Here is a 72,089-nt window from a genome sequence, read left to right as displayed (position 1 = left end):
CGTAACAGAATGCGAAGCATCAACAATTTGAGCGTTATGGAAACTTCTAAAGCAGATCTGTTGGCCCAACTACTAGGGGAATTACGGGCTGAAGTACACGCCTCACGAACAGAGACCAGTGCATTAAGGCGGGATCTTATCATAACTCGGGAAAGAACCGATAATATAGCAAGACACTACAGGCACAAGCAGGACAGGCTCCCTTGCCTGGGATAAGCCACGCTGCTCCGCCACAACAATCCACACCGGTTCAGGTAGTCCTTCCAGGGGCAGTGCCCTTAGCTCCACCCAAACGCTTCAATGGCGACCCAAACAAGTTCATCATATTCATGAACCAATGTCACCTACATTTCTTATGCAGACTGGGAGCCTTTCCTAATGATCAAGCCAAAGTGGCATTTGTACTCTCATATCTAGGGGGTAATGCGGCATACTGGTCAATACCATTAGTAACCCAAGATGATATTTTGCTTCGGAACTTTGGGGTTTTCAACACGAGATGGAGAAATTGTTAGCCCGACATGCTCAGGGACAAGTCCTGGACAACGAGCTACTGTCACTCAGACAGGGAAATCAAGATCTCTTAACCTAAATTGCAGCTTTCAATCGTCTTGTAGCTCAGACCAACTGGCCAGAAGAGAAAAGGACTAGACTCTTCTATCGAGGGCTATGTGGGGAACTTAAGGATGTGTTGGCGCAAGTTTTGAACCCACCTGAGGGGTGTGCAGACTACATAGACCTCACAGTGCAACTCGACCATAGGTTGCAGAACAGGAAAATGGATCGAGCCAGAACAGAAGGGAGGACCATTTTTGTGCGACCCCGCGAGACCCACACCAAACCACATGAACACTCAGAACCAATGCAAATCAGTGGGTAACGGAGTCCGCTGACCAAGGCAGAAAGAGAAAAAAGAAGACAACAACAACTTTGTCTATATTGTGGGAAAGCAGGCAATTTCCTACATGATAGCCCGGTGAAACCTCCCAAGAAAAGGATTGGGGCAACCGATAAAAACGACGACGAAGAAGGAGAAGCACTGGACTTGGGAAACTCCATTGCCCGGCAAGCGTAGGTGTCCACTTATCGAGCGAGAAAAAGGAATGCGCGCAGACCTCACATCTAGTCCATCTGGTACTTTTGGTAAATCACAAGCAGCCGTCAAAGATACATGCTTTGGAGGCATACATTGACAGTGGGTCATTAGGAAACTACACTGACCAAGATCTGGCAATACGAATAGGCCTTCGTCTTCAACAAAAGCAGAAATCGGAAAATGTCACTGCAGTGGATGAATCTCTGTCATCATCCGGCCCGGTGACACAATGCACCGAGAAAGTCAAGCTTCTGTTGCTGGATGGGCACCAAGAAAACATCATCTTTGATCTCATCGGTGCTCCCCAGTTCCAGATGATATTGGGAATGCCCTGGCTAGAGACCCATAATCCTAAAATCGACTGGCAAAAACGAGTTCTGACTTTTTCACAAGACTGCGCCGACACATGCTACAACAAAGACGTCATCAACCAAAAACCCAAGAAGAGTATCGTGCTGGGCCTCACTGGCACATTACCACCTGAATATCACTGTTACCAGGATGTCCTCCAAAAAGAACAAGCTAACATTTTGCCCCCGCATAGACCCTACGATTGCCAAATAGACCACATACCCGGAGCCCAAATTCCCTGCAGCCGGATTTACGCCTTAACGGAGCAAGAAAACCAACATCTGAAAACTTACCTGGATCAGTATCTGGCAAATGGTTTCATCCGCCCATACAAGTACCCTGCCTCCTCGCCCCTCTTCTTCGTGCCTAAGAAGGAGGGGGACTTGAGGACCTGTATTGATTACAGAGCAATCAACCAGATTACTGTGAAAAACCGATACCCTTTGCCACTTATACCCAAGCTCCTGGATCAAGTGAAACAGGCTCAGATTTACACCAAGTTGGATTTTCGAGGGGCCTACCACCTTGTGAGAGTAAAAAAAGGAGACGAATGGAAGACGGTGTCACCCTCACCTGGTCTCCACGGGGGCGTAGCACGTAGCTGCACGAATGATGTCTGCACTGGCGTGGCACTGCTTGAATGATGATGATGCTTGCTCGCGTCTTCTCCCTTGATATCACCCCAGGAGGTGTTTGTCTGCAAGGTCGAAACAAGATATTAGCTACTGAGTGGGGTTGGCTTGGTCCCAGCTCCTTTCACCTCCTGATGCCCTGCTCCTCTTCTGTCTCACCTTGGAGTTTTGTAATGTAGGCTCTCCGTCCTGCAATCTCTAGCAGGGGCGCAGTAAGCACAGTCTTTGCCCGGACCTAGTTACTTCACTGATCCAGTGTGGCTGTGGCTGAGTCTGGAATAGCTGGATTAAGCAGGTAAGTCTCTATGCCAATGGATGGTTGGTGTAGGTACTTAAAGTCTTTGTTGCCCAAGTTTTAAATGTGTTTTGTCTTTTCTTTCAGGCGCGGTCTTGTGCAGATTTCGGATGAAGAATGACTCTTCCTAAGATGCAGAGCAGATTTCCTTCAGGTGAGTATTAGCGCGAGTGAGTGGCGCTGGATGTCTGAATAACTGTTCTTGTTCGTGCGCGACTAACCTGCTGTTTCCTCTCTTTCAGTGCAGGCACAGCGCGGCTCCAGGACGGCAATGAGAAGAACCGCCCCAACGTATTCTGGAAGAATGCCGACCCCGGTTGAGTATTGGATGCTGGTGCAGATACCTTCTTCTCTGCAAGGGCAGCGGTTCGGAGATCAGCTGAAGGCGCGACCGATTGGTCATTGTGGATTTATGGGTACTGCAGGTAAGGCCTTTGTTGCTGTACTAACGCCTATTCTCTTTTCTTTCTTCTCTCAGGTACCAATGGATTGGAATCTCAGAACAGGCGTGGCTGTAGAAGTTCGAGGACTGAGCAGACAGGGTGAGCGTTACGCTGCAGGAGTGCAGAATAACACGAGTAATAGAATAACAGTGTTCTGCCTGCAGGGTGTGGCTTAAATAGCCTTGCAAGTAGTTCCAGGTAAAGTAGTCCCTTTACCACACCCTGCCCTTCAGGTAAAGTAGTCCCTCAGCCACACCCTGGTTATGCAGAAAGGCTCAGCCTCCCTAGGCTGAGTAAGTAGTCCCAAGCAGTTCAACACATATTATGAGCCTGGCACCAACAGCGCCAGGACTGAGTCCAGGAGGTTCTAGGACACTCCTTTGGGGCTAGATAATCCCTTATGGGTGCCAGTGACTGGGGTGGGCCCATAAGTTCCATGGGTTTCGAAGCACGCACCATGACAGATGGCCTTTCGCACAATGTATGGCCTCTTCGAATGCCAAGTCATGCCTTTTGGGTTATGTAACGCCCCTGCAGCGTTACAATTCTTTATGAATGATGTACTCCGTGAGTTGTTGGACATTTGCGCACTTGTCTACATAGATGACATTCTCATCTACTCCAATTCCAAGAAAGAACATGTTGGTCATGTCCGAGCAGTTTTGGAAAATCAGCTATGGGCAGTCGCCGCCCATAGCTGATCCGCAGGGGACGAAACCAGAAGGGGGTTATCTAACTCCAGGGAGGGCTGCAAACGTGCCCCAACGCCTTTGCAGAGACAGGTGAGCATAACAACTACTATGGTCAGGCAAAGTCAGGCAATTGTTTTGACAACTCACACCTGACTTCCATTAAGCTTCCCCACACGGATAAAAGGCGGAGCACAAGAGCCCACTCTGAGCGAGGCAAAGCACACAGAGGAGCATTGTTTTCTAGGCAGCAGCTGAGTCAGAGGAGAAATATGGGAGACAGAGAAGGGAAACTGAGGAAGGAAAGTCCCTTGACCTTTTCAGTGAGAAAGTGCTAATCTCCAGAGGATTTCAAATCCATTTGCATGAAGCAAAGAAATAGGACTGATGAATTCTGCATTGTGTGTCAAAGATACCCGGGGCCCTCCTACAGGACTGACTGAGTCGGGAAGGAGCAGCAGCCGCTGTGGTATCGCCCTTGACTCCAGGATAAAAGAAATCAGCACAATCGGTGAGTTGGGGAAAACTGATCCCAGACCAGAATGGGTGGAAGCGAAGGTTGCAAGCTGCAACGTTGTATACAGATAGATGAACCTTGGTGCGTGTGATGAAAGACGCAAATAAAGCTTAATTGCTGATGACTGTTTGAACTTTGATGTGAATTGCTGCAGTAAAGCCCCAGACAACAGAGTGGTGTCGATACCGCGAAGGTGCTCAATTGAAAGTCTCTAGTGGGGGTTTAAGCCACTGAGAATTGGCGGGAAATAAAGTAAAGTAAAGTAGAGGAAATTGTGAAGCAAGAAAATCAAAGTGGTCATGCAAGGTTCTATGGCAAAATCCTTCGTACAATCAAAAGTCTTCGATTCCATCAGAATAACGGATAGGTAATAGTGTGTGGCCCGAGCCCGACTGAGGGAGACCAACAACGAAAGTGTATAAAAGGGGTTCTGAGCCCGACTGAGGGAGACCTGTTGTGAACTGTAAAAATGGGGTCCGAGCCCGACTAAGGGAGACCCGGGGTGAACAGTAGCCCCAAAGACTTTGTGAAGGAGGACATCTTGAAGACTTTGGCGCAGAAGGCCCTGATATTTGTATCCTGAACTTCACCCTCGTGCTGGAGAACCTAGAGTCTATGCTAAGCTCGAGTGTGCCACCTTGCCCTGTGATGTAAACTTGGAGAAGGGAAGCTAAATATCCAGCTGTACTGACATATTGTTTTTTGGACACTTTTTCTTTTGCATACATCATTTTCCCACGGCGTTTGTATTTAGAAGGAAGGATTGGCAATAGGTTTATTAGTATAGGCTCTTTTTATTTTGACAAGACTCCGCTAGGACTGTGTTATTATTATTTATTTTTTCACATATGTTTTTATTGGCATTTTTCAAACAAGTAAACTTTTCCCAACTCCCCCCGCCCTGGTTTCCCTCCGTCTCCTCTTCACTCCCTTTCCCAATCTCTTTCCACTGAGCTTTCCCTTTCTGTGGTAGTTGTTAAGTCCATTTTCTACTTTTCTCCCGGTGTTCGGAAGCAGCACCACCTTAGCCTCAACCATCGCTGGAGCTTCCATCTGCCCCAAATGTATTGAAAATGAAACCAGGTGCAGGAGCAGTTGTTCCCTATATGTTTTATAGAAATCGTCTGAAAAACCGTCCAGCCCTAGTGATTTATTGATGGGGAGCGATACTATATCCCTACACACTTCCTCTAACATGAGGAAGTGAGTAGGGCTCTATTCTTTCCTGGTTGGTTATAAGTGGGAGCTCACAGCCCTCTTGGCAATTCAATTGTGCCTGCTCTACAGGGTCCTCAGACTTGTATAATTTTGTGTAATATGATGTGAATTCCTGTATAATGTCCTTTATCTCTGAGCTTTCCCTCCCTCACTTCTTTGAATCTTCAATATGGTTTTTGCCTTTTCCTCTTTCCTGAGTAACATTGCTAATAGTCTATCTGATTAATTTCCTTTACATAATATTTCTGCCTGAGGTACAGCAGTGCACATTCTGCTTCCCTCGATTGTAAGATGTATAGCTGTCCCCTTATGACCCTGTATTCCCTTCGAGTTTTCCTATTCGCCCCCACTCCCATTTTTGCCATGACCTTTTTCAGTTGTTCTTCCAGGTCCCTCTCTAGTCCCCTTCTCTCTCTGTCTCTCTGGACTTTTATCGCAATAATCCTTCCTCTTATTGTTGCCTTGAAGGCGTCCCATCTTACAAGCTGATTTATTATCTGTGAAGAATTCCTCAATGCCATTCTGTAATTCCTCTCTCAAAATAAATGTCGTCCTTAAATATATATGCAGGATATTTCCATTTCTGTAACCAAGGAGTCACGGTATTCCTTTTCACTGTCGTGGTTAGGGGGGGGGGGGGCATGGTCTGATATCTCTATTGCTCCCACTTTTATTTCTAGTACCATGCCTAACAAGTTCTGTGACACCCAGATGTAGCTTATCCTGGCGGACGTCTTATGCACATGAGAGAAGAAAGTATAACCCTTTGTTTCACCCCTCATTTCCCTACAGGCATCCACCAGTGCAAGTCTCTCTACTTGCTCCCCTAACTCTCTCGAGGGCCTACATTGTGTGCCTGCCCGTCCACCACTTCTGTCCGTTTCTGGGTCCCAGGCATGTTAAAGTCCCCTGAAATATGATCCGTCCTCTGGCAAATTTCTCCATTTTCTAGGATTTTCTGGATGAAGCTCTCCTGTCCTGTGCTGGGTGCGTATGTAGTGGCAATCATATAAAGTTCCCCTCTCCCTTGTAAGATGGCTACCACATATCTCTCCATAGTGTCTTTTTACCAGCTCCCAACATTTATGTCGAGATTATTATGCACCACTATTAATATCCCTCCTTTTTTATTCCCCCGTTGGAACAGAGGATTTGTCCGTAACCCTGGATCTTTATTTTGTGTGCGTCTTTGGATTGGACATGTGTTTCGTGAAGGGTCAGGAGATCCGGTTTTTCCCTTTGGAGGAACTTTTCCAACTTCTTCCGTTTTAAGGATGAGTTTATCCCATTTATATTTACGGACATCATTCTCAATCATACCCTCTTAGCCATATCCTATGTGGAGCCTAGTTTTGTCTGTCTTTCCAGTGACATTTCGATTGGGACCCCTCCCCTCTCCCCAGCCCCCATTCCTCACTTCTCCTCTCCCCTCCCCTCTGCCCCCTGCTCCCCTGACTGGGTGGACTCGACCCGCCTCTAGCCCCTCCCGACTCGCCTTCTCACTGCTGGTTGGGGGGGAGGCAGTGAGGGTGGGATGGGAGGGACTGGGAATGTTGGGTGGGGGTGAAAAGTTCCAAAAATGTACCGGGAGAAGTTGACATATTGATCATGAAGGACATTATGTGATTGTACATGGTGTGTTTGAAGGCTCGGAGGTACTCTTAGTTAACACATATCAGGCCGAATATAGACTCCTGTGAGTTTTATACGGAGGTTGCAGGGATTATATCTGCATATTGATGGATAACTATCTTGTGGGGTGGGGGTGACACGAATCTCACCCTAGACCAGAGTATGGACAGGACAGGTATGATAGGAAATGTCACATCATTTATAACAATCCTGTACACAATTGTTTCTAGGCGCGACAAGACAAGGGAGGGAAGACAGAGGGAGGACAAGAAAGCGATCTTACTAGGCCTTGTGTCATTCAGATCCTGCGACAGCGCAAAGTGCAGGGGAAAGGGAGTGCAATTAGGGCAGCATTTCTCTTAATAAGTGCAGCGTGGCTCTGGGTAAATGCAAGGAGACAGGGGACTGTAGAGGGTACAGGTACAGCCCCTGATTGCACGGTAAGCCCTGAGGCAGTGCAGGGGAGATTGATCATGGAGGAGCCTGGTACCAAGTGAGACTCTGAGGGTATGTAAGCAACCAGCCAGTGCAGCAGACAGGTAGGTCAGCAGGGGAGCGAGCGAGATAAAGCAGAGGAGAAAAAGAAGGTCTTGTGCTGCTTCCAGAACCTCAGGTGGTCCGGCTCGAGTTTGAGAGGGGCAGAGAGGACATTCCAGAGGGAGGCACCTGCAGAGGAGAGAGAAATCTACACCCAATCTCTGCCTGGCTAAGCGTCTGACCCTCAGAGAGTTGGAGGTAGCTGAGTGAAGGGCTCGAGAAGGAAGGTATTTTGGAAGAGAGAGTTGGATGTAGTGCGGGACCCGGCACCAGAAAGCCTTGTGGATGATGCAGAAGGTCTTGAACTTGATCCTTGCAGTCCCCGGGAGCCAGTTGAGAGATTTCTGGGCTGGAGAGATATGGTTCCTGGGCATGAGGCCAAGGCTAAGTCTCGCAGTCCTATTCTGGATTAGTTGCAGATGGCGGAGAGTAGAGGAAGGCAGATTGAGAAAAAGGCTGTTGCAGTAGCCCAGCCTAGAGAGAACCAGGGCTCTGGTGGAAAGCGAGAAAAGGAAGAATACTTCTGAGGAGGTGGAGCTGGTAGTTGGCCAAGGTCTGTGATGTGAGGAGAGAAGGAGAGAGTGGATTTGAAGATGACACCAAGGTTTTTTGCCTCACAGGAAGGCGAAGGAAGAGGGCCCAGGAGAGTGGGAAAGCAGGAGCAGGGGTCCCAATGAGAAGGATCTCCGTCTTACTAGCATTAAGGCAGAGGTCATTGGAGGAGCACCAATCTTGTATCGTGGATAGGTCGTCAGGAATGAGTGAGAGAAGAGAGGAGGCTGAGGGGAGAGCTGAGTGTCATCTGCATTACACTGAAAGTTAGAGGAGTAGGTAGAGAACTGGTGGGCCAAAGGGTCCAATTAGACATTGAAGAGCCAGGGTGAGAGGATAGACCCTGTGGAACACCACATGTGGATAGAGAGGTGGTGGAGAGAAAGGACCCAAGTTGGACCTAGGCTTACAGCTGCACGTTGCCTACTGGGCCAGATGGATGCGTTAGCTGTCCAGGATATATGGTGCCTTTGGCACCCACAGACCTGTGACTACACCTTTTACTCCTCAGTACATGCTATGGTGTCGTGTATCAATGTCTTCTTGCTATCACAATCGGTCAGAGGAAAGTTGTAGCTGCGGATATTCTCCCGCGTACATTGTCAGACCATTCCCCTATAGTGGTATGCCTGGCGATGGGTAGGAAGGCTGTCAAGTGCACGGTGTGGAGATTCAAGTCAGAAGCATTAAAAGGCATTGTGTTTAAGGCTGACATGGAAACTGATATAAAAACCTTCTTCCTATGCAATACTCCAGATGCCACATCCAATGGCACAAGATGGCAAGCGTTTAAGGTGTTTATTAGAGGGATGGCAATTCCTAGAGAATTTGGGGTTTTAAGACTATCTGGCAGGACCTGCAGACATGCAAAGATAATCTCAAGGCTCTGGAGAGTGCGTACGCCGCGGCACCCACCCCGGCACCCACCCCGGAACTTGTGGTACGTATACGCACCACCATGGAACAATTCCGAGATAATGCACAGAGGGAAACCAAGTATTTTTATCAACCGATAGCTGCTAGGAAATATGGAGAGGGGGACCGGCCGTGGAGAACACTGGCCCGAATAGTGTGCTACAATAAGGCACCCACACAAGTTCATTGTGTCTTGGACACACAAGGGGATAGTAAATGGATTGATCAAGATATCTTTGGGGTGTTTTGAAGTTTTATTGACACATGGGGCTAGTCAGCAACATGGGGAACAGGCAATACACTCCCTGCTCAAAGATATCCCTCTGTCACAGATGTCCAAAAGTGCCAGAGACCAAATCAATACGCTACTTACAGTTGAGGAAATAATGACCGTTATTAGAGACCTCCCAAAGCACAAAGCCCCGGGGCCGGACGGGTTGACGGCTGAGTTTTATGGAGATTATGGTGTGGTACTGGCCCCTCATCTCTTAAAGGTCTGGGACAAATCTTTGGAGAGAACTCTTCTCCTGGAATCACTGCGTGAAGCCACAATAACAGTGTTGCTCAAACCAGATAAACATAGCAATTACTGTGGGTCATATAGGCCCCTGTCACTCATGAATGTCAATACTAAGATTAATGCGAAGACACTGGCAAATCACTTGCTCCCTCTGATGCTGTACCTGGTCTATGGGGACCAAGCCGTCATCATCCCTGGTAGATCACCAATCCTTAATATACGTCGTGTGTTTAACATCATAGTGAGGCTGGCCCCTAAGGGTTCTGCGGCGGCAGTGACGTTAGATGCGCAGAAAGTGTTTGAGTAGCTCTTTACTGTATTGGGGAAGAGAGGACTTGGCTTCAACATGATTCGCTATATCAAACTCCTGTAAACTCGACTAGTGGCCGGAGTGTTGGTGAACTCTCAAGTCTCCGAACAATTTGTCCTTGGTAGAGGCAATCGGGATTCTCTGTGTGACGTTGCTGACACCAAGTCCAGAAGTTCCCACTTGCGCAGGCTCTAGTTCTCTTCTCCGTGTTATGCAGCTGTTGCAGCTCTGTTTGATAGACACATTTTTCCAGCATTTGACATTGGGTCCATGCCTCTGGCTGAGACAACGTTTCAATTTCTCGCAGCGAATTCTTCCTCGCTCCACTCCAACCACAACAACTTTGATGCAGTCTGTTAGGCAGAATCCTGTGCAGTGCCCTTAGGGACCACTACACACAATTAAGACTACAGGTGGTGATACAAGTTTTACCTTTGGTACAAGCCTGTACTACTATATCATAGTGGTAGCAGTGGCGGAGCAGCCAGGCCTATCCAAGAGCATATGAGCCGTAGCAGAGATTACACAAAGGGACCACAATTACTGTGACTCAAGCAAACACTGACTCAAGGTTTCAGATAGAAAAATATAAGTACATTTATTTTTTAAACCATTTGTTATAAACACAACACTTCTATTAAACTTCAATAAAAACCACACGTTAAATATACTACAACTAACCAATTCACTTTGTACAGTAAGTCTCAAGGTAAGTACCCTGAGTTGGCATGAACCGGTGTTAGGCACAAAAACACGTTACTGCGGATACAATTGCGATCACTTTTTGACAGTTCGGTCTACTAAACAAACGCGTATCTGTGACATGAAATGCTACCGGGGCCAAAACACACTTAACACCTGAGATACCCAGAGGGAGTTGGAGGCAAGAATCACAGGCAATATTTCGGTTAGGCAGACAGAATCAAGAAACACTCAGAGACAGGAGTTCAAAAGTCAAAGGGCCGGAGCCAGGGTCGAAAGACACCGGGGCCAGTTGCCAAAGATCACACAGTCTAACAGTTCACGATTCAACAGAGCCAAAAGAAGTTCGATATTGTCAATGGTCGGAAGCAAAAGTTATAAGAAGGAGGGAAGACAAGGTCAAGCCTTGGAAATGAAGAAAAAGGAATTCACCCAGTTTCCTCAACAGAACACAGTACCTTGTTCCAATGGTGCAGCTGGTGCCCTGGCAGTTGTTCCTGTTGGTTTCCCGCAGACACACGATTCCTGGAGCATCGTCGAGAAGGGAGGACGTCTGAAGGGGGTCTGCACCACACAGGGATGAGGCCGGCAGCAGCGACACAGAATAAAAGGTGCGCTCCTTAAAAACAGGAGAGGCTCTTCAGGTGGCTATCCGGACCACTACAACAGTGTGCAGCGATTTCGACCACGGAAGAGGATCCTCTGGCTGTAGAAGACGAGCTGGTTATCCCCACCAAGCTCAAGGGAAGAAGACTCCGGACTGGATCTTCTCTGAGTCTTTGAAGGGCAGATAGCTCAGGACTGCAGCAGGGCTTCACCGGGACGGGGTAGTTGCAGCAGCCGTCGTTCTCTCTGCTTCTCTTCGGTTCCTTGTAGTTCCAGTGGCGACTCTCTGACTTCTAGCCCAAGAGACCTGCCTTTTATGCGAAAAACCCCCATTCACGCAGCCTGGCTGTCAATCACCCAGCAGGGGTGTTGTCCAGCTCGGACAACTACCCTGGCCAATCATGACAAAGTGCGACTTGGGTTTCCTAGGATACCCTGTGCAGAGGGTGACTACACCCCTCCCTCACATTCAGCCCACCTAGACACCCAGGCCCCTTTAGGAGGGCTTCTGGCCAGAATCCCGCCAAAAGACAGTGAACAAAGAAGGCAAACCTAGTTTGCCGCGCAATGTAAAACACAAGAAGGACTTTAACAAAAAGAAATGGCGACTAAACCCAACCGGAGCCAAAAGAAAGATGATTTGGTCAAGCGGGTTTATGTTCGAGGCTCATATAATAGCCAAGAACAGTACCACGTTTATCTAATATAATCGCGGTAGAAAAGTTAGGGTAGATACCACTGCCACCAGCCAAGTCTAAATGTTAAAAGAGTGAAACAATGCTCTAGGAGGTACAGATAAAAAGGGATACAAGTTAACCCTTTCCAGTACTCCATGGAAGATGGGGTGTACTGGATCTGTGGTAGATTGACTAAGTAAAGTTAATGGTAACTTTACTCTTTTCTGGGGGACAGTTGTCACCTCAGAAATGGAGTAGAGGGAAGTCTCAAAGACAACCCTGTGCCACGGCACTGAAGGTGCTGTGTGACACACACAAAGAAGGGGGCTACTGAAGTGGTGTACTTCAGAGTCCACAATCACAAAAACAGATGGAAACACATAGCAAAACACAGGTAAGAGTGGGGGAAAAGCTCTCACTCTTACCAGGTGGAAAAAAATAAACTCCAGAAGTTAAGCAAAGCTGCTGGGGGACTCACTAGGTGAGGGTAATTCGCCATAAATGAGAATTCTCCCTAACAGGGATCTAAGCCAAATCTGCATCTTCCAGTTCTGCTCGCCACTTTTTGGAAAGATCACCCATATGCTTGCCAAAATCCACCCAAGCGGCACAAACATTGTGGTCAATCTGGGGGCTAGAATGTTCTGTGCACTTTGATTGGCTGGAATATCCTTGCTTTTCAGCCATTCCTGGTGTGTCAAGCATTCTAGCCTCCTGATTGGCCGAAATGTTGTGTTGGCCCTGACTAGGCTGATTTTTCCCAATCTCAAAAACGCGGGAGGCTCCTGAAGGGAATTCCTTGCATCTTGATTAGCTCCCACTATGCACTGAACCTGATCCAGCAGGGTTTATGCTTCGCACACATAGGTGGCCATACACTGAATTTATTATTCAGCCCACTGATGGCGGCCCTGCATGAAATTCAGCTGACAGTGTCATGGTCAAATCATAATGCGAGAATGTTCTCTTTATTATTGCCACCTCACTCTTTATTGCCATCGTCCCAGCTGAAAATTGGAAACAAAATCTGCACTCTCTTGGCCTGAATGGGTTTGTCTTGAAAATCAACAATCTTCTATGATTTAGGCCTCTGTTCTAAACTGGCTTTTTTTTTCGGAGCGGAGAAATACAGAAAATATACGATGAGATCTGCGCTTGTAACACTCTGAACATGACTGATAAAGATTTAGAGAATTCCTATCGGCACCAAAGGCCACTCTTCAAATGATTCCATGTTTTTTTTTGTCTCCATAATATTATACACATTTGAATATCACATAACAATAGAAATGTACCGATGGATAGAATACAATTCAAGATGGTCATGTAAAGTTAATGCATAATAGTATTTTACCAATATAGCATGAATCCTCATTAATAAAAAAAAACAGAATGACTCTCACTCTTAAAGATTCTCTGTCTTACTTCCTAAAGCAAAAACACAGGCTCTCCTCTCCATCCTCTTTCAACCACACTTTTTAAACCCCTCCTTCAAGTACTACTGATGGGCCCTGGTTGCTTTCACTTAGTCTATAATTCTCTCTGCCGGGGTGTGGTACCCGGTAAATTGCAATGTCTGTTACTCACGCCTGTGTTGACAAAGCCTGATCACTACTTTAATGTCCTGAATCTTTGCTCGCTGTTATCCAAACTTCCATATGCTTCTAAATTTCTAGAAGGGGTAGTCATAACTCAACTTCAGTCCTTTGTGGAGGAGAATCATCTGCTCGATGCAGTGCAGGCTCCCTTCCATCCTGACGTAGGGACACAGAGGCTGCAATGACTGCCCTTTTGGACGGGTTTAGATTGATAAAGGGCAGAAGGGGGAGTGGGTGACCTTTCCATAGCATTTGACACTAGAAGCCACTCGATCTTGATCTCTAGGTTAAAAGAACTGGGTGTCAAGTGCTCAGTGCTGGGATGGATTGGATCATTTTTGGGTAATCATCTGCAGTGAGTCTGTTTACCTTCCTTTTCAGTACATCATCCTGATAAAATGGACAATTTTTTCCAAACAGATCCTCGACCCGATAGGATGGACCAGCCTTCACAAACGGGAAATTGCTGCCAGGAACTCGAAGTTATACATGACCCACATGCCATGAGACTATCCTCCCTGTTGGCAACAAAAGAGCAAATAAAGGTTTCGACTCCGTCTGCTACTTTTCAAAGTCTTCATGGAGCGAAGAAATGTTATGATCACTAACATAGAGAAGCCTGTAGGGAAAGAACCTAGAGAGGCATGGCTTTACCAGAGAACTGGACCAGGAATCATCAGTACCTCTGACCTGAAGGTTCTACGCAGGAACGAGTTCGATGACTGGTGTGCCCAGATGATTAGGGATTGTGTTCTTGTGGGATGTGGGTCCAGTAATGTGCCACTTTTCTTAAGCATGTGTCAATATTTGCTGAGGGAGTTCCTGGAATCTGAGACTAGCAGTCAATCTGAAGGAAGACTAATCTTGTTATGGAACGTTTTGTTTAATGCCTCCCAGGATTACGTAGATGTGTTCATTGCCTTTGTTCTTGTTCTGATTTTGATCCACTTATATAATGCCTTATGGCTTTGGGTTATGTTTGTTTTGTTTGTTGTGTGTTAGCGCTCTGAGGCCTAGGGGCATGTGGCGCTTTATACAAATTAAAATAAATAAATACATTTTCTTTTAAACCCCTTGATAGGTTTGTAGTGCGCCTAATGGTTCAACACTATTATAGGAGCCTCTGCTTCATATCTCACTAAGTTAACTTAGAAGAAACTTCCAAGGATTGCCTTCCTGCTCTAAATAGATAAATGGGATCAAATCTATTTAAATGGAACCCCACACAAACAGACATTTTGAGCACAGATTTGCCTAATTTCGATTTAAGCTCTTGTTGCCCTTCCTCTTTAGCGCCTTATATGACCCAGGTGATGAGCGTGGGTTTCTATCAGCTAGGAATTATTTTAGAAAAACTCTTTCTTTAGCACTAACAGCCCCACAGGATCCAGCCAATCATTGCTCATGTTTTGCCCCACCTGAATAATGCCGAGGGTGGCTACCTGGGCACCCCTTATTTCTTAAAATAAGACTTCCACAGCTACATAAAGATGCACCTCGTTTATTAACATAGACCCCTCTGAGGGAACAGTGATTAGAGATCTGCACTGGCTCACATTGGAGAAACAAACACATTCTAAGATCTTTTGTATGGTGCAGAAGACCTCTAACATCATCCTTTGACAATGTTATGATGGTCCCTTGCCTTAGAAGGAGAAAACTGGGCAGTCATGCTTTTTCATTATTGCCACCAATGTTTTGGAACAAAATGGCAGCTAAAATAGAACTAGCCAATGACTATTTCATTTTAGGAAACAGATGGATCGGGACGATAGCTCAGGGGGGCAATGTGCTTGTCTTGGAAGCAAGACAACACAGAGCAACACAGGTTTGAATCCCGGTGTGCATACAGACGTTCTAAAAGATGTATTAATTAATAAAGACTTGGCTTTCCTGTGATCTTAGATCAATTTAAGTGTCCCCCCCCCCAACACCAAGAAGCCACTTGTGATGAGCAATGCACTCTATAAATGAACAGAAACATGACACAGCATATTAGTGACTGTAGTCAGATTTGGGGTTGGCAGTGTCTCTATTTTTGTACACCTAGCGTGCTTTGACATGGGGAGATCTGGTAATGAAAGAGTGTCAGCAGTGTAGACAAGATCATGTGAAAGACACGAGAAGGCCCCACAAAAGGAAATCCAGGTCCTCACCCAATGAAGTGCACAAGGAACTCGAGCAGGAGCCTAGAAGACTGTGCACTTACGACAGCAGTGAAATCTACTACATGCCAGTGCGGTCGCAGATAAACGATGACAGACACTACCTCTGAAGTAACATGTAAAACATTTGTTTTAAAGAGTCTTGAGGATTTTGAAATATTCATAGAAATTACTATATCCAATCTAAATATAGTAGTGATTGAATATGCATTATTTAAAAGATGAGCGTTTGGCTCTTGAGGTAGGTAACTTTTAAATCCTCCTGAATTCTATAATTACTGACAGCTGTATTTTTGAAAATCTGCTATTCATGTGCACATCCTCCATAAGACGTTTTTAGATCTGTACCTGCAATACGCTCTGATTCAACGCTAGATCGATGATTACCAACTCCATCCCCTTATAGGACTCAAGTGGTGAATTTCAAGTCGATATGTTGTTTGTTACAGAAACATGTGTTACACATTTTGGCCGATGGTCACTTTGGCATCGCAGTCGCCTAGGTGGATCGACTAGGAGGAGCACATCCAATATGGCGGGCGGCCTGGTGGACTGTTCGGATTGCAGTGGTACAGCCTTTCACGTCCGCAAGAGACGTCGGCGATTGCTCACGTGATTCCATATACTGAATGAGGATCGGCTCTCCAGTGCGTCGCTACTGGTTTTACCAGCGCTCCGTGAGTTCGCTTCTAGGTGCACTTCTAATATCCGCCTTTCCTTGGACTTTCTCCCCAGTCTGTAACTTCATCTCTGTGTTTCCCTCCTGTCTAGGTCTTCGCAGCGGCTCTCTCCCTTCACCCATGTCTCTCTGTTGTCCCTCTCATCGGCCATCATTCAACCAAACCATTCTACTCAACCTCGCTCTCAATTGCCATTGTATAACCCTCTCCGTGCCCTTCCCAAAGTGAGTTTTCACCTTCCGAGCGTTAGGAAATCCATCCATTTCCCTTGCAGCATCTTTTTCTCTAGATTTAAATCCTCTCTGTCTATTACAGGAACCCTTTCTCCGAAGCTCCTTCGGCTCCGGACAGTTCGGTTTCTGGGATTGGAGCATTTCCCTGCATCATAATTAGGGTTGTTTACTCTCGGTAGGTGAGGACCTACCTTCCTAGCTTTCTTGTATTCGGTCCTATCTCACTTTCTCTCTTGGGGAGTGTTCTTACTATTCTTTGTTTATTCACTCCTAGAGGAAGTTCCCCAGGTGCAAGCATCGCATCTTTCAACCTGTGGCAGCCGTCCTCAAGACTTGATTCAGAAGTCCCATTACCTACCTCAACATAGGGTTTTCTTACCCAGAGCGTTTCCCTGGCTGTCGTGCCCTTTCTCTCTGGTTTATACTTTCCGGGTGAGGAGGGGTAGGGCGGTCCGGGAGGTCCTTTACTGCTGCATCTGCTTTCTCCACTGGAAACTTTGCTGTCTGCCCCCCAGGTGAGAGAATACTTGAAACTACTTCTATGTGTCATATGTTATCAGTGCAGACCTTGACTGAACGTATAGAACTATCCGAAACATTAACAGACATAACAGATAACAGATAACAACATGGTTTACTGAAGACTGAAATGTTGTTCCCCCTATTATAGTCCTGGGCAGTTATGCCATTCAGTGGTTAAACCATGGAGAACACTGTGGGGGAGGTGTGCAAAGCATTTAAAATAATAATTTGGCACTCTCTAATTTTACCCGACTGTCATGGGACAATGCTTCCTAAGTTTGTATTATGAATCTTGTCACATATCATGACTATAAAAACTGTGATCTTCTGTTGTGCAAACCTTTTTAACAGGTCTTTATGACTTTCTAATTTTGCCTGCACTAAAGTTCTACCACTTTCTGATTCTAGGGGACTTTAAAATTCCCATGGATCCCCCCATCGAGAATTCAGATTCTTTCAAGAGTTTTAATCTATTGTCTGGTTTTGCTCTATCGCCCTTTTTTAACATGTCTAACTCTAAACGTCATTGCCAGGAGCTTATCATAACCCGGGGTACAAAGCCAACATTGACGAATAGATCCCCTATCCCTTAGTCTGAAAATGTTGCTATATTGTTTGCCATATCGGATGCTTTTGCAAAAAAGTTGGAATCTATCATGAAAAAGCTTTAATCTTTGTCCGAAGTACAAATAATCATCTATCAATTAAGGAAGAAGCTATTTCCCCATGCTTTCTCCCGTTCTTCCATTTAAACTCTTGTTCCAAATATTTGAATTCTCGTCAAAGAGCTTTTAGAGCAGCTTGTGATTCGTTCACCCCATTTTGTCAGAGAACACCAATCAAATTATCATGGCCTTGGATGATTTCTCAGATGATCAAAAAAAGGACAATCACGAGAAAGAAAACAATTGTCAAAAACTGGGTAACGAGCATTCTGTTACCAGATACAAAACTGCTTTGTGGGGGTATGAGAAATCAGTTTCCAAGACAAAGAGTATGTTCCTACAGCCTCAGATCTTGCAAGCCAACAGCAATCCCAGGGATTAACATATGATAATTCGCTCTTTCCTCACTCCTTCCCGTGCCCAGAATTTAGCCCCTCCTTCTCACAATAAACCTTTCTTCGCTCAAAATCTCTGATAGTCCACAAGCGATACAATCTAAAAAAATGTTGCTGCCCTGCCTTCCCTTTCAAGTCGCTGCCCTCACCAGTGACTGTTTTAATTGTAGCCCTATCACAATTGAGGAAATAGTGCCTTACATTTCATCCTTAGCACTAACATACCAGCGCGAGGATGCACTAACGGCCCTAGTGGCTTCTCACCAGGCAGAAGTTATTGCTTCTTTTGTAGCTAACTTAATTGATAAGTCCCTTTCTGCAGGCGATGTCTCCATTGCCGTTAAAGGAAGAATTACCCCTTTACTAATAAAAACACAATCTAGACTGAGCCATTTTAATGATTAATTGCCCTATAGCCTCCCTACCTTGGCTTTCGAAAGTTCAGGAGAGATTAGTGGCCCATCAGCTTCAAACACATGTGGAACATGGTCTTCGCCTGATTCGTAGCAGTCTTTCACCTCTCCCTATGGAAATAAGTTGGCCCTTGTCCCTGTTTGGAACAACGTCCTTTCTAATGCACTCGTAGGCAGCGGTTGATAACGTCAACCCCAGTACCTTTCTCTCTTGTCTTTCTGACGTGTCATGAATCTACGATACTGCCAATGTCTAGTTTTGGTATTTTTTGCCCAACATTTTGCAGTGGGCCCTTTTGTTTCCGACCTGACAGTGGTTTTGTGTGGAGGGGCTGCAAGGGTCCCCCATTTTTCCCTTACTATTTCATATTTATATTCACCCTGCTTTAATCCTTATTAAAAACCGTGGTTTCCAATATCATTATTATGCCAATGACATTCAGGCATGCATCAAAATGTGCATGTCCTGTGGCGATCTATCATATCGGGTAAAAGTGGTGTACATCAGGGAGGGGTTGCAGCTTAACCCTTCAAAGATTGACTTGATTCTCTTCGGTTCTAAACCCTTTCTTTGGTTCCATCTAGAAATCCAGCCATTCTGATTCTTTAGTGCTGGATTCTACCTTGGCCCGCTCAGTGGATGACCTGTGAGTCTTTTTGGAGGCTGACTTAAGAATAAATAGACAAGTCAATAAGGTTGTTAGAAACTCCTTCTTCAGTCTCTGGCATCTCCTCTGGATTCTACCTTCCCTCTCTAAATCTGATTCTGCCACAGTGACTGGTTCCATGGTTAATTCTAAATTGTATCACTCCGATTCCCTTTTCATCCCAAAATATCCACAAGGCCTAAACACGTGTCAGGGGTGGCTGTTGGTACTCTTGTTCAGAGAAGGATTGCCATAGCATTCTAGTCCTGGACTGCCAATGTGGGTGGACCAGACTGATATGCAATGGATATTTCTCCTCTGTGGAAGCTACAGTGAGCTAAAACGTGGTTGTAGACACTCCCGAGTGGGATCTACCCACAGAACAGGTGATTTGGCTGTGTTCCTTCTCAGTAGAGGCGCTCCCAGACCTTTGTACATATGCTTCTGCAATACCATTGGTGGGATATTCACACATCCGTAGCGTTGATAATGAGGGTCATAAATTAATTAAGAGCAGGGTTATCTCTGGATGGTGGATGGTTTAAATTCAAGTGGCTTGCAGTCTAATGCGTATCATAGTTTATTTGTCGCCTCCTCATAGCTCATGATAGGCTCTCAAAACCAGTAACCCACTACATCGGAATGGATTTTGTCGGTGATGGTAACAAATACCGAATAGTGGGAAGCAACCAAGGATATTAGGGGCACCCTATAATGAACTTTAATTTAATTCTAAAATAAAGGTGGGCGTTGCTTCCTTTAATGCTCCGTTGGCATGCTTTGGCGACAGCTAGTCTGAGACTTTAATGACCGCGTTCCGTGCGTAATAGATATGATAGCTGCTTGGGCGCAAAACATTTCTAAGAATGTCAAAACATCAACCCTTCAACTTTACAATTCTTGGAGATCCAATTTGTCAAACGAAATCCAAGAGGCGGCGATCATGCAAAAACACCTGTTGCAATTAGAAAGTAACCGGACACGAGGTTTGGCAAAGACAGTGTGTGTTTGGTCTCCGCAAAAGCACTCCGGGACCATGTGCGAGTTAGGAGAAAGATAATCATTATGTCTGCACCCGGCTAGGGTAGCAAGACTAGGAAAGCGCAATGTATATACATCATAGACATAATCTGGAAATTAGTTTTCACTTAATTGTTTTAACATAACATTTTCTGTTACCAAAGTGTTCTGTTTATTGCTAGTTAATTTTTTTAAAATTCTTTTCTGCTAATGATGTTGTTAAAACATGTTAATCTCGTGGGCATTGAGTTCTAGCCATTTATTACTTTATTTATTGAGCTCTTGCAACCACCCACTTCAAAGGGTTTAGTCCCTTTGCTAGAGAGACCTAAGGTCCCCTTTTTAGGAAGCAATAGGACAGGGGTGTCCTAGACAATAAGGCGTCCAGTCTGTCAAGGTTCGTTACTAGTCTAAACTCTGGATCGTTGCCTGAAGACTGATTTTTAAAGTCCTTCCTGAAATGTAGAAAGCTTGGTTGGTCTCTCAATGAGCCAAGGGCACTCCAGAGCTCTGGGCGCAGTACCCTAAACGATTGGCCACTGTGTTTCTGCATCGACTTGACCAGGTCTGAAAGCAGGGCTAAACCTCCGGCTCCTGGTGTGAGAGAGGGTGCTCATTTCACTCCTGATTTTGAAAAACCTCTCTTTTCCTTTCTCTAATTTACATGACGTATTTCCGAGTCTATTCTCTTGCTAATCTGTTGTATTTCCCCTTGCCTAATGGGGAGATTAGTTGCCTGTCAAGAGCATGCCAATCTTGGTCCCATCCAGCCATCTTTTCCCAAAGGCAGCTGTGGCCTGTTGCCCAGCTGGGATCTGGACTTTTGCACACTCCTCTGATGATCCATAATAAGAGCAAGGACCTATCAGAAGACACCTGATGTCCTTCCATGGATGGCATTTAACACATGGCAATCCTGTGCAGTTTCTGCCTGGAATGGTCATCTCTGTCATGTTCTGGCTCAGAGCTCATGCTATTGCACTGATCTAAAAAAAAGTAACGCTCATACCAGACCGTCCCACAAGATATTTTTTCTAAACATTATTTAAATTACCATGGATAGCGTACAGTCAAATAAAGGAAATGAAGTGCAAAGCCTACACATCATTTTAAAACATAAATCATTCAACAATAACCAAACATGAACAACTTCTAAAGTATCTAGAAATCATGAAAATGCAAGGATAGGAATAACGCGAGGCCGGCCTTACGGCTTTCAGAAAGCCACTGCAGCCTACAGCATATATGATTAGCAAACATTGAATGTTTCCTGTTATATGACGAACACCATGGTGAACACCCGGCAATGCCAATGGTGCGTGCCGCTTATGGCGCTTGTTACATGCCTGTCTTAGAAATAAAGGTTTTGGAGAGAAAAAACCTCGTGTATGATTATCCGAGTGGATAATTAGAGGTCATTGATTTGTGTTGAGTTCTGCCTGGGCTGTGAAACCGAGGAACATTTCAACAATAAACATATGTTATCTTTTGGTTTGGAAAAGGCAGTCAGTTTCTTCTCCTATTACAGCAAGCCACATCCCATAAGCAGGATCAGAGGCGTTGGTTGGGGGGGAGGGCAAGGGGGCTATAGCCCCTGGTCTTTTGGTTGTAGCCCTGGATAGAATCTCAGGAGCTGGAACCAAAAGGCTAGCGAGCCCCCAGTCCTGACAGTTCCGACATTGGCGCAGCCCCAGGTCTTTTACAGATCTAGCAACTCCCCTGAGTAGGATTCTATTATTATTGGTTATTTATAACCCGCTTAATACACAGAGGTTTCTAAACACAGACCCAGGGATCGAACCTGTGTTGCTCTGCGTTGACCCGGGATCGAACCTGTGTTGCTCTGTGTTGATTTGCTTCCAGGGCGAGCATGTTGCAACTAATCTATACTCCTGTGAGATTCAACTGTCTGAGTAATCCCAAGTTAACCAAGTGACAGAAGCTCTGAGGGATGTTACTCATGTATCCCAGAATACCAGCTAGAAGAAATAAAGTCATTTAGACCGCAGCATTTGTCCAAAATTGATTAGGGTGACCTGGGCATAAAGTCTTGATAGTTTGTTGAAGCCTAAAGTATATGGAAATATCTAAAGATGAAGTCTCCCAAAGTAATAAAGGAGTTATTCACAAACACGTCTCCAGTTGCATTAGTTTAAACTTCACACATAATTGTTCCAAAAACTTGTTATGGTTTAGACCAGAGCAACACTAGGGATGTTGAGGTTATATAACGAGCGCGCAAAAGGAAACGCCATTCTTGTTTGCAGAAGAGTAGGGCTCTGGCAGTATGAAGTTCTCTGGGTGAGGAGTACCACCTGGACATCTGCAGAAGAGTAGGGCACTGGCAGTATGATGGAGGGGCGAGGAGTACCACCTGGACATTTGCAGAAGAGTAGGGCTCGAGCAGTATGATGTCCTCTGGGTGAGGAGTACCACCTGGACATCTGCGGAAGAGTAGGGCACTGGCAGTATGATGTCCTCTGGGTGAAGAGTACCACCTGGACATCTGCAGAAGAGTAGGGCACTGGCAGTATGATGTCCTCTGGGTGAAGAGTACCACCTGGACATCTGCGGAAGAGTATGGCACTGGCAGTATGATGTCCTTTGGGTGAGGAGTACCACCTGGACATCTGCAGAAGAGTAGGGCACTGGCAGTATGATGTCCTCTGGGTGAGGAGTACCACCTGGACATCTGCGGAAGAGCAGGGCACTGGCAGCATGATGTCCTCTGGGTGAGGAGTACCACATGGACATCTGCGGAAGAGTAGGGCACTGGCAGCTTGATGTCCTCTGGGTGAGGAGTACCACCTGGACATCTGCAGAAGAGTAGGGCACTGGCAGCATGAAGTCCTCTGGGTGAGGAGTACCACCTGGATATCTGCAGAAGAGTAGGGCACTTGTAGCATGATGTCCTCTGGGCGAGGAGTACCACCTGGACATCTGCAGAAGAGTAGGGCACTATCAGTATGAAGTCCTCTGGATGAGGGGTACCACCTGGACATCTGCAGAAGAGTAGGGCACTGGATGAGGGGTACCACCTGGACATCTGCAGAAGAGTAGGGCACTGGCAGTATGATGGGCACTGGCAGTATGATTTCCTCTGGGTGAGGAGTACCATCTGCAGAAGAGTAGGGCACTGGCAGCTTGATGTCCTCTGGGTGAGGAGTACCACCTGGACATCTGCAGAAGAGTAGGGCACTGGCAGCATGATGGGCACTGGCGGTATGATGTCCTCTGGGTGAGGAGTACCATCTGCAGAAGAGTAGGGCACTGGCAGCTTGATGTCCTCTGGGTGAGGAGTACCACCTGGACATCTGCAGAAGAGTAGGGCACTGGCAGCATGATGGGCACTGGCGGTATGATGTCCTCTGGGTGAGGAGTACCATCTGCAGAAGAGTAGGGCACTGGCAGCTTGATGTCCTCTGGGTGAGGAGTACCACCTGGAGTGAACATAGCCCAGCCGAGGCATCTGTCTGTAACTTAACATGCAGGCAGACAGTTCCAGAATCATAATAATGTGAAACGTAAAGATCCTGAGCGGCCCAGTAGCAAAGATGCAAACCTGGGACTGCAAACTCCCCTCTGAGTATTCCTTAATAAACTATTGGGGTAAAACAACCATTTTAATGATCGAAATGGGACCAATCTGTGAAAGGTAGTTTAGACCAGGTCTTCACTTGCTCGTTAAGACCTGGTCTTAGACAGAAGAGAATCTTAAAACCATTCAGTTTCCACCCCACTGCAAAGGTGTCCTCTGATCTCTGGGTACATCCATTAATGGGAAGGCCTCGAATTCTCGCTTATTAATAAGCAAACTTAAACAGCACCCAACTAAGTCAAACTCCAATATTGCATGTTGACATTACATATCAAAGCTCTTAACAAAAAGCAAAATACCATCAGCATAAAATAAAAACAGTGTATTGTGGAAGTAGCCGGATAATCCCTAATCTATGTGGCATTCCCTAACAATAGTTGCAAGTGGTTTGATTGACACAACAAACAGTAATGGCGCAAGGGCGTAACCATGACGCGTGCCCCTTTCCAATATGAAGGGTTTAGAGATCAGCCCGTTAGTACACACTATAGCCCAGGTGTTCATATAACAATTTGACCAGGGTGAGGTAAAAGTCCCCTAGGCACATGTGCTCCAAGACTGCAAAATGAAATGGATATTCCACTGAGACAAATGTCTTTTCGATGTCCAACAAAAGGGCAGCTGCAGGAATCTAAGGGAATAGTTGATGAAGGGTAGAATTTGTTTTTTTAGATCATACGATGTTGAGTGCCCGGGGATATATCCTGGTTGTCCTAGTAAAGAAATTGATGCTTATCCCTCTGAGTATTTTATTAGATATCTTATTAGATACCACATTAGCAAGGATTTATTATAGACATTTATTAGCAATATGGGGCAATAGAAACTACATTAATTTGCAGGTTTACCAGGTTTAAGAAAATGTATGTCTCACTTGTAGATGCTGGTAGGGAGCAGAGGTCTATAGACTTGCTTTACATTTCCAATATGTGTGGAATGAGCAGATCCACAAAGACTTATAGCATTTGGGAGAAAAACCATCAGGACCTGGAGGTCTACCCCCAGGCAAACCATCAAAACACAGCGACTTTCGGTCTCTTTAATTGACCCGCCCTTGACCATTCATTTAAATGTTCTTTAATTTTAGACTCTAATTTGATCAAGCTCAGGCAAAGAGATTGTAATACTCCTGCTTCAGCTGAGATATATATATACCTCGCAGGTAGTCTTTAAATGTTTCCCATAACGTTTTTCTGGAATTAAGCAAGCACTGTTTTTTATATTAAAAAATAGAATCTAATTGTGGATGTTAATCCAACCATCTATCATCTTTAAACTGCCAGTTTGATCTAAATATTCTGATACTGTGAAGGCATCATGAAGTAAAACGCAGACAGTAGAGCCAAAGTTCAAAACAAAGTGTTTTATTAAATCAAATGTCAGTATGGTGGAAGGTCTAACTTGCACTATGCGAAGGTGGGATTTCTGTACCTGAACAAAGCGAAGGAAAGTCTGAGACAAGGAGTTCAACTTAAAAGTCTATCTGTGTCCAAAACCTATCCTTGCCCTCACACCTAAGCTAAACAATGTGTAGGGATGTCAATACTAAAAGAAAAGGTTATCAAATAAAGATCTGAGCTTCTTTCAGCTCTCAGCTTCTTTTTCAGGTCCTCCTCTCCAAGTTCAAGAAAGTTCCACAAATCCTTAGGGTTCCTTTCCCCAGGTTCAAGGCAACACAGTTCACACAATCCTTGGGGATCCCTTCCCCAAGTTCAAGGCACCACAGTGTCAAAGAAAAGGGTCTTCAGGGCTCCGTCCTCAAGACAGAATTGCAGTTAACAAACTCAGGGTTCCATTCCCCAAGAGTCCAAAGTAACTTGGTTTCAAACTTACAATGTTCAACACAGCTCCTGGTCAACTTGACACTCCTTCGGGATTACATTTACAGTTCACTTACAGTGATCCTTCCTGGTTTGTTTCACAATGTCTTTGTCTTTCACCATTAAGGGTTCCCTGGTGTAGGCGCAGTTGTCAGACCACACAGTCCACCCATGGCAGGTCGCGCAACCAGGAACACTAGGCTCTTCCGCCCACACAGGTTCTTTTATATTTGTCCCTGTGTGCAGATTTGCATTCACTTAGCTTATCCTTGTCTGCCTCTTGGCTTTATATACAGTTTCACACTCTCTTGGCTTCTTCTGGTTAGCCTTTTGGCTTTCACACAATGTGTCACACAATTGCTGCCTGTCTTTGGCCTTGCCACATGGAATTTTGTCATAAAGTTCACTTGTAGTGGTCTTATTAGTCCCCACATTTCTGTCAGGCTCTTTCACACGTGTGCTCTTATTTCACATGCTTTAAATGGGCACTTTCCCATTTGACTTTCACCATCTTGTAGTTTTGCCCACATCATTTTCATTTTCATTCAGTTCAGTATTCAATATTTGCTTAATATTTCCTTTTAAAGTGTTCATTACTTGCTTGATATTAGAAATGCTCAATTTGCTATTCAGTACTGTGTCCAATTACTTTTAGATCATTCGGCATTCATAGTCTACTTATTTCAGTTTGTTCGGCATTCTCAGAACACATAGCAGCATTAGCGGGGCACTTGGGACAGAGTGTTTCCTACATTAGACTGGTTATGGGTGACCGCTCTCCGTAGCTTTGCCGGTTTGTCTTGCCGCACGACTGCTCTCTGCAGGTTTACCGGTTCTTCTTGCCAGATCCTCTTGGATCCACAAGCTTTGCCTTCCTCGCAGCGGCTACCGAGTGCTTCCCTCCGACTCCCGCTCGCCACAGAAGCTGTGGGCTTCGGGCAAAGCACAGATTCCTGCTGATGTTGTCGGAAACCGGAGCTCGGCTGGATATTTAGAGCCTCTCACGGCCCACACTCGTCCTATGCATCTCTCACCTTCTCCGGACTTACACGGCTCCCAATCCTGGCTCTGACGCACTTCTCTCCAGCCCATTCCATCATCTGCTGTCCCTGATCCGACACATGGCTCCCTCCATGATGTGCAGCCCCGCCTCTTATACTCCCTCAGAGTATTTATTTATTTTGTTTATTTATTGAATTTATAGAGCGCTTTACTCCAAAGCGCTTTACATTACAACAACTGAATACATTGAGTAAGGGTCCACAGGTTACCCTCAGATTTCTCGCAAACCCTTCCACAATGCGGGTTGGACCAGGCTGCTTCACCTGGAAACTGGGAGAGAAAGTTCACTTTACCTTGCTCTTGGCCTTTCCGGTGTTCCACTGTGAAGCAGTAGGATTGAAGGTCTAAGAAACCCACTATAACCCTTGGGTTAGAGTCTTCTCTCTGGTGTACCGGGTCCACCGCTAAGAAAATAGTACTTTCTTCCCCATTGGTTTTCTTTTCAGAATTGAGAGGTTCTGGTTTCTTTGGACGGTGGAGTCTAGCCCTAAGAGTCTTTAATTTGATTTGGGCCACCTGTGGAATCCATTGATCGAATTGGGTTAAATCACTTCCTATGACTAACTGGGTCAGTAAATTGGGAATCACTGCCAAAGTATTTTTCTTCCCAAGATTGTAAGGGATCTGGGTTAATGAGTGATTTGCTGTATGGCCATGGCCACAGGTCACCCTCTCTTTTCCCACTTATTTCTATCTCTGGGGAAGTAACCCTGCTCTTATGGTGCTTTTCTTACTTCTCGTATCCAAGTGCGCAGAGACAGTTTTTCTCTCTGAAGTAGCAGAGATTTTATATGTAGTTTTATCTCTAATGCATAGAAAGATGTGTTTTTCTCTGGTTCTTATTTCTCTTCTCCTTAAAAGGAGTTTTCATCATATTCTCTTCCCCCTCTGCTAGTACCTTACCATATTGGGCCTCAAGGATACTCATGTTAGATGGTTTAACCCTCACTTCCTTATTTTGCTTCTTCTGACCGGGTACTCCTAATGGTGGTGTGGTAGAGTGATCAATTATATTTAAGGGACAATATCTTGCGATGTGCCCAGACTCTCTACAAGAAAAACAAACATTTTTGGTCTTGGGTAGGAGATGGCAGTAGAGAGGATGGAATGTTTCCAATCTCAGCTCATAACATAAGAGTGTCTGGACCTGATCTTACTAATGTCTCCAAATCTTGATAACTAGAAGTCATTAGGGAGGTGTAAAAACATGGTTCATTTACGTGGTTAACTTCTCCACATGAATAACAGGAGCTGCCAACATCTAATGATCCTGGAGAAGAAGAGAGACTCTCACTCCCTCTCTTCATAATGTTTACCTTGGGCTCACGATCTTCAGAACCATTGAATGACTCTAGTTATAAAAGATTATGGAAGAGTATTCTTGGGGTGGATGGTATTTGTTCCTCTTTGTCAAAAGGGAAATCTTCCATGTCTTCTCCCTTTGTGAACACATCTCTAGATTGGAAGTAGTGGACATTGGAAACAAAAGGTTTGGCTCTCTCTTCCCTAATTTGTTTCTTCCTAGATGGTAAAGATAGGGGATCCACTCTAATTAAAGGACCCTGTTTTATTGAATCACCAATTTCCCTACATGGATTTTTATATGACGTGGAAAGTGCCCAATCTTCTTTGATTTCCAATGGAGAGGAGGATTCAAATGAGAATATCTCTTTATTTCCTTCTCTCCTACTGGACGTATCTGCATCTAGATTGTTATTGATGGATTCATTGGGGATGTCTAGATCTTGGGGTGGTACTAAGGTTGGATGTTCCTTGCTCATAGGTTTTACAGCCAGATGATGAGAAGTTGGTTGAACTTCCCCGTTTGACTCATCCAATTTAAGGTCTGTGGGGAAGGCGCTGATATATTCATATCCTACTTTAAGGGGAGTGGCCTTTCCCCTCAGTGTTAATCAATTGGGACAGCTGTTGATCTCCCTGAGAGTGTCATTCTTATCTGGATCCCTCATCCTCTCTATTTTTGGGATTTTACAAACATTTTCTGGGTTGGCCTGGTGAAGGTTTTCCTCTACAGCTTCGTAGACCAAGCATCCCATCAAGTCACCCCTTTGGATTTTAATTGCGATGGAGGAAAAAATCAATAGTATAAAGTCTAGTCTATTTTCGCATTAGAGGAGAGGCAATATCTTCAAATTGTTCCTTCTGTCCTTAATTCTGCATAGTTATGCAGAATATACATAAACATGTTAGAAGGGAGTGCTACCCATAGGTGTAGGGAAATGATGATATTTTCTCTAGTGAGGATCATTACTTCCTTGGGACAAAACAGACAGTTGCTGTTTCCTTCCACTGCCTTCCGTATAGGAAGAATAGCCTGGGCTACTAACAAATGAAAGGTTATTCCCATCCTTGGACTGAGAAGTGGTTGGGTCCCACATGTTTCTGACCTTCACAAGTCTGGTGGTCTGGACTCCGCGAAAGTGGGCCGCTCAGCCTCTAGCCTTTGGAAAAAAGACTGGCTGGGAACAAAATTAAAAGTTTAAACTCTCTCAAAATTATTCTCAAGGTTAGAGATTCTACTATCTAATTTCACTGATTGTGTCTATTCCTCCCAGTTGTTACTTGTGTTCATTATAATGATTGGTGTATCAGAGGCTCTAGTAACTTTGTGACTTTCAAGGGTTCCCCAACTTGTATCGATTGAGCTGCATCCCATTCCTGACACCATTTGTGAAGGCATCATGAAGTAACATACAGACAAAAGATTCAAACAAAAAATGCAACTTGACACTCCTTCTGGATTGCATTAACAGTTCACGTAAAGTGCTCCTTCTTGATTTGTTTCACAATGTCTTTATCTCAATGTTCAACACAACTCCAGGTCATCTTGACACTCCTGGATTACATTAACAGTTCACTTACAGTGATCCTTCCTGGTTTGTTTCACAATGTCTTTGGCTTTCACCATTAAGGGTTCCCTGGTCTAGCCTGGTCTAGGCCCAGTCATCAGACCACACGTGCCACCCATCACAGGTCGCACAACCAGGAAACCTAGGCTCTTGCGCCCACACATGATCTTTTATATATATTTTTATTTTTTTATTTTATTTATTTGTGTGTGTCCCAAGGGGACTTTACAATAGGAAAAGTCTATGTTTGTGTTTCGAATGTCTTAGCAGGGCGGTATCCTAGTTATTTTAGCAAATGCATTGTGTGCTCCAAAATTTTTACTGTTGCTAGTAACCAGGTTGTTCGGTCTCCTCCAATTAATCTAAACCACCATTTTTCTTCGTCCCACCCGCGTTCTTCCGCTAGTAGGTGGTTTAGGTACTTGTGTCTGAGTTGATGATTTTTGGGGCACGACGTGAGAAGGTGGCGGATTGACTCAATGTGGTTGTCACACAAGCAGCATTTGTTTGTTTTTGAAAGCCCTCTAATGGCGCGGATTTCATTTGTTGCCAGGAGACTGAGCCTTATTCTCAGTAGAGAGTTTTGAGCCGCTCTGATTGGAAAAAATGTTATGTAACTCATTGGATCATTTAAGTTACTAAACGGTTGAGGAAGTTGCTGCAGCAATTTGTTTTTTGTAGCTGTCTCTTGTGTTTCGATCCAGTCGGAGTTTTTCAATTTTTTTGGTTACTCTTGATGGGTTTCTGATGAGGTCGTCTTCGGAGTAGGCAACTGACTCCAGTAAGGCCCTGTTGGCTATTTTCCAGTCAGATAACATTTTCACTCTGTCTGCTTGTATTTCTTTGGTATAAACGCAAGCCATTTATGTTTACTGTTGCCGAGAGTGATAGGAGGCTGAGTTCCTGCCGCATGGCTGCCATTGAGGTGGAGTGTGGGAGGGACAAGACCGCTTTCCAGAACTGCCCTTCTAGTTTTGGCCAGAGTTTCCTTGGTAATAGGGGCATAGCCTCTGCTCCATAGGTGATTGACGGGACGACTTTTTTCTTATAAAATTCGATAACAGGGATGGTTGAAAATTTCCCAAATTTCCTGTTAGTCGCCTTGCCCTGTGCTGTCAGCTTTTTTATTTTGTTTTCGAGGTTTTGTTGCATCGAGGCTTCCTTATTCGTGCTGTCCATTATCACACCCAGGTATTTGTATTCGGTTAGTTTTTCAATTTCTGTATCCGCTAAGAACCATCTAAATGTCTCGTGTCTTATTTTCTTGGGTCCCCCCTCTAAGGCCATTATTTTGGTTTTGTCTTTGTTTATTTTCAAGTTTTTTCTGAGGTATAGAGGAGCAGGTACGTTAGCTGTCTCTGGAGGCCGATTTTGGTTTGATCACATAGAATGAGATCATCAGCATACAAAAGACGAGTAATTTTAACTGGTCCCAGAGATGGTGGAAAGAGCGGGAGAGATCTTCTTTTTCCCCATAGTCACCTATGTATGCTAGGAACAGTGCTGGGGCCAGTGGGCAGCCTTGTTTCACCCCTCTGCCCATTTTGATTTCTGCCGAAAGGTTTCCTAAGTGTGATAATCAAACCCTTAGTGACGTATCCGAGAGTAGTGCTTTTATTGGCTGGAGGATCTCTTGGGGGCAGTGCCATTTCTCCAATTTGTCCCAAAGGCAATACCTATCGACTAAGTCGAAGGCCTGGGAAAGGTCGATGAAGGCCAGAAAAGTTCGAGATTTTCTCTCCAGGGCTTTGATTTTGAGAGTACTGATGGAAAGGATGTTTGCAGCCATGCCCGCATGTCTTTTGAAGCCTGTTTGGAAAATGTCATTGCAGGGCGCCGTCTTTGCCCAGGTTTGTAATCTTTTTAGGATCAAACTCCCAAAGATTTTGCCAATACAGTCCAGGAGAGCTATGGGGCGGTAGTTAGATGGATCTGTGATGTCACCCTTCTTGAAGATGGGAACGATAATAGCTTTTGTCCAGGAAGGTGGTATAGCTTTCTGTAATGCACAGTTCCTAAAGATGTTCTTTATGAGTAGAGCCCATTCCACTGGATTAGCTTTCAAGTCTGTTTGATATGCCATCCGGGCCTGCCACTCGGGAGTTTTTCAACTTTTTGAAGTGGTCTTGGATTTCTTCTTTATCGTCAAGTATGAGCCAGTTTCTAATCCCCATAGGCCTCAAGACAGCTTCCGGCGCAGAGAGAGGTTGGAAAAGAGAGGAAAAGTGGTCAATCCATTTTTGTTCTGCCATGCAGTTTAGGCTCGAGTTGTTGATCGACGGTGAAGCTGTTTTTAAAAGAGCCCAAAATTCCTTCGTTTTGTTTATGCAGATTGCTTTCAGCATGTTTTCAGCATCTTGTTGGTAAAGTAGGTGTCGTCGGTTTTTTACCCAGTTACGGTAAGTTTTTCTTGCCACCAACAGTTCATCTTTAGCATTAGGAAGTTTGCCAAGTTTTCTTTCTGTTCTACGAAGCTCTTGTTTTTTTTCTACCACGGTTGCGTCGTAGGAATGTTTAGGAACGTTGGAGAGTTTCAATGAGGTTTTGTTTTCCACTGTGAACTGGAGAAGAAGCAGTACATAGTCCAGGTTTGCGTTTTTCTTTTCTGTCCACCCACCTGAGGTGTACCTTGCAGTTAATTTCCTAACTGAGTCGACTGTTAGTTTTAGGCGGTTTCCTTGTGCGTTTGGTTCCACCCCCAAGGTGTACCGGGCCGGAGGAATGAAGGAGTGGAGCAGGGTCGTTGTTAGTTGGTTGTGATCACTGTTTTTAGTTTTAAGTACTTCAAAATTTTACACCTTTCCCAGAAGCTGGCGGGACACGAAGATGTAGTCAAGGGTTGCGTGTGAAGGGCCTTGCTCCCACGTAGGTAGGCAATCAGTTTTTATGAAGGTTGAATCAAGGTTTACAATTTTCTTGAAGCCATTAGAGATAGCCATTGGCGACCTCGATTAGCGGCTGGAGTCAGAGGTTGTTTTTGACCCCTCTTTTTTGTTGAATCCTGGCAATGCGCCGTGAGGTCGCCACAGATAATGATAGATGATATCTGGTGTATAGATTGAATTTCGTCCAGGGTTTCCTCCATCATAGACAAGTATGTTAGTTGGTTTATGGCCGCCGGGTTCCAGTAAGTGTTCACTATAGCTATTTGCGAATCCCCTGAAGTCTTCGGCTACGCCCATTCCATGAGGATCGCCTGGATTGATAAGTTTGATAGTATTATGTCTTTTATCTTCAAACCAATGCCTAGACTACAGGCTACGAGCAGACCAGAAGTGGGGCGGCCAAGAAGACCTTTGTTGGCAGGGGCTAAGTTGATCTCATACCCATCCAGGATCAGTGTCTTACATAACAAGGTTTCTTGTAGACAGATAATGTCGAACTGAGCCAGGTTTGAGTCTCCCGGCGTCGTCAGGTGGAGGTGGCCACGGGTGTTCCAACAGCATAGACGTAGAGCTGCTGGCGTATGCGCAGGATTCGGGACGTCAACCACCCTCCTTCGCCGGCATGCGAGTTGCTATTTTCTTCATTGTGTCAGGGCCCTTGGAAGCCATGCCCAGAGACCCTGAAGTTTGTCTCTTTTCTGGGGATATTGGCGATGAGCTTTCTTGTTTTGATGTTTGTCTAGTCGTGGGATTTCCAGACTTGTCGATTTGCTGCTTCTGTTCCAGCTTTCGCGTTGTGGTTGGTGGGCAAACTGTCCTCTGTGGTTGTTGTTCTTTTACTTTGGGTTTTAAATGCCGAAGAAGTCCGCATAGCAGTGGAGGGATTTGCTAGCCTTTTGTCTTTGGACTTTTCACTTGATTTATGCTCGAAGGCGTTGATTTTGCTTGAGGTATTAATTTCTTTCCTTCGATGTTTTTGTGGTGAAGCCCTTACAGCTGGAGCCCTCTCACGCTCGTTATTTAGGCATTTTCCGCTTTGATTCTCCAGAGAATACCCCAGAGAAGAGAGAGCCTCTTTTGCGCGCACTATTACGTTCTTTACACTCCTAGAGATCAGGAATAGGTATGCTTTAGCTCTGTAGTTTGAGTGGTAGGGGTCTAGATTTTCAAATCCGCTGACTTTATCCGGCGCAAAGCTGGAATCAGGCCAAACAGGGTGAGTATGTCCCGTCTGTTGAGGATTATGTCGTCTTGTGGTATTTCTCAGTTTTGGAACTGAATTGTGGTTTGTACCGTTTATCGTTTTTCAGGCTTTGCTCCGTGTTTTGCCGGTGAATTGGTATGGAGGCTTGTTCGAGATTTTGCCCTTCGCTCTTGTGGTGTCGCGACTGTGGACGAGGATCCTTCCCTCTGCTGGTAGATGAGGGAACGGACTGTGGAGAAACGAAGGAGACTACTCGAGTACTTGGCGAAGTCGGGGTCTTCTTTGTTTGAGACTGGTGAAGTTTTAATCTTCGGTGTTCCAAGGTACTGAACGGGGGAGATACTTCAGCTTCGTCTCCAAGAAGTTCGGTCTGAAAAGCAAATTTCATAGGCGTTGTTTTGGCTTGATTCATCTTTTCTTTTTTTTTCATCAGTTGGTTGGGGAGAGTCGTGCTCGATGTCAATGTGCTGTGAAATGTTCATCAAGTCGTCGTCCACTAAGGAGTCCTCCATAGTTTTAGGCGAGTCCTCCCTGTCTTTTGTCTTTTCAAGTTGAAGGACAAGGGAGGTCACCGTTTTTCCTGCATTGGGTGTTTTTTTGTTTGTATAAATGTCAGCTTTCTGTTCTTTTTGCCCCTTTTGCTTGTGTCTTGGAGGCAGGTTTTTATTATTAACTGATTTTGCCGTAGAAAACAGGGGATATTCACTGTCTTTTGCCTTCAAGGCTAGTTTTTGGTGTTGTGGAATAGGCCGGGGATCCTCTGTGATAGCAATGACTTCTTCGATTTCCATTCTGGAAATTTTGGACTCTGGGGCCTGTCGCTGGCCTACAGTGGGAGGAGGAGGTTGAAGCTGTGTGGAAAGACTCGCACCAGACGATTCACCCCCGATGGAATTTTCATAAATAGAGAGGTGGACGTTCTTCCGATTATTTTCAGAGATGTTGTTATAAGTCTTTAGACGCTCGTCCAAAGCGGAGATGTAGCCTTCTAAGAAGATTAATTTTGAGTGCATCATCGCTTGGATAGAGGTATGATCTTTTAGGTTTTCATTGATCCCTTCATAAAGTTTTGCAAATGGTGCCAAGGCGATGGTGACAGCTGACATAATAGATAATATGTCCAACCTATTTTTCGAGGGGGACTCCTTTGAAGTGTCGCTTTGACATATACGTTTTTTTTATTGTGAAGTTGGTATGTAACTTTCATTGAGTAGCCTTTTGGCTGTGGGAGTGGAAGATAGATCTAGTGATCCTCGCCTTTCCCGATCAGGGGTCGGCTTGTTGAATCTGTGGTCCAGTGGCACAACCTCTGAAACGGATTGGTGAGGGAGCCGAGGTGCACTACCAAAAGATAATGGGTCTTGGTTTTGAGGACTCAACGTCTGTCCCGGGGATGCTCTGTCGAAGTTTTGATCGTGAGGTGACAAAGGAGCGTTATTCAATAAAGGTTCCGATTGTGGCGCTCGAAACGCCTGATTTCTCGACTGCTCCTTTTCGTGAATTGGACTTTGGGGTTCTTTTGGCGTAGCAGGTTGTAACTCGCCGACTGTATTTTCAAGGATTTCTTCACTTTCCCCCCACTGTTAGAGGTTGAAGAGGACAGACTTTCCATAATCCCGATTCGTATGACTCGGGGTGGAGTCCCAGTGATGGGCACGGAAGAATTTGTCGGAGCGGTTGAAGCCCGGGGGCTTGCGTCTAAACTAATGAGAGGCTTTTGACTTTTTGGGTCCTATTGGGTCTTTGGGGGCCTCTCTGCGGTTGAATCCCTCTTTCTGGTTTTTTGGGGGGGGTTGGCAGATTTTAACCGCTTCTAAGATTTCTTCATCTGTGAGGTCCTCTTGTCGACGTGATGGAACCGGTGGGAATGCGTTAAAAAAGTCTGTGACTAGACTTGCCACTGAAGACTTTGTGGATTCTGGTTTCCATGGTTTTTTCTTTGTGTTTTGGCCCCCTGTTTTTGATGTACAAGATTGGGTGGCTGTCTATGTTTTTTTCAGACATTTTCGTTTTAGCGTTTCTTTCACTTTCAAAGGTCTTTATTTTCTTTTTTCAGTTACGTCTGCTTCAGTCCATCGACGTTTTTTTGGATTTTTGTCTCGAGATAGAGAGGAAGTCTCTGGGTAGAGAGCGACAGTGGAGTCCTGCTTGTCTAAATCAGATAGAATCAGACCCTTGTGAGGATTTCGTGGCTTTGCAGAAAACCAACGGGGAGAGGGTGGATCGTTCTGATTTGTGTTTGTATGCAATTGAGCGACTGTGTGGATCCGGGAGGGCTGAGTGACAAATGATCCGGTTTCGCCCTCCTGGGCTGTCTTCCTGCACGACGTTGCGCATCTATCAGTGGGTGGGACGGAGAGCGAGGTGGGAGAGGGCGGGCACTCGCTCCCACGCGCCGACTCCACCGATGATCGGGCCACCTGGGACGAGTCTGCGTCGCTGCCCGGCACCTGCCCCTCTACGCCCTGGAACCTCGAGTCCACCATCTGAGTCCCGGCAAGCTGAACCTCCCGCTCACAGGCCTCGGTCCTCCCTCCAGAGGCCACCTGTGACTGGAGCTGTGAGGGAGCCCGCCGCGGCATCGGGGGGGCCTGGGAGGAAGGCGCGGCGCCGCCAGCACCTCTGTAGGTAAGAAAAAGGCTTGTTCTGTTTCCCGAGCCGCGGACACTCGAACTTTACCAAGAAGATTTTGCTGAGCCGTGTTTTCTCCTTGTTCGCAGACTGGATGCGAAGCAGAAATGTGGGGTGGAATTTGAATCACTTTTAACGATGACATTTTCTGGGGCAAGTGAAGTTGAAGTTGGTTAATTGTTGGAAGTAGGCGGGGGCACGAAGCAAGCGTCCCTCCTCCTTGGCTGGCTTTGTCCATGGTTTGAGTCGGCGGCGGGGTTGCTGGGCCTGTTACCAGGGCCATGTCAGCCATGCACAGACTGCAAGAGACTGCACACTCGAAGCCACACTCCGCGGCCCGCTCCGCGGTATGGAAGCAGTCTTGTAGTGGAGCAGCAGTGTAGGCACCTCCCACAGGAACTGTAGAGAGAAAAGAGTGACTGCAAGAGACTGCACACTCAAAGCCACACTCTTTTATATTTGCCCCTGTGTACAGATTTGCATTCACTTAGCTCCTCCTTGTTAGGATCAAGGGGGAGTAGAAGTGAGGATTACCGCAGGATTCTCACAATACTTGGAACAATAAGTGTAGCCATTTCAGGAGATTGGTCGGATAAGAAACAAGGTTGCATTTTACAGTCCTGCACTAGACCAACCAACTTTCTGAAACATAAAACAAGTCTGCTCTAGAGGCTGAGTCATGGAAGAAAGAGTAGAATGTAAATTAATTCCCGGATGGGAGACGTTTCCTCCATAAATTGCACAACTCTATGGAATATCTTATCTTAATTATCTCCTTGGCATTTTAAGATAATATATGAACTCTTGAAACAAATCTATCAAGGGTTTGGTTAATTATAAGTTTAAAACATGGTAGTTCATACAGTTCAAAATCCTTTTAACAATGTCTTCAAAACCATCAGGCCTATCAAAATTGTGGTTGTATACATTGAGGAAAAGGATTTTGGTGGAGCCAACTAAACCAGCTACCAGCAACCATCTACCAGTAAGGTCAGATCTTTGTTCAAAGCATTGGAAGGGGATTGACTGATGTATAATGATTGATGCCCCCCACAAAGAAAAGAAACGGAAGAGAAAAATCGATTAGATCGCCAATTGCTGGGAACCTGTAAGTTATATTTCGTGCAGGTAAGCTATTCCAATTAATGGTGAAAAAGTAAGCCCAAAACATTACTAGCTGATTAGATGATTAGTGCCCTTTACATTCCACATGGCGGGTTCAGCAGAAAGTGAGCCGGGATTTTTCAACATACGTATCAATGTAGCCCATTATATTTCAGCTGTCCTTAAGGAAGTAGTGAAACGTAAAATTCAAAGCGATATACCTGGACAGCCCGCAAATTCCCCGCCTTCGAGATAATATTAAAAGGTAGGTGAACAGACCCAAGAAATGTGGTAAATAACCAGGATAATCTCTGAACAATACAGACTCCCATCCCAACCTTGAGCTGGAATGGGAGTCTATGTGCCATAGGTGGCAGGCTTCTGATATGTGGGGAGCATTTCTTTAAATTTGGTAGTTCAACCCCAAGCATGTGTAGAAGACTCTCCAAATTCTTTCCCAGCAGCTGGTCTTGCCTGCCACCCAGCGGGCCCGGGGGTTTGTCCGTTGGCTCAGAGTTGGAATGTGGGGTACTGAAGTCCAAATAAAGCGCCAGGAACAGAATACAGAACTGGTTTATTCACCAAACAACACAAGTCCTTTGACATTTATCCTGCCATTCCCCTATGATATTAGTCTCCACCCCAGCCATTCGCATTTATTATTTTCTTCCTTTAGTGGACATTTGTTAATTGCAAAAACCCTTTCCCCTGATGGCGATAGACAAGTCTCTTTTATGAACTGATTAGTGCATGTGTGCCAAAATTGCTGACTACAAGCCTTTTGACCGTCCTGGGTTATGGGAGAAGGCTGTTGGACTAAGGCCACTGGATCATGCCGGTACAGGCCGGATTAGACAATCAGTCGTTTAGCAGGACTGCAAGCTGTCTTGAGGGTGGTTTCCCTACACGCCTCTCCTGAGGAGGCGATACCCAGAGTTCTACGACACATCCCTGATAAACTGGCAGCGTAATTACCATACATCCTTTTTGCCATAGATAGTGAGAAAGGACTAGCCTTTTCTATGGATGCACCCTTTGTATAAGGCGGGAGACAGGAATAGCTTGCGGGAAAGGCCTAGCCCAAACCGTCTCGATCTTTTGATGGCCATATGGTCAGCCATTTCTACAAATACGGGTCTGGTTGGTAGGTTGGTTTGGTTAGGAAGGAATGGGTGAACGTGTGCGATGCTGTCTGTCTTGCAAGCAAACTAATACAATCGCTTTTACATTTTTTTATTTGTTTATGGTGTTTTCCAAAACTTTACAAAATTAGCAATATCGAAGATATATTAGAATGAGTTTGACCAAATAACAAACGTACACACATACATTATTATATAACATTTTCAATTTCCTGTCATACAGACATCTAAAAAACGTGGCTCAATTAATGTTGGTATAGTCCTTATAAATCAAGGGCCCGATTCATGGAAATGTGCGCAGAAATCCTGCACGGGCTGCGCGCCGAGATGGACATTGCGCACCGAATAAAAAATGCGTACCCCGTGTATTCTTGGAATTCATTGAGCAAAGTAACCGTATCCACAAGTCACGACCAGAACGTCCCTGACACGCCCACACGCAAAGCATAAACCGCCAGAACAGCTACCTTCGCGCACTCCCCCAGGCACAAATACACGCACCCTTCAAACAGTGCATAGATTCCCCCGCAAAAGCAGGCCTGCATATAGGGGACCCTGTGCAGGGTCCCCCAAAACTGTTGCCGGCAGCCCAACAACATGCGTATGAAAAATCGTAACCTGGTTTAAACTTGTAAAATCTGCGTGCGTACCCTCGTAAACTGTTCCTGGACCCCGCTAAACTGCTTACCCGCACCCCTAAGTAAGATCGAAACCCTTCTTGCATATATGTACCCCTGAATCCGACATGAAAACCCATCTCCGTGCTGCGAATCATATGCGCAAGTGTACTTACGCATGCCTTCGGGTGACGGATAGTATGAAGGACTTGCGTGGTGCATTCCCTGCTGAGTGATTGCACGCTCGAATCCATGAATATGTCTTGTGCCTGCGGGCCGTCCTTCGTAACGGCCACTTTTTTACATGTTCTTCCCCCTTTTCCGTGTTCCACGTTCTACTCCACCTTCTGCGCAGACCTCGTCCACGGTCTGCGTGGTGTCTCGCGCAAGGCACTCGACGGCTCACAGAGATATGCAGAGCCTGCGCAAACTCCACGCAAGTCCGGGTAAAAAAAAAAGAGCACGCATTCGATTCCATGATCCGACGAACGTGGATTTGCACGCAGTTTGGCGCCCGAGTCCCCTATTTCCCGTGCAAATAATTCCATGAATCAGGCCCCAAAGCTAGCACTTCCTGTATGTACGAGATAGCAGCTATAATGAGAGGGGTATGGGGAATATTTAAAATCCTGTGCCAAAAATGATTAGTGTGCATGGACTCGAAGCTGTGACATGTTTAACGAAATACTTCAGCCGTATTCTTACCAAGTTTGGTCATTCTACGAATTCATGGTTGAGGGTCTCCACTTTCCTTTATGCTTGACACATACAATCACCTTTTGTGTTTACAATAACCGAAAATGAGATCGGTAAAACCAGAGATTTCCAGAGGCGAGTCTGTCACTGGTTCAACTGTTAGGATCAAAAGGTCAATGATACTATTGTTTAGAAACCCACATATTACGGTGGAAATCCTGCATGACAATCAGAGGTGCACAATCGTGAACCCATTCATTTTATCAATACTGAATATGTATAAAGCTTTTAGTTCTGGTTGCAGTCGCCAGTGATGCAAAGTGCGGTCCGTGCATCGCAGAACATGTCTCTAATGGAAGCAGCATGGGCCAAGTGCGGAGGATTCGCTCCATGCCAGTGCAGCAGGTAAATAGGTAGGTTTTTCCTTCCCTGCTACTCATGGGTGTAGGCATACGATTCACCTATACATTTGCATAGGGGTTCTGTTCTCTGCAGTGCACCCCACATCCAGTTATGCAAAACCCCTCAGTGGCTAACAATGGCAAGACGTAGGATTCCATCAATGGTGAGCACACTTCTCATTTCCTCAATAGTTGGTTAGGACTTGTTTCCCCCAATAAAGGAATGAGCTTGTTTTTATGTAGCACGTACCTAGCTGTGAAGCAGTGGGGCGCTGTTCAACAAGGGAATGCAGTAATAAGGTACACAAATATGGACACTATTAGGATAGACCTCCTTGCCTTTTGGCATTTAGTTGATGCTTCTGTTTAGCCTCCTTCACAGAAGGGACTGGCAAACTGACCCACTGCTTCATATGTTCTGGACTACAACTCCCTTGACCCCCACCATTGACTGTGCTGGCAAGGGCCATGGGAGTTGTAGTCCAACACATATGAAGTGCTAAAGGTTTGCAGACCGTGAGTTGAGGATCCCACCTGCCAAAGAATGATGCTTTATAAGCTTCTCTCTTAACCGAGAATCTGCATGAGACTGTAACCCGCCTGCTCTGCACAGCATTGGCCAGCACGGAAGCCAAACTGGAGTACCTCAGTTGTGGAGTGTAAATCTACGGAATTAAACCCTTGGATCTTTCCTACCTCGCAGGAATATATCATTGGTGAGCATCGACCTACAGATATATTCACATGTTCTTTCTACCTTAACAGAGGCGAGGCATGTTTAATATTTTAGTAGATTCTAGGGATTCTAAGCTGATAAGCACCTGGGGAATGCATGCTGGCCTATCCGTGTGTTCAGAACGCAGGCTTTATTTACAGGTAAAAGTTCTCTAGCTGGAACCTAATCACCCGGGCAACCATTTGTCGGCCTTGCCCCTTGCATCTTTTTAGCATCGGAAACCCACACCAGTCTGACGCAAAGTCCAGAGACAACATATACTACAACTCAGCATGACAAAATCAAAACACAACTCGAACTCCCTACCCCCAAAACCAAACAAAAAGCACTGGACAAGAAAAACACAGGACAAGTGGTGTGTGTGAGAAGACAAACACCTGTGGCGTGCTTTGTTACAGGAGCTCTGTGTAATGACGTCACCGTGTCAGGATTCGTTGCTGAACTGGCGTCCTGTCTGTGCCTGTGAAGAGTTCCTTAGCCTCCTTACAGTCACCTGGGAAATGGCCCTACGGTCGACTGCTCAAGCACTCCGTTTGGAGGAGTGAAACTCCATGCAGGAACTGTTGGCCGACCCCTTCACTCACTGAAATCTCTAACTCAAAACCCTTTCTTTACCAACCCCCTTCCTTTCTCCTCCTTTGGCCCTCGCCCCTTTGCATGAATATATGTTCACTGTTGGATAGCAGCTTGGCCCTGCTGCTGTTCAGCTGTCTTTTGATTACTATTCACAATTACCCTCCCCACATGCCTCTCCCCTGTAGCCTCGACGAAGGTCTTGTATCCCTGTGTGCCGTGAACTGACTTTTGGCTGTGCTAGACCCTTGTGATCTCAACTAGCACTTTTTGAATGGATGCACCCCGTAACTCTGCAGTGGGGATCTGAAAATGAAATGAAAACAACATTAATAATGGAAAAACAGAATACAGTATGAAGGGGCGAAGGGGTAATCTTGCTGTTTCCAGTTTGCTCGTTGGTGGCTGTGCTGGAGGGCTGGTGGCCTATATATCTATGCAGAAGTGGCAAGCCCCTAAAACCTCGCCCCCTTCCCTAGCTCAATTGTGTAGAAGGGTAAACCCAAAACCTGATATGAAAAACAATTCCAAAAAGAGAGTGAATGCACATTGTCGGAAAAACGAGTTTAATTACATGCAAACGGCCGGAAAGGTTTAGTCAGCTTTGCGAAGCTGAAAACGAACAAAATAATAGTTTTGTTTGCAATAAATTAGATAATTTACATAAAAACACATACCAGTTACAAAATTATACCACAATCGCTATTGGCTCACCCTATACAAGAATTCTAATCATCCCGACATTCTCTAATCCCATTGGATACATTTACTAAACACAATTCCTAAACCCCTTTCCATGTGGCCATTAGACAGTCAATTACATAGTCATTACATAGTGTGAGGGGTCAGAAATGCAAGACTGAACACAAAGGTATAGTTTTCTCAATTTTTGCCATTTATTAAAATGAAAAGAGGTGGGATAAATGCCTGTCTTTCCCTATCCTAACGAGAATGGTCCTGCCTAGCAAACTAAAACTAAAGAAAGATGACCTAGTGTCCAAAAAGCATCTGACCCACACACTAATACATGTAACAAAAATGTACAAGGAATATTTGGCTGTCTTCAGTTCAACACAAAAATGCAAAGATTCAAATTTATAAGGTTTAGAAAATATTCCTTGTGACCAGGGTTGGGCTCCCTTCCCTTGGATCAATTCAGAAATACTCTTGGAGTATTCTTGAGTAATAGTGTGAAGTTCAGATTCAACAAAGTTCTGTTTAGTTCAACACAAAGGTTTTTTTTTCCATCCACTGCGTCCTTCCACTTGGTAAAGTAAATGTCTCTTTCACAAAACACTAGTTCATAGGCCAAGACAATTGTTTTTCTCCAAACAATGGCTTTCTCAAGATGCAAGGCAAATACTTCTATCACAACTATTCTTTCAATGGAATACATTGGTCATGATAGCACAGTAACTACCTTTATTGATGCAACAGTTTGTCAGCATAATAAAGTTACCAATGTCTTTCCACAGCACCTTTTTATCACAGCCGTATTTCTTCAAATCAACTGTTTCTTACCTGGTGTATTCGCCTGACGGGACAATCTACAAGTAGCCCCTTTCCTGGTTCTCTCTCCTGCCAGGAAGAAAACGTCTACTTCTACAGTTGATCTCTTCTTAGTGGCAACATGGGTTACAGAGCTCACCAAACTGTTGTCTCAGGAAAGGAGAATTGCGCCCTTGTTGCCCTTTTATCTCTTGGTTACAGTGTCTGTGCTGTTGGCAATGTGGGTTATAGTTTTCCCCAAGGTGCCATCTCATAAATGGAGAATTGCTTCCTTTTGGCTTCTTACATGTTCTTTATGATTAAGCCTCCCAGTTTTATGGTATTTATTTTTCTGTCATTTCTGTCTGTATTTATCCACATTTCTTTGGTCATATAAAAAGATAATTCACAACCAGTATTTTTCTGCATTTATTCTAATAAAAAATGCATTTATTAAAGCACACATGCAGCCATATAGGAAAGAGATGCAAGTTCAATTTTTTCCATAACAACACATGGTGCCTTCTGATATATGCTGTCAGAAATTTGAAGAACTTTAATGCTATTTTTATGCAACTTTTACACTTTCTTTGCTGCCAACATGCAAAGTGATTGGCCTGCGACTTATGAGTGACATCATAGAAAACCAGACAGAAAGACCTGTTTTTCAGTTTTTTCCATTTTTATAAATACATACAGGCAGAAAGCAGATTGATTTCCGTCTGAATTTATGTGTAAAAATCAGGAAAACTGAAAGCCTTATTTATGATTTTGTGGCTGTTGGCAATGTGGGTTACATCTCATAAATGGAAAATTGAGCCTTACCTCTTCTGGATAGGCTCTTGGCTGTTGGCAATGTGTGAGGAACTCATTGTGACAACAGTAAGACAGACACAAGTGATCCCAGTTCAAGGGTGTTTATTTAACTGTATGCAGGGTGGAAAAACGCCTACTCTAAACCTAAATCTAAGATGGGAACAAGTGTTGACCATCAAATGAAAAACAAGGCCGTCCTTGTGGCGTCATGTCAAATAATAAAGGCCTATACTAAGAAACCTATTGCCAAACTTCACAACTAATACAAAAAGGGTGTGGGATAGTTTTTAAGAAAAGAAAGAAGTGTTATTAAATAATAAGTCGGCATGCGGTAGCTTGGCACTCCCTTCCCCATGTTTGAAGCGGTATCCAGTCATAGCATCGAATGCCAAAGCACTGAATGCCTTACCATCTAAAAAAAGCATTAAAAAAAAGCATCTAATGCAGTTTTTTTTAAAGGTAAAGGGTTTATTTTAATTGTATTGGGTTTTTAAAGGTTACAAAAAGGGGAATTGGGTAGGCACATTAAAAAAAAAAGAAAACAAAAAAGTATTAGATACTTTTTTTTAGATGGTTAGGCATTCGATGCTTTGGCATTCAATGCTATGACTATAAACCGTTTGAAGCATGGGTAAGATGGGTGCTTGGAGCACAGCATACACTCAAGCTTTCCCAGCACGAGTTAACAGTTCCAATGGCAGCAATCAGGACCGCCGATGGCCAAATCTCGTTGCCTCCGATGGTCTGAGGTATTTACAAAACAAACAAACACAAAAGTTCTTCTTGCAGTTCACATTGGGTTCACCCTTGGGTCCCCCTCTTCTGGGGCTGACCCTTCAAAAATAGTTCCTCTTTTTAATGGATTTTGGCAGATGAGTTCACCCCTGGATCTCACTCTTTCGGGCTTGGACCCGTCTCGACTGTTGTCCTCCTTCCGCCGGGTTCCTTATGGCATTCAACAAGTCTTCCTACTATGGTTCTCACAAAGGTCTGGTCAACAGGTCGTTGTGAACCTCTTTTTCTCAGGTTCACTTGATCAGGGTGATAACTACTCACCACTGGGTTCCCCTCTTCTGGGGCTGACCCTTCTTTGACAAGTGGGACAGTGCTCTTAGCCTGTTTTATAGTGACAGTTGGTTTCTCCCTCTGTCGGGCTCGGATTCCAAAATGACCAGCGGGACAGTGTACTCCTCCTGTCCCCTCCTTAGCGTCTCAATATCTTTTCAAACAGTTCATAGTGGGCATTCCTTGCTTAGTCGACACACTGTTTCTCAGGACTTTAGGCTTTGCTCCCTTCTTGTTAGCACCCCTCTTCTGGGTTCACTCTTGCCAACTTCACAATCACTTACACTTGTAATGTTTACGGGATTTACTTCCCCTTTTACTTTCACCATGTGGGATTTACTTCCCTGTTTCTCAAGTTTGTAGACCAAAGTCTTTCGATTGTTTGAGGATTTTACTAGACCTCCAGTATGACCACGTTGACTTCTTCTGGCGGCTCTCCTACAGCCTTCTGGTTTCTGTAGTTTTTTTTCAAACAGGGATCGACTAGAGTCTCTCAGAGCGACACCCACGTGTTGCCGGTTCCCTCTGCGGATGGTCTCCCCTCTACACTTCTACAGTTCTTTAATAGTTCAATGTAGTTCAAAATTGCCTCTTTGCGTTCCTCATTCAACACAGCCCGGCTTTTATTGGTTCTCCCCTTGACTCACCAGCTGTGATGAACAGCTTGGCTTTCTGCTTTATTGGAGTCAAGGTCGGTACCACGGTAGCAGGAGTTTCCCTTGCTCCCGGTTATCAGCGCTGTCACACTCCCTCTACCATTGACATCAGATGCAAGACTCTTGTGCTATTGTCTGTGATCTTAGGTTCTCCTCCACGAAGGTTCTGCTGGTCTGGTACTAAAAGGGCAAGGTCACTTCTCTCCTCGCCATACTCTTGCTTGCCGCCACCTTTCTCCTTCTCTTAAACTGCTGCCCTTGGGTAGCCGTCTCGTTGTACTGTCTGCCGTGCTCATAGTGTGCTCTCTCGCTCCACCTTTTTATACCTTTGGGGAAAGGGAAAGGTCGTCAGGTGTGCGTGATTCAAGTTAATTGCCTTACTTTTCCTGACCCTTGCGTCGGGACATGTCAGATAAACAGGCTTATTATAAGTCTGTGGTTTTCTATATTGGGGAAAGGTGTGGGTATCAGAAATTATCGTCTTTACATTGGAAAGGGGAGAGGTTGGAGTGTCAGAATATCCTACGGGACATGAAGGGGGAGGTTTGCAAAATGGACGAGAATGATCAGGATGTAGCACAGAACAGAGGGGATTGTGGGAACGGCAGTGAGGTGTCAAAGCAGTTTGGGAATGTGGAAAACGATTATCAGATGGACAGGAAGAAGAAGAATGGGGGCATACGAATGGAGACTGGTGAAACAATGATTCTGGGAGTTATGCTTTTTGGTTGTAACCGGGTTTGGGACCTTAGAGGATTGATTACGTATGGAGGGGATGTTGGATCTGGCAGGAGAGTTCTAACGGGAGGAAGGGAGGCAGATGCAATACAGCCCATGAAAGCCTCAGATATTTCGTCCTCCCCTTCTTCTCCGTCAAGAAACTGCATCTCCCTTTGGGAAGTCTCCTGAGAATAACCCCAGGCTTCCCTACCCAGGTGATCTTTTCCTGCTCGTATGCCTTTTGGGACGGGATAAGAGAAGGTCCTGCCTTTATTGGCCACCTGAATAAGGGACTCTTGAGGTTTGGTAGGTGAGATACCCTTAGGTATTTCACAAATGCGGGTTACCGGTTTCCCCATGTTGACATCTAAGAAATGGGGAATTGCGCTTTTATATTTTGTTAAGCGGAAAACCTGTGCAGTTCCCTCTGGGACCACTGCAAAAGATTTAGGCTTACAGGTGGTGGCAGTAAACCCACTTGGTAGCTGTCTGTACCACACAGATTCACCTGGTAGCCGTGGCTGAGCAGTCAGACCTCTCTCAAGAAAAGTTAGGCAGTATGTGGAGTATACAAAATAGGGCAATTTACACAGTAGAACAAGCAAACACGGAACAGAGCTTGGGTGTAAAGATATATAGGTATTTATTTATAACAACACATCTATGAAAACACTCTGGCACTAATACGGCAAACAACTTCAATTACAATTACTATAAGTCAATCAATCCCTCTAACCATAGTCCGACAAGTCTAGGTTCAATGGCACCACTTAATTGCAGACAGAGGTGAATGCTTTAACCTAGATGGCACTCTAGTATTCGTTAGGATGGGAGAGAAACGGCAGGGTATGAAATCAACTTGGTACCAACACTTTTACGAACAAATGCAAGGCAAGTAAGGCAGGGTCTACTGTGGATCGCAAAGTCAGAGGCCAGGCCCACTCGGAGAGAGGCAAGGCGATATGTCCCAAAAAGTATCACAGTGGAAATGCACTTCAAGTCTTTGTCGCAAATTGTTATAGAAAGATTGGCCCAGTTCAGAATAGAAAGTTGAGAAAGCTTGGAGGCGACCCAATGGAGAGGTGAGGATTAAGACACCTCACGCTAACCGTCACGAGGGAAGCCAGGTGGACACGATACCTTGTATGTGGAGAGACAGCTCCGGCGGGGGCAGTTGTTCCTGGTGGTGGATGCAAGTCGAGGCTTTGCCAAGAGAAGAGATGATCTCGTCGTCGATGGAAAGTTGAAGATCGTTGCACCACCAGGGAAGAGACCAGCCGCGGAGTGCTCCGTCACAAGGCACCACCTTTTGGTCGTGGTACAGTGGGTAGTGGCTATCCAGTTGCCGGGGTGCTCTGCACGTGCAATTCGACCACTACGCCCTGGAACGAAGAAAAAGCAAAGGGGGACTGGTTGTTCCCACCAGTCAGGGGAAGAAGACTCTCCGGCAGGGAGATCTCCTCTGTCGTCGGGAAGTGGTGAGTCGGTTCAGCAGGGCTCCACCAGAGGTGTCGTCGTTGCAGGTCAGCTCAGCGTTACCCTCGTCGGATTTTTAGGTCCTGTGGCAACTTCTCCAGATCCAGTCCCAAAATCCCTGCTTTTATGCAGAAAACCACTTGGGCCAATCACACCAGAGTGCGACTTGAGTTGGCAAGGCAGCTCAGTCCAGGGTGCCTAAACCCCCTGCCACACCCATTGTGGTACCCAGACAGAATGGCACCACTTTGGAGGGCTTCTGTGCAGAAGCCCACCAAAAGTGGAACAAAGGGCTCAACCTTTGGTTTAGGAGTCACAGAGACGAACACAGACGCCATTTTAAAAACCGAGTTCTGGCAGAAAATACCAACCGATAGATTTGTTTAAGACAAATAAACCGGTGTTATGTTAGAGATTAATGAGAAAAAGTATCAACCTCCAACAATGGTAAGAATCCCATAGTTATATTCGGGATCGAATATAACAAATAGTTTCCACTGCCACCAGCCAAAACTCGACGAGGGGGGACGGGACAGTGCCCCCTCGAATAACAGACCCAGGGGTAATCGAATTACCCCAACCAGTACGTCCACAATAGGATGGTTTGTACTAGTTCTGTTAGTAAATTTAGGTCTAGTAAAGCCAATGGTGACTTTACATGCCCGGGGAGACAGTAGTCAGTCCCCGGGCATGGAGTCTATGGTGGGGGTCCTCTAGGACGCCCCGGTGTTACGGCACGGAGGGTGCGTTGTAACACACATAGAAAAACAGATGAGACCCTATGGAGTAAAAGACCCCATAGCCCATAGAACACGTTGACATTCAATGGAATTAACCACATACATGTCCATGAGTGGGAGAAAAGAGTCTCACTCTTGGTAGGATGGAAAAAAAAACCTCCAGAAATCCAGCAAAGCTGCTGGGGGACTGACTAGGTTAGGAAATTCAGCCTAAACAGAGAATTCTCCCTAACATATTTCGCCAATCAAGAGGTTCAATTAGGACTTTATTTAAATCTTTTTGCCTACCCCTCCTTCTTTCACTTTGCTATTGGGTTCCCTGTGGCTAAATTGCAGGAGCGGAAAATGCTCTGAAGCGCCCCAGAGCCCTGTATCTCTTTTGAGGCTCACCGGTTACTGCTGGCAGCTTCGGTGTCCGCATCAGGTGGCGCATAGCACAGCAGTTCTTCTCTTCGACGTCTCTGGGACTTCTTCGGTTCTCTCACCATCTGGGTCCCTCTCTCTCTGGAAGCTTTTGCTGCTTCACTTTCAGCGACCACAGCTCTCCCGATCTCCTGTCTTCCTCGCAGGCACCGCCACATCGCTTCCTAGCCTCTCTCCACTACTGGTGCTTTGCACACGATCTGGCCCCAAGCCACATCTTGGCGGAGTGCTTGTTTCACATGCAGCTTCGACCACTTTGGTATCTTCCACACTGCCTCCATCGCTGCTGCTCCTTCCCTTCCTCTTCCACCTCCACATAACTGTGGTCCACTTTCAGATTTAAATGTCCCGCTCCAGTGCCTTGCCTTCGACCAACTAGATCACATGTTCTCTTCAGTGACACTTTTGATCCTCATTGACTCCTGGTCCTTCTTCATCATCCCACTACCACAGGCATTATGGATCTTGAAGTCCATAATTAATTTAAGTCTTTCAGGTCTACTCATTTATGTTTCACTGTTGCATTGAATGTTATTAAAGTTAGGAGATGTTATATGAGGGATATGTGGCTTATCATTAGGGCTCAGATTTCAACTCAAGACTGAATCATGGCCATTAGAGGATGTCTCATCTAATTCAGGAACTCCCAAACTATATAACTTATTCTGCCTAGGGTAACTTTTCACAGAGGTTTCTTTGGCTTTCCTCATGAGAGGGACTTTTACAATGACAGGGTGTCATTAGATATTTGGTGATTACAGGACTCTCATTCTCACTAGAAGACGAATACCATGTCTCTCCCAAAGGAGTGACCACTTGCCCCTGTCGGCCATCTCCTCCCATGTGATCCTCCCATGGTACCTCCCCCAGTGTTAGGATCAGGTAGTGACTGCCTTCCCCTGGCCATATGGGAGGAGATTTTAGGTTGGGGTTCAGTGATGACTCAGCAGGATTCCTCACATAAGTCAATCATTGCATCCTAAAATATAATTGGTTTATTAGCTCAAACAATTCAACAGTTGAAATGTTAACCAGGTACGTGATGTGAATAGCCTCAATATGATTTTCTACATTAGAGGGAGGAGAAAAAGAAAAGTGACCATTCCTTTGATTGCATAATAACCCCCGTATTGCCCCAGGCAAGCTGGCGTCCCAAACTGCCCCTTCAGCATTCCTTAGCCTGACCTCATGCGACATCCATCTTTAACCCCCTTAGCATGTATTATGCTTATCTTTCTGAGAATCCAGATGGAACCATAAGACACTGGTCAAGCTCTGCCCTCGAGTATCCATTCCATGCATGCATTATTTAACCCCAATTCGACCCTCGCAATCTAACTGGACCCCACTGGTCATTAAGAAAAAATGGCTTCATGTTCTCAGGAAGTTTGTCTCATGTATCTATGCATCCATCCTGCTATAAAACCAAACCTAATGGCAATTCATTCCGTCCTCTCCTCCAGAGGCCATTTGGTCTGCAATCACTTTCTGCTCGACATGGTTCACTTCCTCCCCTCTCTTGACCTGGTCATTCAAGTACGCTGGGGCTAAGAAAGACTCAGGCATTGCAAACCAGAAACTCTGCAACCTTGGCAGACTTCAATCTTCTAAGTGATTATGCACAGACGGTAGAACTCATAACACCATAATATTCTAACGGCATATTCAATCTAAGTCATCTGAAGTCCCCTACACAGTCACTTCATAAATTGACTGCTTCTCTGTTGACAAACCATTTCTCTAGCAAGCGCGGAGCCCCTGGCAATTCACTCTAGGCCTTACAAAGTTATCCCAAAGTTGTCCCCCACAGATAACATTGTTGCCTGTTATGTTGCTACCTGATGCAAACTAAAATGTATTCAAAATAACATACAACGTAACACATATATCCCAAATCTTCTAACTACACAGAACACATGTTAATTGCAATATTGTGTTTAAAGAAGCCGCACCATAGGCTAATAAAACGTACATAGCATAAACCTTTTTTCCTTGTTGGGACATTGTACGTGCATCCCAACAATTGCCATTGTATTACCCCAAATGCACCTGTTTACTGCCCACACTCCACCCCTACTTCCCCCCACAACTGAGGAATTTACTGTCAGCGGTAGGTGCCGTCACTATGGGCAGTGCCCACCAAAACCTCCTACTTGGTCGGCGTGGGCCCTCGGCATACTCTTCACCTCCCTCAATGCCACTCAAGACCCTCGCTCAAAGCTCCACCCTCCCTCCATGCATTGGATTCAATCCTCACATGCCCTGGAAATGGAAGAGAGACTCAACTTGGGATCCAGGGGCTTCCATTTCTGTTGCAGCCATGTTTTTTGATGTCAGGCCGAATCCACCTGCTTGCTGAGTGTAGAGCCCTGGATGCTGTGGACCTCCCAGGTGCCCTGCATGCACCCGCGGTCTCACCTACGGTGAGAATAAAGACCAAGGCATGGAGCGGGATAACATGCGTGTTCTTTATTCAATGTATAACAAGAACTACCCCACTATCCGCCCTAACCCCAACGTCTCTTCCCTTGCTCTCGGCACCAAACGAGGGCCGTCCTCCATAACGATGCGGGAGGGTGGCACAGTCGCACTCGTGACATGACATTGAGGTGCGTTTTTTCTTGAACTCGTCCCCATGGCACTAATAGTAAAAAAGAAATATATATTATTCTGCACCAGCAGGAGATAACAGTCCATGCCCTCCTTAAAGGTGACCCCTCTGTAAAGTCTGACGCTTTACTCAGGCCACTTAATTTATTTGCATTTTTAAAGCGCTTACACCGCCCGGGGGCATCAAGGCTCTGTTACAGGAATATGTCTTAGTTGTGTATTTATAACGCGCTTAATACCCAGAGGTTTCTAAGAGCGGACCCGGGTATCGAAACTGTGTTGCTTCGTGTGGTCTTGTTTCCAAGGCGAGCACATTGCCGCTGAGCTATCCTCCTGGGCTTAACTTGGTCAGTTGGCGTTACCACCCGCTATGTCCCTTTATTTCTTAAATGTTTCCAGTGAGATTTTTTTGAACAGGGTAAAGGTCCACGACCTTGAGCGCCACTGGCGTGAACAAGAGTATGTGAACATGATCGTCATTAAGTGAAAAAGGGAAGGAGCCTCTTTCAGAAACTAGAAAGGCTGGGTGGAAGGTATGCTTCTGAAGTTGAACATGATGAATGCGACTTCTCCCCACTCCACAATGGCTGATGAAACTGTTGACGTTTCTTTTTAATGTGCCTTTTTTACCGTTATGACATAAGCTGAGATAGTAGGCGCGAGCTACATGAGACGAGCGAGTGGATATGTAACTTTAAGAGAGTGTGGGTCAAAGGCCGTGCTATCATTAAAGACTCGCACTCTTGCTGCTGGGTGGATCTTTGCCAGCCCTGTCTCTGCTTTGATGGATGCTCGCAAAAATATCCCATGCGTCACCTAACACCATTCCATGTGTGGAGCGTGGGGGGGTCTGTGTGTTTGTTTTTAAACCATCGTACTGGGAAAATTATGAGACGGGTACTCTCCAGCCATTCACTCCACTACTCTGTCATTTCCTTATTATTTATTTATTTTTTGGGGTGTTTTATAAAGTTCTGCCTCGGCTCCAATGAGCCAAAGGATGCACCAGAGAGACCCCAGATTCTAGCAGGAGCGTCTCTATTTTAAGGGTGCAATGTGGGGGTCTTGTCTAGGCGGGCTCACTGGAACTAATGTCTAACAGTCTAACAGTTCACGATTCGATGGAGCCAAAAGTACTTCGATATTGCTAATGTTCAGAAGCAAAAGTTATAAGAAGGAGGGGAGACAAGGTCAAGCCTTGGAAATGAAGAAAAAGGGATTCACCCAGTTTCCTCAACAGAACACAGTACCTTGTTCCAATGGTGCAGCTGGTGCCCTGGCAGTTGTTCCTGTTGGTTTCCTGCAGACCCACGATTCCTGGAGCTTCGTCGAGAAGGAGGATGTCTGAAGGGGGTCTGCACCACACAGGGATGAGGCCGGCAGCAGCAACACGGAATAAAAGGTGCGCTCGTTAAAAACAGGAGAGGCTCTTCAGGTGGCTATCCGGACCACTACAGCAGTGTGCAGCGATTTCGACCATGGAAGAGGACCCTCTGGCTGTAGAAGATGAGCTGGTTATCCCCACCAAGCTCAAGGGAAGAAGACTCCGGACTGGATCTTCTCTGAGTCGTTGAAGGGCAGATAGCTCAGGACTGCAGCAGGGCTTCACCGGGACGGGGTAGTTGCAGCAGCCGTCGTTCTCTCCGCTTCTCTTCGGTTCCTTGTAGTTCCAGTGGCGACTCTCTGACTTCTAGCCCAAGAGACCTGCCTTTTATGCGAAAAACCCACATTCACGCAGCCTGGCTGTCAATCACCCAGCAGGGGGGTTGTCCAGTCCCGACAAGTACCCTGGCCAATCTTGACAAAGTGCGACTTGGGTTTCCTAGGATACCCTGTGCAGGGGGTGCCTACACCCCTCCCTTACATCCAGCCCACCTAGACACCCAGGCGCCCTGAGGAGGGCTTCTGGGCAGAAGCCCGCCAAAAGACAGTGAACAAAGAAAGCGAACGTAGTTTGCCACGCAAAGTAAAACACAAGAAGGACTTTAACAAAAAGAAATGGCGAATAAACCCAACCAGAGCCAAAAGAAAGACGATTTGGTCAAGTGGGTTTATGTTTGAGGCTAATATAATAGCCAAGAACAGTACCACTTTTATCTAATATAATCGCGGTAGAAACGTTAGGGTAGATACCACTGCCACCAACCAAGTCGAAATGTTAAAAGAGCGAAACAATGCTCTGGGAGGTACAGATAAAAAGGGATACGAGTTAACCCTTTCCAGTACTCCATGGAAGATGGGGTGTACTGGATCTGTGGGAGATTGACTAAGGAAAGTTAATGGTAACTTTACCCTTTTCTGGGGGACTGTAGTCCCCTCAGAAATGGAGTCGAGGGAAGTCTCAAAGACAACCCTGTGCTATGGCACTGAAGGTGCTGTGTGACACACACAAAGAAGGGGGCTACTGAAGTGGTGTACTTCAGAGTCCACAATCACAAAAACAGATGGAAACACATAGCAAAACACAGGTAAGAGTAGGGAAAAGCTCTCACTCTTACCAGGTGGAAAAAAATAAACTCCAGAAGTCCAGCAAAGCTGCTGGGGGACTCACTAGGTGAGAGAAATTAGCCATAAATGAGAATTCTCCCTAAGAGTCAATAATTGTTAATTTAAGCTTTAATGACATAGCAAATTTCAAAATTAAGAAGAAGGTGCCAGCCTATCCCTTAAACCAACAATGCTAGCATCCCCGTTCACCGAAGGGGTACAATTGGCACCTTAGTGGTGACCCCCAGAAGATAGTCCCCTGTTTGTTTTTATTTACCCAGCGTCTCCTCATGCCTCCTCCTTTTCAGGATTCTGCGTGCACCGGTGGTGAGTATGGTAACTCGATAACCCCCTATATAAAGGGCTGGCCCCCTTGACTCATCCTCTTCTGCAGTCAGAATTTCGTAAATCCCTCCCGCACTCTCCTTAAGTTTATAGTTTGTCGGGTGCATAACGTTTTGATTTCCCCAGAAGTCGCAGATGTTGTAATGGCCGCGTTGCGCGGTGCTCCAAAGCCCAAAGTAGCAGCTACCATAACAAATACCATAGTGCATCGTTCACATACTCTGGGGCCGCAGTGTAGCCGTGACGGCTGGCCTCAGGAAGAACGCGACTGCACCCCAATCGTAGAAGAGGGGGGCAGTCAAAAGAACTGACTGACAAAGGGTTCAGGGTGGGCCATAAAAAGAAATATATCCCGGAAGTAATCTATCCGGTCGTGACCCTGACCTGGAAGAAATTGTCAGTGTGGTTAATCAGCTTGATTATAGAATTTTCATCAGCGATTATGGCTGGAATGGCTAAAACAAATAACTGCCTGACAATGAATAAAGCCTGCAACCTTTTAATAGCCCTTCAACAATGTGGCATTCTCTCTTATTTTCATTATTTGTGGGTGTTAGGGAGAATTCTCTGTTTAGGCTGAATTTCCTAACCTAGTGAGTCCCCAGCAGCTTTGCTGGATTTCTGGAGTTTGTTTTTTCCATCCTGCCAAGAGTGAGACTCTTTTCTCCCACTCTTGCACATGAATGTGGTTAATTCCTTTGAATGTCAATGTGTTCTATGGGCTATGGGGTCTTTTACTTCATAGGGTCTCATATGTTTTTCTATGTGTGTTACACCGCACCCTCCGTGCCATACCACTGGGGCATCCTAGAGGATCCCCACCATAGACTCCATACCCTGGGACTGACTACTGTCTCCCAGGGCATGTAAAGTCACCATTGGCTTTACTAGACCTAAATTTACTAACAGAACTAGTACAAACCATCCTATTGTGGACGTACTAGTAGGGGTAATTCGATTGCCCCTGGGTCTGTTATTTGAGGGGACACTGTCCCGTCCCCCCACGTCGAGTTTTGGCTGGTGGCAGTGGAAACTACTTGTTATATTCGACCCCGAATATAACCCTATGGGATTCTTTCCATTGTTGGAGATTAATACTTTTTCTCGTTAATCTCTAACATACCACCGGTTTATTTATCTTAAATAAATCTATCGGTCGGTATTTTCTGCCAGAACTCGGTTTTTAAAATGGCATCTGTGTTCGTCTCTGTGACTCCTAAACCAAAGGTTCAGCCCTTTGTTCCACTTTTGGCGGCCTTCTGCACAGAAGCCCTGCAAAGTGGTGCCATTCTGTCTGGGTACCAGAGGGGGCGTGGGAGGGGGTTTAGGCACCCTGGACTGAGTTGCCTTGCCAACTCAAGTCGCACTCTGGTGTGATTGGCCCAAGTGGTGAGCCACCCCGCTCACCACTCAGCGTGTTTTGATTGACAGCTAGGCTGAATGAATGGGGGTTTTCTGCATAAAAGCAGGGCTTTTGGGACTGGATCTTCAGAGGTTGCCACAGGACCTAAGAATCCGACGAGGGTAAAGCTGAGCCGACCTGCAACGACGACACCTCCGGTACAACCAGGAACAACTGCCTCCGCCGGAGCTGTCTCTCCACATACAAGGTACCGTGTCTGACTGGCTTCCCTTTTTGCCGGATAGTGTGAGGTGTCTTAATCCTCGCCTCTCCATTGGGTCGCCTCCAAGCTTTCTTAACTTTCTGTTCTGAACTGGTCCAATCTTTCGATACCAATTTGTGACAAAGACTCGAAGTGCATTTCCACTGTGATACTTTTTGGGACATATCACCTTGCCTCTCTCCGAGTGGGCCTGGCCTCTGAACTTTGCGATCTACAGTAGACCCTGCCTTACTTGCCTTGCATTTGTTCGTAAAAGTGTTGGTACCGAGTTGATTTCATACCCTGCCTTTTCTCTCCCATCCTAACGAATACTAGAGTGCCATCTAGGTTAAAGCATTCACCTCTGTCTGCAAATAAGTGGTGCCGTTGAACCTAGACTTGTCGATCTATTATTAGGGGGATTGATTTACTTATAGTAATTGTAATTGAAGTTGTTTGCCGTATTAGTGCCAGAGTGTTTTTCATAGATGTGTTGTTATAAATAAATACCTATATATCTTTACACCCAAGCTCTGTTCCGTGTTTGCTTGTTCTACTGTGTAAATTGCCCTATTTTGTATACTCCACATACTGCCTAACTTTTCTTGAGAGAAGTCTGACTGCTCAGCCACAGCTACCAGGTGAATCTGTGTGGTACAGACAGCTACCAAGTGGGTTTACTGCCAACACCTGTAAGCCTAAATCTTTTGCAGTGGTCCCAGAGGGAACTGCACAAGTTTTCCGCTTAACACTGGTGTACAGCAGTGGGATTTGTATCGAGTATACAGTTTAGAGTGCTTTTCAACACTTTAGGATAACTAACCACAAAGCTTAGCACTAAAAAGCAACTTTCAAAAACATGTCTACTATGGAGGTTTACAGTCAAGAGTCCTTGTCAGGTGAAATTACTGAGAGTTTGAGAGCTCTCTTTAGACATGAGAATCTTTCTGTAAGAGGCAAGAAAGTAGAACTGATAGCAAGATTGCTGGAAAACCAAAGTCAGGGTACTGGTTCAGAGGAACCAACTTCTCCAGCGAATGTAGAAAACAGTGATGGTATTGATCTGAATCAAAGTCTTGATAATGAGACAGAAGAGGAAAGTGAACCTAATGAAGTTAGCCACTCTGAGCCTCTGAATGCCTTAACGACTGTACCTACGGGGCCCATACCAGGTCCCACATGTAACCCTGCTTATTTTGAACTTGAAAAAATGAAGCTCGAATTAGAATACAAACGGTTTCTGGCTCAGTCTGAAAGAAACCAAGAGCTCGAGTTCAGACGGATGAATGTCCAGGCTGAGCAGAAGCAAGCTGTGTTAAGGCTCAGAGAAATAGAACTTAATCACGAGTTAGAGATGAAAAAGTTGTCTGTGGAAAATGCTTCTCTCTCCTCTGGTTCCTCTAGGAGCTCCAGTCCCAAAAGACCTCGGATGCCGAAGGAATTAGTGGGTATGTATGAACCGAGATTGGATGCTTTGGATTGCTTAAAAGTGTTTGAGTACAATCATGGGCTCCAGGACATCGCCGGGAATGAGTTACTTCCCTGGTTGTTCTCTAGGCTCCCCCCTGTTGCGACTGATGTGGTAATGGAGTTGTGGGAGGCGGATAAGGAGGATTACGAAAGTGTGAAACTAGCTTTGATAGCTAGATTCGGGAAGACCCCTTCCCAGTATCTTAAGAGGTTTAGAACCCTCAAAAAGCATGATGGTACCCCTTGGGCTACCTGGGTGAGTGAAGGGTTGAAAAACTTAGAGGGATGGATTAAGGGTTACAAAGTGAACAATTATGAGGGTATGAAGAATCTTTTTATGTTGGAGTCTATTTATGATGCCTGTTCTCCGGAGCTCAGACAGCACTTGGCTGATTCGAAGGAATTGGATTCCAGGAAGCTAGCTAAGGCTGCTGACTTGTGGGTTGCCAACAGGGCCACTCATAAGGATTCTGGGGCAACTCAGAAAAAGGATGAGGAAAAGCAGCCTAACAAAGACTCAAAAGAGAATTCGAATAACTCAAATTCCAAAGAGGGCCCCAAACAAAACCAGAAGGGTAGGCCACCAGGAAAACCGCAGCAGAATAGTGTGTCTTCTGGTGCCAAACCGGAAGGAGGCCAGAACAAGCCACCATTCCAGAAAGCATTCGGTAAATGCTTTGTTTGTGGCTCGACTGACCACGTGAAATGAGATCCCAGATGTAAGGGTAAACCTTCAGGGGTCCAGCTTGTCTCCTTAGCCTTCGCTCCAGAGGAGGAAGTCCAAATGGCAAGTGGAAACTTTCTACTGCTGGCTGCTGAACCCATTGGAGTCTCAGCCAGTGTTTCTTTAGTATCTCTGGGGTTGTGGGAACAACAGAATTTAGATGTCTATAATTCTATCCCCGATAATACTAAAGAGTATTATAAGGACAGTGTCCAGGTGAATGGTCAGGAGACTCCTGCCATTAGGGACATTGGGGCCAGCATAACTGTGGTGGATACATCGTTTTTTCAGGCTGAGGATGTTGCTAAGGCACCCAAACGCCTCACCAAGTTAGCTGGAGGGCCTGTGCCGAAGCTTCCCCAATTACCAGTTCTCATCCAGTGTAACGACATGACTGTGAAGATACCTGTCAGCATACAGAGTGAGGTACCAGGACGCGTTCTGTTGGGTAACAACATGAAAACTCACGGAGTTGTCGCATACCCCCAGACCTCCTAGTAAACGGTTACAGGAGCTAACCAGACCTGCAAGGGAGAGAACCATGTGAGGTACTCTCCAGGAGATGATGACGAAAGATATCACTCCTGCTCCACTGGAATTGTCAGCTGCTGTCTCAAGGAAATCAGAAGCGAAAGGGAAACCTAAGACTTCTATACTGAAACCAGCAGCCAGCATTTCAGTGCAGCCAACAAGGACTTCCCTGCGGTTGTCCAAAGTTACACCTGTAACTCCACCTCCAGCTGAGGCTGAGAGGGAGGTACAACCCTGTGTGGTAGAATTAGACTCTGAAGAAGAGCTAATGGAAGGCCAGGAACTCATTGGAGATCTGGTTCCTGTTGACCATCCTGAGCTGCAGTCTTTACTGGCAGAAGGTGGACCCAGCAGGGCAGACTTCAGTAAGGGACAGAGAGAATGTCCAACTCTGGAAGGTCTTCGCCGCCAGACAGAAGCTCAGGCTGAAGGGCAAGAGCCTGGGAAATACAGGTTGCACTGGGAAGATGGCCTCTTCTACAGTGAACCGACCAAGTCTGCACCTGGAGACTACAAACGACTTGTAGTACCCCAAGAGAACAGACCACAGTTCTTGCAGTTAGCCCACGAGATTCCTTTGGCTGGTCACTTGAGCTTCAAAAAGACCAAGGAAAGGCTCTCTCTCTACTATTATTGGCCAAAGATGGGGGCCGAAGTAGAAAAACACTGCAGGAGCGGCCACACCTGCCAGACCTCTGGTAAGGTGGGCTCCAAGAATGTGGCACCTTTAGTGCCTCTCCCAGTTGTGGGAGTTCCATTTGAGAGAGGATGGGATTGACATTGTTGTTCCCCTTGATCCTCCAACCTCCTCAGGCAACAGGTTTATACTTATTGTAGTAGACCATGCTACTAGGTATCCTAAGGCAATTCCTATGAGGACTGTTACAGCTCCGGCTGTGGCTAAGGCCCTCCTTGGTATTTTTACCAGGGTCGGGTTTCCTAAGGAAGTAATCTCTGACAGGGGGTCAAACTTTATGTCCCACTACATGAAAGCCATGTGGAAAACCTGTGGAGTTACTTACAAATTCTCAACAGCTTACCACCCACAAACCAATGGGTTGGTAGAACGGTTCAACCGAACCATGAAGAGCATGATAGGTGCTTTAGAAGAATCCCTTAAACGAAAGTGGGACCTTCTACTGCCATGCCTTCTCTTTGCTTATAGAGAAGTCCCTCAGGAGGGAGTAGGTTATTCTCCCTTTGAGCTTCTCTATGGTCATCCCGTCAGAGGTCCATTGGCCCTGATTAAGGAGGGGTTGGAGAGTGCTCCTTCCCCCAAGCCAGTCAGAGTGACTGACTACGTGATAGGTCTCCAGAGGAGAATGTCGCACATGATGACAGGAGCAAGCGATAACTTGAAAGCTGGACAAGCATTGGTCAAGCACTGGCATGATCAAAAGGCTAACATGGTTGAGTTCACTCAAGACCAGCTAGTTCTCGTTATGATCCCAACAAGGCAGAGGGCCTTGCAAGACAAATGGATGGGACCCTTCAGAGTTGTGGGTAAACTCGGAGAGGTCAACTATCTGGTGGACTTGGGCAATCCCAAGGAGGCTCCGACAGTCCTCCACACCAACCGACTCAAAGTGTATGTCTCAAGACCTGATGTAGGAGCATTGCTTCTAGCATCATCAGAGGAAGAAGAAGAGAGTGAAGCTCTTCTGGATCTCCTCAGAGGCTTACCTTTAGATGAAAAAATTGAAGGAGTAAATCTCTCTTCAAATCTGACACCTGAGCAACAAGAAGAGTGCAAATCTATGCTGAATCAGTTTGCCTCTCTGTTCTCACTTTCGCCAAGCTTGACCCCTTGGGGCCAGCATGACATACTCACTGGTGAGTGTCTACCAGTCAAAAGCAGAGGATACCGAATGTCAGAAAACCTACGAACCCACATCAAAGGTGAGGTCAGCAAGATGCTTGATCTCGGGGTAATAAAGCCCTTTACTAGTCCATGGTCTAGCCCAGTTGTGTTAGTACCAAAGGCCGGATCTAAAGAACTTAGATTCTGTGGATTATAGAGCTCTTAATGCAGTCACCAAGACTGATGCCCACCCGTTGCCATGAACAGATGAGTTGGTGGATAAACTTGGCGCCGCCAAGTTCCTCAGCACATTTGACTTGACGTCAGGCTATTGACAAATAGCCCTGACAGACCATGCCAAGGAGAAAACTGCATTTTCTACCCCCGTTGGCTTATACCTGTTTAAGGTAATGCCTTTCGGATTAAAAAATGCACCTGCTACATTTCAACGGATGGTAAACCAGGTTCTGAATGGGATGGAGGACTTCTGCATGGCATACTTGGATGACATAGCAGTGTTCAGCAATTCCTGGGAAGAACATGTAACCCATCTACGAGATGTTTTGCAGGCTCTTGGACGAGCCAATCTGACCATAACGGCGAGTAAATGCCAAATTGGACAGAGTAAGGTAGTCTATCTTGAACATGAGGTAGGAGGTGGAGAAATAAGGCCTTTGCTCAGTAAGATTGAAGCTGTGCAAAATTGGACAGACAACACCTACTACTCAGACCCAAATGAGAGCCTTCTTAGGCCTCACTGGGTATTACAGGAATTTCATTGAGAACTATGGGACCATAGCTTCTCCACTGAATGTCATCTCCTCGCCCAAATTTCCCAAAAAGGTTAGATGGAACGAGGAGTGCAATCAGGCCTTTGAAAACCTGAAAAAGGCTCTTTCCCAAGGCCCAGTACTCAGAGCTCCTGATTACCACCAAACTTTCATTGTGAAGACAGATGCTTCTAATGTAGGAATAGGTGCAGTACTCAGTCAACTGGATGGGAAAGGTAGGGAGCACCCCATTTGCTTCATCAGCCGCAAGCTGAAGGATCCTGAAACAAGGTGGGCAACAATCGAAAGAGAATGCTTTGCTATCGTGTGGGCTCTGAAGATGTTTAGGCCATACTTGTATGGTTCTACTTTTGTCATTCAGACTGACCACCAACCCTTGAGATGGTTAATGCAAATGAAAGGGGAAAACCCAAAACTACTGAGATGTTCGATCTGCCTGCAAGGATTTGATTTCACCATTGAGCACAGGTCAGGGTGTCACCACCAAAATGCTGATGGTCTCTCCAGGATGTATGTCATCGACTAGAGGTATGAGATTCATCCAGGAGTGGATTAAATCCTCCTGTCCCTTAGTCTGGGGCGGGGGGCGAGTGTTAGGGAGAATTCTCTGTTTAGGCTGAATTTCCTAACCTAGTGAGTCCCCCAGCAGCTTTGCTGGATTTCTGGAGTTTGTTTTTTTCCATCCTGCCAAGAGTGAGACTCTTTTCTCCCACTCTTGGACATGAATGTGGTTAATTCCTTTGAATGTCAATGAGTTCTATGGGCTATGGGGTCTTTTACTCAATAGGGTCTCACATGTTTTTCTATGTGTGTTACACCGCACCCTCCGTGCCGTAACACTGGGACGTCCTAGAGGATCCCCACCATAGACTCCATACCCTGGGACTGACTACTGTCTCCCAGGGCATGTAAAGTCACCATTGGCTTTACTAGACCTAAATTCACTAACAGAACTAATACAAACCATCCTATTGTGGACGTACTAGTAGGGGTAATTCAATTGCCCCTGGGTCTGTTATTCGAGGGGGCACTGTCCCGTCCCTCCTCGTCGAGTTTTGGCTGGTGGCACTGGAAACTACTTGTTATATTCGACCCCAAATATAACCCTATGAGATTCTTCCCATTGTTGGAGGTTAATCCTTTTTTCTCGTTAATCTCTTGTCAAACTAGAAATTATATCGTGCCTCCTATTGCTATGAATATATGTATATTGGCCTACGCCAAGCTGCTAACAAGCTGCTTATAAACTACATGTGAATAAACTCGCATTGCAAGGTCCTGACCTTAGAAACCATGTAAACTGTCATTTTGGGTCAAGCCGCAATTTTAGGTTTTCTTGCTCTATAAAGTCACCATGTGAGCTAAAATGGTAGCCTATGTTATTCAGAACAGAACTTGATTGTCATGACCTCTGTACAGCCAATGTATAACTTGCCTGCAGGCCACTTGTTAGGGTCATGAGCTGAGACCTTGTCCTTCTGCTGACCTGTGTGCAATGGATTACCTGTATCACCAAAACTGATCTATAATTGAATGAGAACACCTGCTTAACTATATTGTATAAATTAAGTCCCACATTGTAATGTTAGGCCTAGAGCATATATTATTACCATTTCTTCTTGTTAATGTATAAACCTAAGATGAACTAGATTTGACCTGGCAAGGGACCCTAGAGCAGTAACTTATTTATGGAATGGTTAACCTGCAGAAAGGCTGGACAACAGGCTGGAGAAATGTATAAAAGCCTGACTGTTTCAATTAATATTTGCACTCACTGAGCACACCGAAGCACGCCGGAGTTCGCTGTGTTGTACTGAGGGTCGATAGCTATCTGAATTTTGTTCTGTTCTTTTGTAACTGGATTCAGTATAAAATAAAGTACTTTCTATGTTCCTTTGTAACCTGTGTTTGGTGTGTTTCCTTTTTGGTTACCCTGCCTCATATTATTTCCTAGTTTTCACACTCTAACATACCACCGGTTTATTTATCTTAAATAAATCTATCGGTCGGTATTTTCTGCCAGAACTCGGTTTTTAAAATGGCGTCTGTGTTCGTCTCTGTGACTCCTAAACCAAAGGTTGAGCCCTTTGTTCCACTTTTGGCGGGCTTCTGCACAGAAGCCCTCCAAAGTGGTGCCATTCTGTCTGGGTACCACAGGGGGTGTAGGAGGAGGTTTAGGCACCCTGGACTGAGTTGCAATGCCAACTCAAGTCGCACTCTGATGTGATTGGCCCAAGTGGTGAGCCACCCCGCTCACCACTTAGCGTGTTTTGATTGACAGCTGGGCTGAATGAATGGGGGTTTTCTGCATAAAAGCAGGGCTTTTGGGACTGGATCTTCAGAAGTCGCCACAGGACCTAAGAATCGGACGAGGGTAAAGCTGAGCCGACCTGCAACGACGACACCGCCGGTGGAGCCCTGCTGAACCGTCTCACCACTTCCCGACGACAGAGGAGATCTCCCCGCCGGAGAGTCTTCTTCCCCTGACTGGTGGGCACAACAAGTCCCCTTTGCTTTTTCTTTGCTTCCAGGGCGTAGTGGTCGAATTGCCCGTGCAGAGCAACCCGGCAACCGGATAGCCACTAGCCCATACCGCGACCAAAAGGTGGTGCCTTGTGACGGAGCACTCCGTGGCTGTTCTCTTCCCTGGTGGTGCAACGATCTTCAACTTAGACGACGAGATCATCTCTTCTCTTGGCAAAGCCCCGACTTGCATCCACCACCAGGAACAACTGCCCCCGCCGGAGCTGTCTCTCCACATACAAGGTACCGTGTCCGACTGGCTTCCCTTTTTGCCGGATAGTGTGAGGTGTCTTAATCCTCGCCTCTCCATTAGGTCGCCTCCAAGCTTTCTTAACTTTCTTTTCTGAACTGGTCCAATCTTTCGATAACAATTTGTGACAAAGACTCAAAGTGCATTTCCACTGTGATACTTTTTGGGACATATCGCCTTGCCTCTCTCCGAGTGGGCCTGGCCTCTGAACTTTGCGATCTACAGTAGACCCTGCCTTACTTGCCTTGCATTTGTTCGTAAAAGTGTTGGTACCGAGTTGATTTCATACCCTGCCTTTTCTCTCCCATCCTAACAAATACTAGAGTGCCATCTAGGTTAAAGCATTCACCTGTCTGCAAATAAGTGATGCCGTTGAACCTAGACTTGTCGAACTATTGCTAGGGGGATTCATTTACTTATAGTAATTGAAGTTGTTTGCCGTATTAGTGCCAGAGTGTTTTTCATAGATGTTTTGTTATAAATAAATACCTATATATCTTTACACCCAAGCTCTGTTCCGTGTTTGCTTGTTCTACTGTGTAAATTGCCCTATTTTGTATACTCCACATACTGCCTCACTTTTCTTGAGAGAAGTCTGACTGCTCAGCCACAGCTACCAGGTGAATCTGTGTGGTACAGACAGCTACCAAGTGGGTTTACTGCCAACACCTGTAAGCCTAAATCTTTTGCAGTGGTCCCAGAGGGAACTGCACAGGTTTTCCGCTTAACAGTGGGGAATGCGAATCTTGGGCTTCTAACCACTATTGCAGCACGAATGAGTTCCGGCTTGGTGTTCTCAGCTTCATAAACTCAACACTGAAAGGGGGCACAGTACCCTCCTGCCTTTTGAAGGGATGGGAGGCAGGAAGTGTGTGGGGACCATTCTCATGGTCCCGCGACTTGTGTTCTGCCCCATATAGACTGAGCCTAGTGCTGCCAATGTCTGCTTGGGCATCTCACACTCTGCCCAGGCTGCACCGTGGGAAAGATGGCGGAGAGCGACCAGGCCGCCTCCGCTCTACCATGCAGTCTCCCGCAGAGAGAATTAATGAATTTATAATATGGGAAACTAATGAGCCTTGAGACTTGAAATTATTAAACTGGCAGGAGAGATTATAGCGCTAATAGGAGAATAATGTACAGAGGAGTAATTAATGAATGGGACAAATAATACGCGAATGACAGGAAATTCCTGCTTTCTTATTGGCAATTCATGAGCAGAAAGGGCAATTCATGAGCCGGTAATAGAGGTAATGTTTGGGGTAGTGGCAAGCCTTCAGCACTAGGAGCACTCGAAACAATCAAAGAAACATTGAAATTGATCAACTTGCTGAATTCCTGTGCAACATGTTTGTCAGTCCTCAGAAACATGCCCCCCAGGTCAGCATGAAGTAAACAGTATACTTTTAGCTTCAGAACTACTGCAGACGGGAACAAGGCAGAGCAGTGACAGTATGTTACTGTGGTTATTTATTCCCTAGAAAGAGGTTGGTTGTCTTCTAGTACGAATTCTAATGTGATAATGAGTGTGTGTATTATTTATTGCATTGATGAATTTTCTTCTTATTTTTTCTCTTTTGTATGGTACAAAGGTATTATAAACCAAAGATACTAATACAAATTATTTTGTAAAGCTGTTGGTTTTAGAGATTCTTTTGAAGTTGAACCCATGAAATAACCCCATATTTAAAGGTCTAATATCGTCCAAAAACCCTATGAACATGGAACAGCAAATGCATTTATGTGCCCATCAGAAATGAGCCTCCTTGTAAACACAAGGTGTACAGAGCGGAAACATTCATGGGCAGAGGGGGACAGCAGAGACCAGAAATGCACGTACTGTTACTCTTTCTTGTCACGGGCCTTAAGTTATGTGGGTGGCCCACCCTCTTAGGCACACAACTCGTTACCATTTATCCCCTGCCTCCACAATCTTGCCCAGGGAAGGCATACACTGGTGCCCCTTCCGACAGGACCTCCAGTAGCATTCAAAGTAGTTAACAGCAAGGCTCAGGCAATATCCATTGTCCGGGGAGAGGCAGAAGAGCTGTGATGAGTAACTGAAGGACTCCGTGTGGTAAAGATTACTGATAAGTATTCATAATATGACCCCTTTGCATCTCTTCATTTTAGTAATCCTTAAATTATAACTCTATGGAAAGCGATAGGTGTTCATTCAAAAATACCACGACAGTCTGGAGTGATGCAGCCCACACAATCTTACTCACCCCTGCATAGGGAAACTGTTAAAGGAATGGGCGAGGAAAGAACAATTGGCACAAATAATGCATTAAAGCAATCCTCATCTAACCAGTATTGGGTAAAGAATGTTTCACATAGCGGCACTGCAGGGATCAAAAAGTGGGACTTCCCCCCACATAAACTCCCAGCACATGAAGCAGGAACCCCTCTGGTAGATTGACCCCGCAGTAACCCAGGAAGAAGAAGGTATGGTGTATCAAAGGTCAAGAAACTAGCCAATCTCAGCCAATGGTTACGGGAGGTAGAGGAGGCCGTATGCTATTGACCAGCCCCCTATTAGACAAAAAGAACTTCAGACACCCTGTCTCCCATTGGGAAAAAGAGCTCATGCCTGCTAGGGAGAAACACATTCCTTTGATACCTCTCATTGAGGTAATGCTCGCCCTGAAGGCTACCAGTGAAAATGCATGTACGCTGGTTGTTGCTGGGTCTCATTTAAAGTCATACTTTAACTGAAGCCCAACAGTGTAAATGCAGTTCTGCTGCTTGTTGGTCTCTCTTATTGAAAGCAATGTTCTCATTGACACGTACCAGGTGGATTTGTTTCTGCTGGGTGGAGGTTTGACAGAGCTATGACTCTCAGGACAAGCAAGACCGGATGGGCAGGTAGATGTCATATGATGCCAAGAGGACTGCTCAGTCTACTCGAGACGGCGGCGGTTCCAGAGCAAAGTTCCTGGGCAAGCTGGTCAGTTCACTGGTTGGCCCAGGACCGCTTCCGAGAAGACTTGCTTTCAGGTTAAGGTGGAACAGCCGTGAATAGTTGGTCCCACTATTGAAATGGGTCGAAGTGCCTTTGCAGACTTCTTAAGTTCGATCAGAGGCAGAGGGGTCCTGCGGGACAACAGCGGGCTCATGGTGCCAAACCTTCCAGCGGGTCATCAGCGGTTCCTCGACTCGGCTTCTTGGTTTCAGGATACTTGGATCCTATCCTAGGTTCAGTGAGAACTCAAGAGATCGACCTGGGATGGGTGTTTTGGCCTGTCTCTTATCCAGAATCTCCTTCACGCCAAAATGATGAGGACCCAAGGATAGACCTGCTCACATACAGGCACACCATACGTGGACCAATCATGGACCACAGTGGGCACAGGCATTCCCAGCACACCAGACTCTCTGGCACCCAGGATGTGGATTGGAACTAGACAGTCCATCCCACATCCTGGAAGCACACACACAAGGCACGCAGAAGCCTGCGAAAGCTTGGCGTTTCGCTTGAGAATGCATGACCAAATACGGACTGTCCCGGGTCTGCTCGACCTGGGGAAGGCAAAGGGACAAGATGGCTAAAGGACAGAAAAAAGGATCTTGTGAAAAGGCAATTTTGAGGCCAAGCCACTGTCCAGGGACAAACGCGGTAAACGTGATATGGACCAAAAGAAAGGATTTCAAATATATGATAAATAACAGCTGCCACCAACTCTGTCCAAGGCACATTTGTACTTCTACCGAAAAATCCTTTGAGGGTGTCTAGGGTCTTTGGAACAAAATGGAGACCCCAGCGCACTGTACTGCTACTTTGTGCACTGGTAAAATGTTGCAAATAACTTGCAACAAAGTGAAAGGCTAAGGGAAACAAAGTCTCCCAGTGCAGACTGTCTTTAAGGACATGTCAGTTTCCCCATAACAAAGTGAGCGAATACCCAGCAGAGTGCAGCAAAAGGCTGGGCTCCACTGGCAAAAGTCAGGCTAGGATGGTCAGATAACAGCAAAAAATTGGGGGGTGCACAACTGGAGCGAAAATTACACATAAATGGAAATCTTTCCTAACATAAATGAAGAAGTGTGACTATATACTGGGAAGGCATCCATTGATTGATGAATCCGAAACTAGAGATTTTTGTGGAACGAGAGACTTGTGTTGCACCCGAGACGTTTGTTAAACCCAAAGTATTTAATTTCAGAAAACGTATTGTGGAACAGGGGAAACTATCATCTACAGTGTTGGGGAGGTCACTTAAACCCTAGAACCATCCTGACATCTTGAACAAACAACTTGAAGCTTATCTGTTGTGCTGTGCCCTATATAATGTTAATTGCACACCCCAATGCCCACCTTCCCTAGCACCAACGTCTTGCACACAGGGGAATATATCCTATCCTCTCATGTTGCAGCAGAGCAACATACACGGCCAGGCTGTTCTGGCGTCTGCTGAGGTACCAACAGAAGAGCCACCCATTGAGCCTGTTTCATAAGGGGATATGTGTGGGGATGGTTTAGCGTTGAATTTCTCAGCAATAGGTCAGGGTCAACAGGGTCATGGTCACTGGCCCATCTTAGGGGTGCACAGAGCTTGTCAGTCTGGCACACCCATTACACCTCCCCCACTTAAGTAGCCTTTGAGTACAATGACAGCGATGAATTTAGTGAGGGTAATGGTGATCAACATGTTTACTATGCCCTACCTTGTTGTAAGAGAAGGCTGAGAGATATGCAGGATGATGATTGTGAGTCCATTCCCAGCTCGAGCTGTGAGCCAGAGGGACACATGGGAAATCACACTCTGAAATGGCACCTGTCAGCACAACCTCTGCATGCATTCAGAGTGCACATGCTCTGCAAAGTGCACATCCTCCCTACACTCTCCTTGAGACACCGGGTCAGAGACCCCAAAATGCCAACCAGGTAGATCATTGTCAGGCAATGGCCGCACCAACCAGGCCATCACAGCTCACAGTGACACCCAAGGTACACATTTCACCTCAGAGAGCTGCAAGGTTTCTCTCTTTTCCCACAGTGCATACCTTCTGTATATTTCATGAAGAGTTGTTTTGTTCTTGGTCAGGCGCTACATCTTTCCACCTGCATTCTTTGCCAAAATAAGGGGCCTTGTGGGAATTCAGAGATCAATCCGTGTACCTGGTAGATTCTTGGCTGTGCATAGAAACATCAAACACAAAAATGTGACTAACATACACAGCAGCGACCCCAAAAACCAGGAAACTCCCACCAGAAAGCAAAGGTTAGTAGTGGCAGGGGAACAATAAGTTGTGGACATCTGAATACAGCTCCTGAATAAACTGGCAATGATGCTGGCGGTACACCTTCTGCTATATACCTTCACTGAAAACAAAGCGCTGAGGCATGGTTGCAAATTCCCAGCCATAATCACCTGGCATACTAGTCCATGCCCGAGTTAGATTATGTAGTTCTCGCAGTGAGAAAGATATCGGAAGGTTCCGAGGGTTCACAACAGATGTGTGGATGAGTGGCTATTGCATTGACTACCTGGCTGTAAAGGTACACTGGGTCACCTTTTGCTTCTAACCACAACCAGCAAGCATGGCAGGTTCACAGTAGCAACATGGTGTCCACCAACAAGCCCCTTTGTGCATGAAAGGTTGTGGTGGCCGAAGTCACCCATGGGAAGACATCTGGGATAAAGTAGAGTATGTGGTGGCAGAGTAGCTGCGTCCCCATCCGCTATCCTTAAGCTTTGTGCAGTGGATTAAGGCTCCAGTGTCTTTTCTACCCCAAGGCTGGGAACAAAATGCACATTCCATGCTTTGGACATGCTCTATATTTTGTGATGACACATTTTGTCAGTGATTGTTCCCCTGCCTATGACATGCTTGCTGTGACATGTGATATCTGCTTTCATTTTGTCCAGTCAAACAGTACCCAAAGTGTTTTGTAAGTATTGCACATGCAAAATACACTCCCATACCACGAGACAAAAAAGTTTGTACTAAGGCACTGGAATTCAACATGACATATGTTCGACTGCCTGCAGGAGCAAAGCTATTCTGTAAGTGACTGCATCCAAACTAACAGGCCTTCTTCACATCAACTTAGTGGCAGCTCATGCACAATGTCTTCTCTGTGCTACGGCCCTCTGTGGAAGCCACACAGGGTGCAAGCCAGATCTCTGTACCGATTAGTGAGGCATTTCCACTGATATACTTGTTGGACATCAACCTGACGAAATAAGCATTGGAACATGAAAAGTATTGGCAAGTCAGATATTGCGCCGCTGGTTAGGCAACTCATTTAAATCTTTTGTAGTGATCTACACCTAAAACGCATTCAAGGAAGACATTGAATATCATTTGTCATATTTCCTTCACCTTGACCCCCAGTTTTATGGTGAAAGTGGCTACATTTCAGACAACGTCATCTTCAAACTCTACATGGAGCCACTGGGTGGGTCTTGGCCAAATTCAAAATCGAAATGCACCAGTATGCAGACGACATACAGTTATACCTGTAGGTCAACTTTCTCAATGACACTCATCAACTGAAACACTTATTTTCCACCATTCAAGCCTGGATGTCAAATGCATGCCTGAAACTCAAACCTACCCAAACAGAGTTGATCTTCCTGAGAGTTGCATACAAATGCACCCAGGATTAAAAGTGGCTAACAGAGATGGTCCTTGACAGCTTCTCCCCTCAACACGCTCTTAGTGTGAAGTCCCTTGGCTTCACCATCGATTGTGACCTCTCCTTCAAAGCACTAACCGCCAAGAAGACACAAACAGGACGGTACCAGCTCTCACTCCTGTACCTTATCAAGCCCTTCACCTCCACCTCAGTCTTCAGATCCACCATCCAGGCCCTGGTGTGCTTCCACCTGCATGGCGGCAATGCCCTCGTGGTAGGTGACCCAACCACAACTCTGTCTCCCTCTGAAAATTGTCCAGCACGCCGTAGCATGCCTCATCTCAGGATTGAAGAAATTCCACTACATCTCCCACACTCTTAAGGAATTACACTGGTTACTCCTCGAATGTCGCACTACCTTCAAAGCAGCCTCCATCACCTACAAAGCTCTAATGTCCAAGACACCATCATACTTAGCCGAGAAGATCACCATCTCAAGAGGACAATACAACACCATGAGCCAAGATATCTCTAGGATGGAGTCCAAGGAGTGCAGGAAAGAGACAACTCCTGTTATATTCCAAAGCTCTGGACCAACCTTCCTGCTAACATCAGGCTGTCACGCTGCTTTTCTCCCTCCTGCATTTCAGGAAAGAACTGAAGACTCTGTCCTTCAAGGAATACTTTGCCAACAAATTAGTAGCATAGACCTACAAGACGATTCCCCCAATATGTATCACTCTTTCTATTGTAGAGTGCTCTGTTGCTCTATCTTTGTGTTGACCTATATAAATTACCTACATACATATATGTACAAACACGGAAGAGACGTGTTAAAGGCAAGCAACCTCTGAGAATTCCCAACAGCCAGTAAGACGTCTGTCATCTGGTGGTGCCTTTTACAAGTGCAGCTGTGCACCTGGAACCCCAGTTAGGGTGTGCAATTCTCACACATAGACCATTGTGGGACTCACTTCTCGATTCTGCATTCTTCAGCATGTCTGGACCTGTGTGTAGAGCACCTAACAGTAGCTGACCCACTGCTGCACAGAAGGTTGATACCTATCTGAGTAACACATGCCAGCTTGAAAAGAACGACGACCCACGATTCTCCAAGTGGATTGTGTGGCCAGCAGCACTGAGTTGGCAGTAACAACCTTGGCTGCACCCCCAGCTAGTCTGCAAACAGAGCATATTTATTTTAAAATAATTTTTTATTGATTTTCCAACAAGAACATTTAACAATATTCACCCTTGCCCCGGGTTCGGCTCAGAGCCGTCATCTTGTCCTTTTCGCCCCTAATGGCGAGACCAGTTCCACCCTTTTACCACTGTATTTCCAAGCTGCCAACCATCTGCCTGGTCCACTCGGTCGCCTAAATGAAGTCCAATAGTCTCAATTTCCTCACGCACCATACCATTCTTGCCCCTAGCTGGAGGTATCCTATCACCCGTGACCAGTCGCGAGGAAACCCTGATGGTCCCCCTGTAGGGAGTAGGTCACCCATTTGAGTGCTACGAAGTTCCACATCTTTCCCACCCACTTGTGCTCCTGGGGGGATCTCTCGATTTCTACTTCTGCGCCAAGGTGAGTGCCCCAGGCATCAGCATTAT

This window comes from Ambystoma mexicanum, chromosome 5q (assembly GCF_040938575.1).
Source record: "Ambystoma mexicanum isolate Mex_15411 chromosome 5q, UKY_AmexF1_1, whole genome shotgun sequence".
NCBI lineage: Eukaryota > Metazoa > Chordata > Amphibia > Caudata > Ambystomatidae > Ambystoma > Ambystoma mexicanum.
The sequence above is the reverse complement of the archived record's forward strand: the minus strand, read 5'-3'. Positions refer to the sequence as shown.